Source organism: Chelon labrosus, assembly GCF_963514085.1.
Source record: "Chelon labrosus genome assembly, chromosome: 21".
Taxonomy (NCBI): domain Eukaryota; kingdom Metazoa; phylum Chordata; class Actinopteri; order Mugiliformes; family Mugilidae; genus Chelon; species Chelon labrosus.
Window position 1 is genome coordinate 12,677,714 of NC_140354.1, and position 69,973 is coordinate 12,747,686.

The window sequence follows — 69,973 nt, forward strand, 5'->3', positions numbered from 1 at the left end:
TCTCCCCTCACTAAGCCGGGCTCGTGATCATCTTAACTCCCACTACATGTGAGTCACAGAGAAGCCTTCCCACTTTTAAGAGGAATGGATTTAAGCAACAGCACGAGGAAACGGGACGTACTAAAGACGGAAATCCTGGCGCGACACAAACTACACTGGCTAATTTGTTTTTTAAAAAGTGGGTCACTCGTACCTGGGGTTGTAAATATAGGCCAGTACTCCAGGAGGTGACTCTAGTCTGCTGCGTAAGCGTCCCCACCCCCGCCCCCCTCGGCTAAAATGGACCGAACAGCTCCTACTTGGTCCCAGGTGAACTCCCCAGACTTGTGCTGAAGATGTTTACCTGTATTGTTTCACGCTGACATTCAATAAATAAACCTTGGGTGAGACTAACACCCAACCCACTAACCTGTTGAGGCCGCTTTCCACTTGCTTTACTGCAGGTGTGGGAAGTAGGGGAAAGAAAAAGGAATTAAAGACGGCTCATTGTTGCTGATGTGATCTCAGCAGTGATCGCGGGTCAAACCCTCGTCAGCTCTACTCGTAGGGCAAAGGCCCGAACCTTGTAAATTAAGAGTCCACCAGAAGACTGTCTGCTTACACCAAATTATCTGATCAGATTCAAGTCACGTTCATACAAATATAGCCAATTCCTGATTGAAATGGGACTGGATTTCATTTAGACAGCTCTCATACAGCTGCTTGTGATGAACAGTTCAACATTTTTGGACCTTTGGCTGCTTCCATGCTTTGAAAACGCCGTCAAGGCTGTGGATTTGGTTACGACTCTGGCTATGACCCATCAGTTTTGTGAAAATTCCCAGTTTGAGATTAATAAAGAAACTATCCATCAGTACACACTGGGTATAACTCTACGGTCAAGCTGCAGCTGAGTAGTTATGTTTTTTCCTGAGTTAAGCTTGTATTGAAGCTACTTTATTGCCAACACCTGTCTAGTACGAGCTCCAGACATTAGAGCACAGCTACACGTATGCAGAGCTCAACAGGATTCAGCCTGAATCGCAGCTGAAGAGCGAGCTGTGATCGTATAAACAGCCACAGCTTGAGCAACGGCAGCCGGAAGGAGAGGCTGCAACTGTGCTCACAGCCGGTAGCTGCACCCGTTTGGAGATTTATTTTAAATAAATAATGATCATGTAAAGTGTCGCATTATCTTTCCGTTTTGTAGAATCTGCAGTTTCAGATTTAAAAGTTGCTAAATGTATATGGACTGGGCCAACGGTCCAGTTCTTTCTGGATCACGGGGGAATGGAAATAAAGGCAAAATATGGAAGCAAAGGGAATTAAATACTTTTGTGTGGGAACGCAAAACTTACTGTATGAATATATAAAATATATAATGTGCAAAACCAATGCCGTTCCCATTAGGTTCAACACAAATGTTAGCCTCTCGTAGCTGCTGCCGTTCAGTAACAACTGCTTGTAGTGACGACGTGATCAAGGCGCGAGCTGTTCTGTTGTACAATCTCAGTCCTCACACCACTAGCTAACCCTGAAAGTACCTGTTATTAGCATTTAGTGTTACCCCCCTGAGCCATGTCCACATTTAGTACCAAGTTGTTCAAATGGAGAATAGTATTAGCCAAAGTAGAACCAGGGACGGTGACTAGAGGTTGGGATTGTCTTAAAGTCCAGCTCAGGGTCTGTCCCTTTTTGTTCGCACAACATTATTTTGTTAAGCCCAAGAAACCTTTGTCTTAGTCATAAGTATTATTAGTCATTTCCACTGTGTATTACATAATGAATGCCTCATACCTTGGTGCTTAACAGCCAACACGAATCCTACAACTGAGCTGAACGAACTGCAGCTTCTTCTGCAACATCTTCTAAGTCCTGTTTTGATAAAATGCTCGACACGTTTTTTTTCAGGACAGTGACCTCCTCAAGCTGCGTCTGGATCAGTGGAGTCAATGTCAGACAGTGAGAAAGGTGTTATTACTGGTTGGTCAGCACACAGAAAATGACAGAACATGACACACAGTCTTCCTCAAACACTTTTCCATGATCAGCGTGGATGTGCCGCTACTCGACTACACAGAGCAACGATTCTATGACAGAAGGGACACGACGACTAGAAGCTTGCCACCACATGGGAAACATCTGGCGTGTCCACAGTCCATGTAACGCACTACAGGGAACGAATTAAAATACTACAACACCTGATTCCAGGATAGGTTTTGGAACATCTCCACCACATTTAATTTGCTCTTTTTTAATTGTTTGTTGTTTTTTTTTTTGTGAAAGAAAAAAAAAAATAAAGACAACGAAAAAGGTTAATCCTACAAAGAGACATTTTTCCTCAACTCTTAAAACTTCCTAACTCATAAATTCCAATAGTTGTGACACTGGAAGCAATGCATAAATGTGTCAGTCTTTCATTCCTTGACTGATAAAAGGGGACAAGGGTGTCGGGTCTGTTGGGGGCAATGATATGTTGGAGGTCATACATAGTGAACAGACGAGGAGGGAGGAGGGCCGACCGGCCCGGTCTCCCACGCCTCGACATCGAAGTCTTTTTGTGACAGTCTCACAGTCTTAAAGAAGGTTGGGAGTAGAAGCGAGGATGTAAACTAGGACGCTGCCAATCCAGCACAGCTTTCCCCCCCTTCCTGCAGCCAGCTGGCTGCCTCCTGGGTCATTGGTCCTTACTGGTTCGTTCTCCAAAACTTCCTCCTCCAACTGTGCTGGAGCAATCTGGCCCAACAAATGACTGGCTGGAGAGAAGCTGCTGCAATGTCCTCCTAGGTAGGAACGTGTTCTGGGTGAAGAGAACGAGCAACGAGAGCAGCAGAGGGCGTGTTTCGGGTTTACAGGACTGAAGTGTTCTAGCGTGAGCAGAGGTCTTTTGGCAGATGGCACTGGTCTCCTTCGATGCTGAGTATCAGGGACACGGGAACATTCATAAGCCCCTAATAGATCTTTTGATTGCCTATCCCGGTTTATGCGTCACACCAATTGGTGATCACCGAGGACAAAAACCTCAGACACGTCAAGAAGCAGCGCGTGACAACAGGCTAACCGGCCCAGCCTCTGAGTGAAGCCATCTAGAACAGCTATGAACACTTTTCTCTCCAGAAGTGATTGTATGACACGTCATGAGACTGACATCTTTTTTTAAATATTCTGAGGTACCCTACCTAAGAAGTGAGAGAATTACAACCTGCAGCAGCTTCACACTGCGCAACGTTGCAGGAAACAACACCTGTTCACCTTTACACTCAGATTAAAAGACACATGGATTATTACTGATACCAATGTGTGAGCTAAAACTGGTAAACAGGACGTGAACTTACTAGAACTAGTACGTTTACGAAGAAAGATCATCTTTTATCAACTCTCATTATTTTGCTGAACTGGTTTCACTTGGATGTTGCCGGTTTCAATTAGATGATGCAAGCAGAGGCTGCACTCGGTAGAAATGTGATCAGTTCCCGTCACGGCTACGGTGGATGTGCAGTCTTCTTACACGGGCTCTGTGCACTACCTGTTTTGCAGCATTAGACAAAGCAAGCAACTAGCTGGTGAATATATTGGGCATTTAGTATCTAAAAGACCAGTTACGTAAAATTGTGCTACAGGGATGAATGTGTCACAATATCAGCTTTGCGTTTCCAGATTGTTCAGAAATATAAATTCAAGCAATTTTAAAAAGGTAGAATGACGTCTCCTTGATGCGACCACCACCTCGTGTCTCCGTGAGGTTAACTATCACTAGCAGCAGCTAGCATCAACACTTCCAGTCGATGTAGCGTGCGCTGAAGAAATAGCAAAGCCAACTGGAGCCGGACAACCCGCGGCGGTCACATAGGTCATCATGGCGCCCACTGATCTCATCACTCAGCATAGAAGGTGACCCGCGTGCCGTCCTCCCCAAAGTCTACGTGAACTTTAGCGGGATACAGCGACACCACACGTTGGCTGATGAGCAGAAGAGGAGAGGATACGTTTTTTTGTTTTTTGTTAAGAAAGCATATTTTCCACATGCTCCTTAGCCATGTTTTGATATATCTGCCCCCCCTCCCCCCCGCCTAAAACCAGACTGGCGTGAGTACACTGACTAGAAGTAAGTAGGTAAAATGTGTTTTTGTGATTTGAAGATGTTTTGTCTGGCGTGAGTCCGTCTCTTGAGAGAAGCGTAGGGGGGGGGGGGGAGGCCTTGAGGACTGGATCTGATATGAAAAGCGAAGGAGACAGCTCAGGTGGGAGCGCCGATGATGATGATGATGATGATAATAATAGTGTCCTTCTGTACAAATGTAAAGCTTCAGTGTCCGTCTGGTAAGGAGGCGTGGAGAATTGCAGGAATGGACTGATGCTGGTATCTGGCAACGAGCTCAGGGAAGGAGAAACACTTGGAGGGTCATGACACTTAAAGAAAAAAAAAAAGAGTGGAGGGATTGAGATACATGTTAACGAAGGAGGGTGGATACCCAGGGGAGGCGGGGCGACGGCTGCGGTGCATCTCAGATGTGGTACAGTCCCAATGGATCCAAGGTGAAGGGGTTAAAGGAGGCGTCGGCTTTCAGCGAGACAAGAGTCTGGACGGATACGAGAGCGTTCGACCGTTCATCAAGTGATGGACTGCACGGAGTAGAAAGAGGGCGACGGACGAGGGGAGGAAGTGCCGGCACAGCACTGGTTTTGGTATACTGGTTTTGGCTGCAAGTTGGTGAGTCAGTCAGGGCTGGAGGGGAGGGTGTAGGGCGAAGGGGGTCGGGATCTCTTGTCATGCGGGGACGTGGGAGGTCAAATAGGTCTTTCGCGAGGTCTTCATCTTAACTGCCATAATGCATGGTGTTGCTGGGGATGACCATCGGTGAGGCCATGGAGATGGCAGCACCCCCCATGGTGAACTGGTTGGTGACGGGATAGTAAGTACCGCTGCTGCTGGGACCCGACTGGCCTGTAGTGGCTCCTGGAAGAGGGGGGGGAAAACAGAATTACATCCGTGAAGCCGTTAACCCTTTAAGACCGGATCACGCATCTATGCGTAGTTACCATTAAGGCCGGCAAACGCGTCTGTGTCATTTTGAGCGTCTTTTTCGAGGCACATGGCCAATTATATGCACTGTGATTGGCTGAAATATTCTTGGGTGAGTGACAGAGATGCTTAGGGATTTTTTTTTTAAACTCATGTGACTAATAAAACGCTTTGTGATTGGTCGAAATAAACCTACACGTGGAGTATGTTTTGATCGAAAATTTTAAACACCGTGCTAGCGATCCGTCACGGCTGACTCAAGTGAAGGAAGTGATATTGACGAAGTAATTGAAAAAATAGATCTTTACTGATTTTCAAAATTTTTGGAGTTTATTGATTTAAAAAAAAAAAAGCATTTGAAGATTATGCCCTAACAAGTCAGTCAAATTGAAAGCCAAAGAAGTAAGCTGTCAAATGCTTTTTATCTCATGTTTTTATCTGCTACAGAGCCTGAGAAATTAAGGTTTAAGTGTTGACATATTTTGAAAAACCTCAGGTTTTGAGAGGGGGTTTACAGAAGAGTGTTTAGGCCTGAATGGGTTAATAAAATCTGATTTGAGTGTTTCTCTTGCAGGTGGACTTACCCTGGACAATTCCTGTGCTCATGATGGAGCCCATCCTGGAGTGGGTGTGGTTTACAATCCCTGTGTTCACTGCGACCAGAGAGGAAAATACCGTCAAGGATGTGTAGGAGTACAACAGATTTTAGCATTTCGCTTCTGTTGGTAGCTACTAAGAGCCACGTGGATGCCATAGGGGTCTGTCACAACACTATCATTTGTCAGCTGTCAAGAAATCTCTGCTTTCTGATTGGAAAATGTTGGCTGAGGTATGAATAAGCAGCTAAAGATGCAGTCAGAGCAGCTGGGATGCCAGTAAATATAAACCAAAGATCTAATATCTTCTGAGAAGCACCGATACGTACCCAGGGGGATGAGGTTGTTGTGAGACACTGACGGACCGCTGCCTATGACTGTGCTGAGGTCATAAGCTGCAGGCATCCCTGAAGTGGGGGAAAAAAAACAAAACACGTAAAACGAATCAATCAGCATTTACAGTAAACCGAGATCGCATTTAGCTTTCTCGTCACACGCAGCTCTCGTCAGAGTGTGGCTTGGTGACGCTGTGTGGTTTAGGTCAACGTTAGCCACATTCAGGAAGGAGGTGGGCACTTCGCACAGTCAGACGTGAGAAGGCAACCTCCAAACAAACATTATCATCACGAATAACAACGCGCTGCCGGTTGCGCAACAGATTGAATGTCAGAAAACGAGGAGGTTTGTGAGTAGGTCTGCCATTCAGTCTTTTTATTCAGGATTTTCATTCAACAAGAAGATTATATACTGAAAAAATAAAAAAATAAAAATATCTATCTCACTCCCGGGACAGAAATGACACGTGGAAACATGTTTTTATGCAGTCAAGACAAGTATTAACTCTTTACTTAAATGTTTTGCAGTGTAAGTGGTTCATACGTCTCTATGCTAAAGTAGCACACACATCCCACAGCAGCACATTAAATGAGAGAAGACGAAGAGATTAAAGGGACATGATATAATCGTTCACGGGAATATACAGTATAGAACCAATTTTAAGGAGAAAGTGGAACAAAACAGTGTCTGTCGGGGGTTAGTTGTGATCATAATTAGCAATGGCTAAAAGCACTTTCAAATTCGCCCTCTGTGGAAAAAAAAAAAATCAACCGTTCAATTAAACAGAAAAACCTGGAGGACATGTACGGACTTCCTGAGAGAGCGTTCCATCCAGGATTAATTAAGTGTGGATGGATAAAGTGTGCGCTATCATCTTTTATCTATTTGTCTAACCCATCGTTACGAGGTTTAAGATTACCTCTGGCGTACTGGATCGTTTTATCCTAGACCAGAGGGTGTCAAACTCATTTTAGTACAGGGGCCACATAAACCCAGTTTGATGTCAAGGGGGCCGGACCAATAACACGATAGCGTATTTACCTATGAATAACAACAACTCCAAATGTTTCCCTTTGTTTTAGTGCAAAGATGTTCATTATGAAAATGTTTCCATTTAATGAACAACTGGATATTTCTTAAGAAAAAGAAATGCAATTTTTGTTTAGTTCTAGGTCTCAGTGTTGCGTTGTGTCCACAACTCTTACTAAATCCGTGTGAACCCTTGGAATAGCAATTACTTTTATTGGAAAAATTGCAGGTAATGTCTTCAGTGTAATTTTTGCAATCCCGCGGGCCAGATTAGACTCTCTGGCGGGCCGGTTTTGGCCCCCGGGCCGTATGTTTGACATGCATGTCCTAGACAATTGCTTTAAAGTTAGTTATAATTAGAGAATGAATTATTGATTTAAAATATGTTTTGAGAGGACAAAGTGACCTTGACTCCCAAAAATCTACCGTATTTTTCGGACTATAAGTCGCACTTTTTTTCATGGTTTGGCTGGCCCTGCGACTTATACTCAGGTGCGACTTATATATTAAAATATATAATTTCACGTGTTCGTTATTTTCACACTGACAGCCGCGAGAGGGCGCTCTAGGCTTGTGTGCCAGTATCTGCTACTCCTTTTACTCCTGCGTAATAGCGGCGGTGCGCCGTCTACCTCCGAAGTTCGCGGAGTTGCTTAGAAGTGACACAGAGGATGAAGAATTCAATGGATTTAGTGATTTGGAGTGAGATCGAGAGTTTGGTAAACTTGTTATGTTGTTTATGCTATAGTTATCTGAATAGCTGTTAACATACCAGACACCTATTCAGCCCGTTGTTCTATTGTTAGTACTATAACTTGCCTTTCAAGATGAAATGTGTTCTTGGTCTCCGATTTTATCAAATAAATTTCCCCCAAAAATGCGACTTATAGTCCAGTGCGACTTATATATGTTTTTTTCTTCTTCATTATGCATTTTTTAGCTGGTGCGACTTATACTCCGGAGCGACTTATAGTCCGGAAAATACGGTAATCAGTTCCTTGAGTCCTGGTTTACACCAACTTTGAAGACATTCCCTCAAGGTTTTGAGTCTTTAGATTTCACATTCAACAGAACAGGAGAGGACAGCGACCTCTGACGTCCTAAATCTAATCCCGTTCCAGTTCATCCTTGGGTCCAGGTGGACGTTTATACCATATTTAAAGAAATTTAGATGTGACTGCCCTAATTTTGCATTCACAAAAATGGGCGGACAATAGAGAACCCAAAAACATAACCCTGCAGAACCAAGATTTAACAGGTTTTGCCAAGTTCAAGATTATGGGTAGCACCACGTTACTGGTCCCATAGTGGAGGAGAGCTAACCTGGGGCGTGGTGATGATGAGGGCACTCATGTGGACAGAAACCTAAGAGGGATCAGGGGTGACCCATTGGCTAGATAGGTAGGGCACATTAGTGCAAATACTCTAAGCAGTGAATTATAAAATGTTCCAGACTCGACGCTTGAGTCTGGTGAAATAGAACAACTATGAAGACTTCATGTTCTTACCTGTAGATATCCTTCCTTTCTCATTTCTATTTAATTGAAAGGACATCCACTCTATGAAACCAACTGGAAACCTGTCAAGTGATTTAAAAATCTGATTTCTTGCCATTTCCTGCCTGAAACTGGGAGTCCCTGATACACAGATGGAGGATTTCATCTCCCGGTGTTTCTGTGTGTTCACCTGATACAGCCATCCCCTGACTCATGCTGTAGGCCCCCGTGTTCCACATATTCTCGGATGGGGAGGTGTAGTGTGAGCCAGGAGGGGGGTTGGGGGTGGTGCCTGTGTACCTGCAAGTACATTAAAGCACATTTGAATTTAGGCCACACAGACAGCGCTCCCTACCACACACACACTTTAAACAGTTTGCGAGCAACGTGATGCAGTTTTACTGGTGCGTTTACTGCAGTCGAGACGTACGCTCACCTGAAAAAGGGGTTCTTCAAGTCCAGGAGATTGCTGGACTTTGACCCCGTCTGGTCCACCTGGGCAACAATACTGATGTCGTAGCTTTGTCTGTTGGGAAGCAGATTCCTCGACATGTTAGTACTAATTACATAATCATTCTGTCTGCGTACACGTGAGACCTGCAGCTTTTATCAGCTAAAACTGACTTTATTTTAACAATCAAACAAAGATCTGAAAGTCTAATGATTCTACAAGCATCTGAATCAGAACGATAAAGAGGCTCTAAACCCCAACTAAAAAATAACCGTTTTTAATTTTACATAAAGCTGGACAGTGCATTTGCTCTTTTCTCTTTGATTTCGTCCGTTTGAAACCTTAGATATCTGTGGCTTTCCACGTGACACGACATGTACCTCTTGTTGGCCACCAGCACTGCAGTGCCGGACAGCGTGTCCCCAGCCTTGGTGAAGAGGGGAGACTGCAGCAGACAGCGCACCTGGTACCAGTGGGTGAGAGGCTCTGTGGGCGCTGTGGACAGCCATACTGTCATCCTGCAGAGAGAGCACAAGGAGGGTGGGTGAATGAGGAAGAGACAGCCGCCTGGTAATAGTTTAACATACAGTCTGTTCTTAGATCCAAAATCAGAGCTTGGCTGACTTACACTGATCCCATAAACGCCACGTCAAACCAGAAAGCCAAGCCGTGCACCAGGCCTGAATGCATCATGTGGAACTTAAAGGGAATCTCTATCCTGCAACCAAAAGCAAAAAGACTTGTTCATAAATAAATAAATAAATGAATAAAATGTCACACCCTTGCTCGTATACAAACAAATTCTCACACGCACCTGTAAAGATCCTCTTCTTTGGCCTCCAGGAAGTTGACTGTGTGTTTGACCGACTTGGCCATCAGAATACGGATATCAAAAGTGTCCTGCAGGGAGAAAGAGCAGCAACAAATCCGGTTTCACGCTGCTCAGATCAATCACTGGGGTTCTACTACTGTGAGCCTCTTGCTCGGTTCAAATCACCCAACATTACAGTCGGTCTGTCTTGGTCATTTGCACCATGCAAATATGTAATTAAATATCATTAAAAAACTCATGTATATGTGTGTGTGAGATGGAGTACGTACCACAATTGGCTGACGGAAATACTCATCCACTGCTGCCCCCCGCAGGGCAGAGAGGTCCACGCCATGGAAGGAGGGCTGATACCTGCGGGCAGGAGAAAGTCAGATTTAGTTTCTATGTGCTGTATCATTTCTACAACCACATTTTTCACCTAATCTCAACAATACTTGGTGGCAGAGAAGCTACACTAACTCTACCTCCAGATAGGAGCTGTTTTATTTAATGACAACGCATAAAACTAAAAAGTGCTCTTCAAACTACTTCTTCAGTTAAATATTAATAAAAATTAGTGAGTGCACGAAACGTGCTGCCTCAGATGTATATTTTTACAGATTCAAACTGAAACTGAAACTTGTCTAATGGCAAATGGGAAAATAAATACAGTTATTTATAAATGTTACATACTTCCCCTTCTGAAAGCGACAGACCTACTGGCGAGAGATGGTGCCAAATTAAAGTTCATGCTGCTTGCATTAATGTTTTTATAGTGGGCAAAAATACAAGTATAACTTTAGGGTGTGAAAGAGCCTGTAATCTGCCCCGGTCACGCTGTTGTACGTTTGTGTGTGTACTTGTATCGCTACCTAGTATGAGTAAGTACCCAAATGTAAGTACTTGAGCGTATACTCTACAAAACAGTGTCCAATGTGTCCCAGATCACCGTGGCTAGTGGGTTAAGTGAGTGAATTACGGTCCGTCATGTTGGTCAATCACACTTATATTTAGCACGGTTCATTCGAGCTCTGACTCTGGAAATTCATGTCCATAAAATGACCAGATGACGCTGAACAGCTGAAGCTTAATGTGCTCGGTCTGGAGGCGGCGTTCCTCCATTGTCGCTCACTGCAAATACACCAGATCTTTATCTCGTACTTAAGGTTATAAAGTTGGCACCCTCAAATTGGCCAGTCTTCAACAGGTCACACAGCAGTTCATGTTACCGCTGAAAGCTACGTCCACAGGACACAGTAGAGGGACAAAGAGTCTGATTGGCAGTGTTCGTATCACAGTATACACCCAGAGTGGTAAAGCTACACACCTTACACCGACTGCTCCGAGCCAAAGGTATTTCAGCTGCTTGTAACGTTACGGAACCAGTTCGTCAACCGGTGATATGCAGAAAGACTAAACCGGTTTGAAATGTAGCAGAAGAGACACTGCCTTCAATATGAATTTGACAAAATAAAAACTGAACATGAGAGCTGAGAATGTGTGTATGTATAACCCAAGTGTGGGATTTGCATCAAGGTGTTGGTGAAGAAGTTTAAAACCTTCCAGGTTTCTTTGACACCTGCAGACGAGACCTGACAGCCTTGTAAACGCTCTCACATTGGATAAATAAATGCAGGTAGTTCTGAGTTGTCCTGAAAACGGTTGGGTTTGGTGTGATGGCGACTGATTAAACCTAAAAACAAATGTTGCTGTGATGTTTTTGGTCATAGGCCTCAAATGTTTTTGTGTGTGGGTTTATTATAAGTGAATAAAACAGAACTGGCACAATAACAAAGGAACCTATTTTTAGCTTTTCTGCCATCAAGTGACTGTAGAACATTTTTTAAATGAATAAATCATCAGTTTTATGTTTCCTATTATTCCTATGTTGGAGTTTTCTCATTTAGTTGTTCAGTTCTTCTATTAATGACTGCAGCTTTGTCTGTTTTTCTATTTTTAGCTATCTTAGCTCCTCTATTATTTTGGATTATTTAGACCGTTGCCCACATAGAGTCACGTGACATTGCTATCTTTTAAAGCAAAGAAAAAGGTATGAACAACCATCTGGACAACAACCTACTATCACAATATTCCTCTTTTAGTGAATCGGAGACAGACATCTCCTGAAAGTCCCCACAATCACATACTGAAGCCTTTTTACATAAATGAAGTAAATCTGAAGAGTTTTAAATACAAAGTTAACACAAACCTCATAAAGTGCTGAGAAGATTATTGGTAAAACCTTTTTCATCCTTACCAGAAGTTGGCCTTAGTGAATTGCTCCATGTAGAGCTGCTCATCTGTGAAGGGGGCCAGGTGGACGTCTCCGATGGTGGGGAACATTTTACCTGAAACACCCACAAAGAAGAGGACGGTCAACAAAACTAATTCACTGACAGCAACTCCCGCCACATAACGCTTTGATTTTCTAAACTGACATCATTCAACAGTCTCTCCTCTTCCCTTAACTTTTAAAATATTGTTAATATTATCATTCTCTGATCTCCGACTCACCGTTAGGTTTGAGAAACTTCTTGGCATGCAGGTAGCTCTCCAGCATCCGCTCGTTGAACAGCATGTAACCCATGGGCTCCGAGATGATGATATCAACCTGCTCGGGCAGCGTCACCTCCTCCACTTTCCCTGGGATGACGACTACACGCTCCCCTAGACGGTTACTGTTTACCAGCACCTGCAAGGTAGAGGACGTATTGACTGGGGCTGCATTTGCTGCCTACAACCATGGACTGTATATAAATATGCACTGGCCAAACTGATGGTATTTTCACAGGGATACAGGCAGTGCCATCTTGGGAGATTGGAGCCAGAGTCTGTGCCATCCTTTAAATTATTATTATTATTTTTTTTTTACATTTATTTTAGTTTGTCCAATCCACTAACATAGGGGAGGTGGAGTTTATGACCTATACTGCAGCCAGACACCAGGGGGAGCTTTACTTGCTTTGGCTTCACTTTTGAGAAGCGGCCTGTGTCCATCTTTATACAGTCTATGCCCACAAAAGACAACCGAGCCGCTCCCATTGTCAATGAATATGAATGGTAAGAAAGGCTGTGCCAGTTCACTGATGATTTTTTTTATTTTTTTTGTGTACCTCAGCGTGCTGCGCCATGGTGCTGGCCTCCACAGCGTAGACCTTCCTGGCTCCAGCTTGGGCTGCAAAGAAAGAGAGGATCCCCGAGCCACAACCCACATCCAGTACCACCTGGGGAATAGAGAAGGGTAGGCACACCGTCACCACCATTTCCATTTAAATGCTGAGCATCAGGCCTGGAAATTTGTCATTTTAGGGTCAAGGCCTTTTGTCTTGTCAATTTTTTGAGGGCACAAAGGCCATAAAATAAAACAATGATTTTAAGTCCATGTCTATAATGAATTTAATGTAAGGACTAATGACGCTTCTGTGAAGGATTGGAGTCTCAGTCGAAACTGTCAAGCAGGTAAAGAAACATCGATTATACTTTTTTATGTCTGAAGATAAGAAACTATTGAACCGATCTAAAAAGAATACAAAATGAACCGTATCAATCTGAGTGTTGCTTGTGATTTGTCCGTCTTGTTTTTACAGGTGATTATGTTTTTTTTATTATGTTTTTATAGCCATTTTATAGCTGTCTTTTTAACCTGTCTGCAAGCCAAGTTTCCCTTTGGGGACACATTAAAAGCAACTGAACTGAACTGCACAGGAAATTATGAAGTCCATCACTCACTTTAAAAAACTGTAAAATGTATTAAACCAATCTCCACCCACAACTTTTGCTCAGTTGACACCAAATGTGCAAGAGCATCTTTAGACTGTCCTCAAAAAAACTACTACACGGGTTTTTGATTGATCAAAATTGAGCCTACAGTGCATCAAAATGTTGTTCTGTAAACACATAGGCTACTGATTAACCCTTAGAGCCCAGACCGATTTCTCAATCGAGGAAAAATTATGGAGGATATAAAATAAACTAAATAGGCAACAAAGAAAATGTTTTATTTTTAAAAATAGCACTCTTATGTCATTTGCAAAACACTGAAACGCCATGACACCACTGAACAATATCTGGCTTACAGTTTGTTTTTGATGTGTTGTTAAATAGCTAACGATCAAACTACAGCAGGGGTTCTTCTTTGGCTTGCGAGCTACTTTTACATTGACCAAGTCAAAGTGATCTACCCATGTATATACCAACAACAACAATATCTATCTATATATAGACATATATCTTAAGTCATATTAATTGTTGCTACCGCGTTAAAAGCTCTATCCATCTTTGTTTTTATTTTTATCAAGTAAAATTTAGAAAAATAGCAGTGTCTCTTTAAGAAAGAAGTTGTGCGTGGCTGTGGATGTAGGCGCCGCTGAACTGAGGGCGTGTTGCAAATATAAAGTAAAAATAAATAAAGATGAACGTTTGTCTTGCTGTTTGTTTTGGAGGTGCAACAGATAAATGATTTAGACTAACATGTAAAACTTTTTTTTTTCTCCAATGGCACGCCATCTACCCGCACTACCTTCGCGATCTACCGATCTACATGTCAGGCTCGAATCAAACCCACCACTGATGATGAATGTCATCAAAACACGCTTTTTTTCCTCAAAAGACGCAGGTGTCAAATCTGTGTTAACAGGAAAAAGGCAGACTAGAAAACCGCAAAACCAACTGGGGCAGTGCGGGCAGGGCATCAAGGCCACCGCGGCCTTAGAGTAGATATTTTTTTCATGGGCCCTCGTGAAATTCCTGCCCTGCTGAGCATCAACTTAAAGACAGATGTTTCTGTTTGTAATAAAGAACAAATCAGGTGCACATGGGTCAGTTTCAAATGTACTGTTTGCCTTCACTGTTGACTGTATCATTAACCCAACAAACCCTTTATTTAATGGTCCATGTGTATAGCAGGAGGTTACCTTGTCCTTAAAGTCAGTGTGGTTCTGAAGAATAGCGCGTTGGTAAGTCCCTGTCCGAACATAGTCCTGCATCATGTTTTGTTGCTGGGAGAGGTAGCCATAAAACTATAAACACAATAAAAGAAATCGGTCATGCATTTATATGAAGTCAATATTGTGCAAGCTGAAGACGTAACGAACAAGGAAGTGCAAAAACATCTGAACCATGTGGAACGATTGCAATATGGATTACAGCCAATTTTACAATCTAATATCTAAGTCAATTACTTTTATTTATATGAGAGGAAAAATACAGCAAGTGAAAACTAAATCTGAGCCTCTGATTGGAGGAGGTCAGTATTTAACAGCTGAACCAGCAAAAGCATAGTAGACACAAGGATCGAACAAGGAATCATTTAATAATGATATCTTTATATACATTTCTTCATATTGGATATCAGTTTTTTCCCAACCAAGAAAAGCTCTTAAAGCAATAATTTATAGGGCAGCTCTGCATTCAGTGTCCCCAAAGGGCTCTTCTAATGCCTCCTCGCCGCTCCAAACAAAAAAAAAATTATAGTCAGTGAAGATTCAATCATGAAATAATGAAATTGAAGAGACAAACAATTTTCTTGAGAATCATCGAGGCTTGTTCGGACCGGTTTGTGTGCGCGTGTTCCCCTTACCTGGAAATACTGTACAGCAGAGGACTCCTCTGTCCTCTCGCTGAAGACCGAGTGCTCGTTAAGATGTCCACGACAGTTCTTCAGGAGGTTATAAAAGGACTGAAAGTCTGAAGCAGAGCACAAACACTTCAAGTTGTTTTTTGTTGAATTCCGAGGTTTTTATTTATTCTTCTCATTTTTTAGCAACCGATGCACTTATATAGAGGACAAGTCATCACACGTTGTACTCTTGTGTTGCTATTTTGTCCCCCAACATTGTTTCGCCAAAAAAACAACAAAACAAGTCATTGCCGACAGCCCCCAGGATGAGCAAGTGCCATTTGTGATTTGATTAACGGTGTGCTCCTCATCCTCCAGGTTGCTACGGCAGGGAACATGCTTTTTTTATAATGTTTGACAGTTTTTTTTAAAGACACGCCGTTTGAGGATCCGTATTTATTGGCGTGTTTTAGCCACCGATAAACACAGAGAAGACGTAGAAGACCTGCGGTTTACTCGAAATAAAACAGCTGAGTGAACGAGGCTGCGCCTGCCTTGTAAACCATCGGGTTCCGCTTAACCAGACTATAAAAACTCAGAACTTCTCCGGAAATTTAACCGCTTGCACTTGGCCTGACAAAAAGTGACACTGGGGCATTAGTAATTCTGAGTTTGTAGTTGACAGGAAGCAGACTTGCAAGAAAAAAAAAAAAGAAAAGAAAAGAAAAGAGAACTAAGAAGACATCCCATTATGAATGGGTGGTTTGCGTAAACCCAGAAACAGAAACCTCTTAGATATTCATCAGTCCACAGTTAAATCAACCCCAGCAGAGATTACTACAGAACTGTGAGGTTTTGAAAAAAGCCCACAGTGGCAGCGAAAGGCTTAAAGGAAATCTTCAGATAATGCCTGAGCTGACTCAGTTTCCTATTGAATCGACAGAAAATGCTCGTTAAACTGTTCAAACTTCCTTTGGCTCGTATATTTCAAAGGGTTCACTTACTTTTCCCACCAGCAATATGAACGTTTAACGTGTGTGTGTTCAGCGAAGACGCACAAGATTCAAACTCTTTGTGTGGCAGTAGTTTAAGAGCGTTGTGTTTGTGTATTTACAGACTTGTGGATAAAGATCAGTTCCGGTTATTGCAAAGAAAACAAGTAACTCCAAAGTGCTTTTTTGTAATAGTCGTATTGTATTCGGGTGTCTGTGTGTGTGTGTGTACCTGCAGGTGATGAGAACTGCAGCAGGACGCTGTTGCAGCCCAGTGTGATGATGAACGACTGCTTCCCCACGCGGCTGCACTCCGTATCCCTGGAAACCGAACACTTGAACACACTCGCCTCCTCTCCTGGAAAGAAAGGGAGAGCATGGAAAGAGTTAGACTACACTTGCATTTCTCAAACAAAATAAATAAAAAATAAAATAAAATAAACCCCAGTGTGCTATTGCTGATGAAAGTCTGGAGATTACAACGTGTCAGCGCCTCGGCCGTAAAGCCCACTAAAAAAAAACGGTAAACGCCTCGAGCAAAATCATTAGCAAGAGCTAATTAATGGATACAAATGATTTTTAAATTATGAATGCCTGTCAGCATTTTGCATGACAGGCAAAGTGAGTGTTTTTTAAAGCCCCCACTCACACGTTTAGCTGATAATTCTGCTTCAACACAACCCGGTCCTGTGTGGGAGAGCTGAACACAATGCAGCTTCATTATGTCCCCCGCTGCTCGTCACACACACACGCCGCAGAGGAACCTCAACAAACGAAGAAATGTGGTCTTTTTTTAAAACCCTGATAAACGGCAAATTTACAGGAAACCCACACGCAATGATAATTATTTTATAAAAAGTCCTACGAAGCGTCTACGTGAGTTCACACTGCACCTGCTGATGATATCGGTGTGCGCAATTTACATTACCGCTTTGCATACAGGTCGTTGTCTGCGGAGGACGGCAAACACGCGCGGCTGGATACAGTTTTAATTCTTCTACTCGTGTTATTGTCTAGAAACACAACTAACAGTCCAAAACTAACCCTCTCTGTAGCTCTCAGCAACTAACCCTACTGTTTAGCAAGCTCGTTACCTGGGGAAAGTGTGTCATTACCTGGATTTATGCAGGAACAACCAGCATAAAAAGTCACATACTCTTTAGAAAAAGCTCTACTGTAATAACTACAGCTTCTGTGTGGTGGAATATTTTGCTCAGTGCTGAAATTAAAGCCTGGGTGCTGACAGCAGCAGATATTACAACTAACCCCAGTTTAAAAAACGTTCTCATACACAAAAATAAGCAAATATAGCCGAAAAAAGTCCAAGCAATAAACCTCAGGATGGAAGAAATATCACCTAAACAAGCCTCACAGAATCCCTTCAGTAAAACTAGCGCTATGCAAATATTTCTCCAGGCAGTGAAAACATCCTGGTCGTGCAGCAGGCCCAGTCCGCGCTCACGTAAAGCGGCCCCGGCTAATCCAGCATCTATTAAGGGATTGAGAGCGGTGCTTCAGATTTGGAGAGATGCATCTTCTGGGAGGAGAGCCAACCCGCGCACCTCAAGCGGGGTTTTCCTCTGAACCACTTACGCTGCTCCGCTGGACAAGCGACAAGACGGTTCATAACAATGAAAGCTAAACATCCATCTCGGTGACGACACGGATGATCCAGGTTAAAAGCAGTGGCAGGCGGGGAGGGGGGAGGTGTTAAAGGTCCGGCGTTAGATGCACTTTTAACCAGTTAATGCAAGTCCCATGCGTCCCCAGGATGTGTCTTTCAAGTCCAAGCTCAAATTGAGGAACAGATGGTCCATTTTTTTTTACCACGCCTTGTACGGTGAAAGGTCTAAGCCTCGTTCCAAATGGGGTGTTTCGATGCCTGTAGCTTTACAGGAGGGGCTCCCCACGCCTTTTATGGTCACGCAATGAATATCCCAGTGAAAACACAGGAATTTAAGCGTTACATGTACACGTTTAAGCCAGCCAGCCGGGGGGGGCCAGGCTTATCACCTTATGGCTTCCTCATGGGCTGCAAACCAGAAACACTTCTTCAGACACAAGCACCTTTTCACAGGACGTGACAAAGGGAAAATTTTGTGCGTCTGTGTCATCAAACATGACGCAGAAACTATGAACAGAAGTGGACAGACGTTTCTTTCTTGTCGCCGCTAATGTATAAATTATTACAATTACAAAATACTATACAAATAGAGTTATGGAAAAAAAAAAAACTACGAAGATTGATGCAGATTCTTTCAATTAAACTGCAACTTTTTTTTTTGTAATGAGTAAGTAGTAGGTAGACAAAAACCAAAACGCCACAATTAATGGCTCGTACACCAATTTGGTATAAAGATGAATAAAGAATTAAAGCAGCAGAGGCTCAGATTCCCTGACTTTTAGTCTCTATAGAGAGCCGAAGTCCCGCCCCCTCTACTTCCGGGTCATGGGACCTATCTTTCGAAAAAATATGAACGGGAGTTAATGGAGAGATCATAATTACTTTTTGGTCCCGTTCGAATTGTGGCATGAATTTCACATATGATGTGTGTGAATTTAAAAGATAATTTTTCACGTCAAGAGATAAATTGTTTGACGTAAATAAGCTGAACAACATTAGGTTTTGTATGAGATCGCTTAGTGAACTACATCTCTCGTCTCGAACAACGTACGTCAATAGAGAACTATGGCTGTCTCCTTGTTGAGCTTCACCGTCTTCTTCCAGGACGAAGGCAGAAGCATCAAACGAGGGGACAATCATTATAAATCGGGTCATGTCGAGAGCTGTAGTCACACGAAGGGAGTTTTGGTCGGTTCTGTACGCGCCAGCATGCGCTTGTAGTTCGTTTAATTACGTATTTTCCATAGCGTTTTACTGAACTATCTTGCGACAAACTGTGACATTCTTGACATGTAAAATCATTTTTTATTCTGAAAAACAACATATGTATAATCCAAGGCACAAGTCGATCGGGACCAGAAAATAATTTATCTTTCGCCATAGACTGCCGTTCATATTTTTTTCGAAAGATAGGTCCCATAACCCTGGAAGTAGAGGGGGCGGGACTTCGGCTCTCTATGTGTGCGTCAAGTTGCAAAATTATACTAGTGTTTTTTTTCCACCCCCACACCTCTAGTTTGTTTCTGATATAAATCTGTCATCTCAAGCCCACGGTAAGTTAACGTCATGTCCTAAGGTACTTTTCACATGTCGATACTATTATGACAAACTGTCTGACGTGTGTAAAATTAGAGAACTTGCCCTTTAATGACAACATGGGGTAATTTATTTTCAAGTAAACCCAGTTATAATGAAAACACCTCCGTTAAATACCACGAGCTCATGCTAAAGTTGCACAGATTTCCCTCTTCCTCCTGTACTTCTGCATTTCCCCATGAGAGAAATGAGCCTTCTGTCCCGACGATATCTGGAACCCTTAACTAAATGACTCAGTGCAGCTGTCGTCTTTGAACAGAATCAACGTCTTCCTGACTTTAGCAGCTCGCCTGACAAACGGGGACAAATGCAGCGATAGGGGGGGTTCTACATCACCGACGTACGCCGTGCTCCCGATGTGACAGGATCGGTGCATGCACGGCAAACACGGACGGGCTACAGAATGACCGCACCCTGATAAATAATTCATTTTGACCTTGGGATTTGTTGTTATATAAGAAGAATCAGAGTATGTCCTCAATGTTGACTTCCTTCGCTGTCGAGCGGAAAGTCGTTCTAATGAGCAGCTGTAAAGATTAGTCCAATAGAGATTGTGAAACCCTCTTAATTGGAAGAGACCGATCACCTGTAGTCGTGAGAAGCGCAGAAGAGCAAGACAGGGCATAGTAGAGAAGTGGCGTCTTCCGTGAAAACTGTACGACCCCGATTTGGGGTTGTACTGCTGCTCTAAAAGGATAGCCAGTTTAAAACATGCTTGAAATTAGTTGTATGGGTGTAGGAAATTTCACGTGTGTCTACGAATCACTGCAGCTGAGGAAGTAATGCTGCAAAAACTCCAACTACTCAGGGACATGAGTTGGAAGCAGGACTTCCTTCAGGACAACAAAAGGAGGATTTCACTGTTTTTCCGGTGATCTGTTGAATAACAAAAGACATGAAGTACAAAAGTCTGGGCTGAAAAAAACTTAACCAAGTTACCAAATCTGCATTTTCTTGGATTATTCCCACATCAGCTATTTCCATTGACCAAACTGCCATTACTGAAGCACAGCTTATTTCATTTTAAAACACAACCAACAGGCATTTAAGTAACGTAATTCGAGGAAATCCGCGATGCTTCACACGTTCCTCACACACTGCGATGCTCTCCAACACCTGGAAACAGATGAGAGCACTTTTCTTAAGACATTGTTTCGTTGCGTTTGTGAGAGCGCAAACGTCCAAATCATCCAGGCCAGACTTGAATAATACTAATAGTTTGTTACGAATAAATTAAATTTGGGGACTTCTGTCGGTTGGGGCCAAGGCAGAAAGCGTCAGATTTGAGGAAGGATGAGGAACTGCAAAGTTGCTTACCAAAACATTAGGCACACTAGGGAAAACAAATGCACTCTAATTATAACAAACATGCACTAAATCCCCCTTCAAGACTGTTCTTGTGTTCGTTTTACGTTGAAAGAACATATGAAAGGAGGTAATCTAACTATTTTAAACAAATACTGACCACCGTAAAGCTCAAGTTTTAGCGCAGAACTGTTACTGGAGTACTTTTGTAATACAAATATTAAGCGGTGTGCTCTTTTTAGAGCCTTTCTATAACCTTGTACAGTTTCTTAAGATCCACAATATGATGTGGATTAAGTATTTTCACACATCTCTAATGCTTTTCCTCCAATATGACTTTAAATGTGCATTTTAGAGGCACTTTTTCAAATAACAAAAATACCCTTTCCACGCCCCCATCTCTGTATTAAACGCGACAACTTCAAAAGTCTGCATTGAATTCTTTTAAAAAAAAAAAAAAACGTGTGCTTTTCTTTAACTTTAGCATCACAGTAGAGGAGGCCAGCAGCGCGGTCGTTTCTATTCAGCGGGACATCCCATTGAATGCGGTGAAAAGACGCGGAGGAGCGGCTCTGATGCTGCCTCCCAACAGGAGGGGAAGGGGGCGGCGGGGACCCGGCCTTTGTTCCAATGATAACAAAGATGAATGCATAAGTAATGAGGGCCCGGCCTCGCTACGTCGCCGTAAATCCCAAGACATGCTCTATAGCCCCTGTATCAACCCAAAAAAAAAAAAAAAAGAAGCTCTAAAAGTTGAAAAAGTGCTTTTTATTTCATTGAAGCGGCTAACGGCTAAACACATAGCAACAGCAGCAACGGCGGTAACGGCCGTCCGTCCGGACCGCAGCGCTCAACGGCGGGTCAGGAGTGATGCCCTCTGCTCCGGAGCCCCAAAACAATTAATTAAAGCTACTACAAAAGCTAAAAACACGCAAACGAGCCTGCGCGGGACGCATGTGTTCATTTACGGACACGCTTATAAGACAAAATATACGTTAGAGACACATTCAAGGGCAAAACTCGCTCGGATGTGAGCGCACGTTAGCGCATCACCGCTGAAGCCTGGCATTGTTTAACTAGCATTAAAGTACACATTACTTAGCTGCGCCGCTTACGGATGCGACTTACTAAGCTACGTTGTTTGGGCTCAGCTATATTTTTGTTGTGGTCTCCCGAAACATATACAGTTAGCATAAAGTTAGCAAGCCCGGGGACGAAAAAGCCAACGTACGAACGAAAATTCTGGTTTTAACGTCTCCCTCGTGACAAACAGGGGGGAGGCGACGTGGTCTCTCAAGATGGGCTAGCTCCTTAGCGGCTAACCAGGCTAGCCGTAAAAGCGTTAGCACTGCATATAGCGTTAGCAGTTAAGAGAGGCCGACCATGCAAGGGGCAGCCGCGGGGACGACTCACCATTGGAGAGATTGATTAGGGCAGCGTCCTGTGAGCTTTTCACCTCTAACCGCAAGGGCTGCTGCTCTGAGTGTCGCTGTATGTCTCCATTCGCGTCTCCAATGGAGAGGAGCCGCACGCCTGGGAACACCGAGACCGCCATCTTCGATCTGGAAGTAGAGACAGGTCGGTGGCGCTCACATCCAACCACGCACTGCTCTCTGCTGGAGGCAGACCGGGCATCGGCGTGATAAGCCGCGGCAACAGCGCCCCCTGTCGACAAGAAGCGGCCACGGCGTAAACACACAAGTACACAATACGTCATGACTTCCTGCCGACACAGGTAAATAAAAATAAACAACCAAGAGATTAAAAAACACAACAAAAACACTGTGGTAATAATTTAATGTGTTCAAATAATATACATATAAAGTAACACCTTAATAATGTGATACAAGTGCAAGAAAATAAGCTATTTACGGGTAAAAAATTGGCACATTGGGCATTTTATTATGTTTTCGTTATATAACAGGAAGTTAAAAAATATATTTTTTTTCCATTATGCTAAATTAAAATTTTTGTTTCATTCAACCAACAATCCAAAACCAATGTTCACCATTATAGTCATAAAAACAGCAAATCTTTGCACTGAAGAGATTAATCTATTATCAGAACAGTTACCACTTAACTTTTTGTTGAATTACTAATGAAGCGATTAACTCACTGTTGCAGATTAATATAGTTTGTTACATAAAAACAAGATGCAAAGTCCGAGATACAGCTGATAAAGAAAATAACCAGGGATGATCGCTCATCATTTAGGCTCCTGTGTGTGTGTCAGAATGAGATGTTGGTAACAAGTGTGTGTTGATTGTGCTTGCTGTTTTGGAAGGAAATGCCAGTGTGGTGATGAACAAAGAGGATCTTTCAATCTTTCTTCATGTGTTGCTAAGCTATGTCATAGAAACATACACCAAATTAAGAGCGTTTTTGGATAACTTCTGGGCAACATTCGTAAAAGGCTGGTCTTCTTTTGTCTTCAACAGCAGCGGTGCACATGACAGAAATCCACATTGGAGTGATCGGGCGTCTGCTTGAGCGTTTTGCACTCCTTCGCGGCCCTGCAAAGACAAGGACAAATTTGCAGGGGTGTCTTGTGCTTTGCAAAGCGGGCGGTGCGGTGGTAGAAAACGGCAGAAACAGTATCACAAGGAAAGAAAGGAAGATATTTAAACCCCTCGCACCTCAGAGGAGGACACATGATTTGGGAGGCCTGAATGGGTTATCGCTGGAGGGCACCCCTGTGAGAAGAGGGTCTTTGTGGGCATTTTGCAAACAAAAGGTCTTCAGTTCGGCAGCGGCTTGAGAAACCTGAAAATGTACAAAGAAGAAAGTGAGTATTGTGCAAGCGTTTATCTGATTACAGTCCCCATTCACTTGATTAGCAGGTACACACAGCAAGAAGTAATGGAGTCTAACACAAGAAGAAGGTGAAGGTGACAAATGTCTCAGATAATTCAGTTAAGGCTACATTTCAACCCGAGGCACCCAGGATCCTATTTAAAAAAAAGCTTCAGACTGTTGGTTGTATGAATTTCCAGCACAATTTTAACAACAACATGCTCATGCAGGTGACTTTACAACCCGGCACTTTACAGCATCCTACAAAGCGAAGTACAGGAATCAGTGCAACAACCAGTAAGCATCCAGGAGATTGAAGCCTTGCTGTTGTTGACCAGGTTTTGCACAAAATGCAAGAATTTATTTAAATAAAGGATTTTATTAGCAACCGTTTCTGGGTACCACCAAGGGTTCCTGGTTCATGGGGAAAGTTCCTGTGATGAAAAAGCAGCTTTTATGATCATTTTGGAGGCTACAGTTTTTGATACTGTTAAACTCTGTCCATCCCGTTCATAACAGTGGAGGTATAGGACAAGAAAACTGCAACCTTTTCCCTGGCTCCGGATATAGCAATATATGTACTAAACCAACAAAAGGAACACTCAATTCTGTTAGCAAGACTATTATCTGTTACATGTGATAAACATTGTAGAGGAAAAACTCCACTGTTTCCCTTGTTGCCCTGTCTTGTCACACAGCACAGAAGAAAGTGAGGCAGCTAAAGTTAGCCGCCTTTAGCAAAGACATACATTGTTCCTATTCCGCTGCTGCTTCACTTTGCGACTGCAGTTTTGTCCGGACCGCTGCCTGTATATAAAGATGGATTTCTGAGGAGCAGTGTTTAAGGTCGATATGGCGGCCCCCGCTGTCGCCATGTTGGCATCTCGCCAAATTCAAAACCAGGCAAAGACATGGATCATGAGCGGAGCCAAGGCTGTAGGGAAATTACAAAAACCCAAAATATTTTTCGTACCATGGTGTAAACGTGTGTATTTCTTTTGTAGTGTTGGCTGGATTTTGGAACTGCGGTTTTTGGCACATCCGCTTCGTTTTTGTAGATGTTTGTACTTAGTTTGAACCGAAACGTTCAGAAACGACACACGCACCAGCATTTTTTATTTTTTTTCTTATCTTTGGGTCTTTCCCTGATTTTTCATGCCCATGCCATGTGACTCCTCTCCAGAAGAAAACATTAGCACACATCAGCCTTGACTACTAGTCTCTTTCTTTTTTGTTTCTGACCTTGCACCCAACTATTTCCATGTCCAGTGGCATCGCCAGTGTCAAAGATCATTCCTGAACTGAAATACTCTTCTGGTTGAAGAATGCTTTTGTTGTACTGTTGCTTCAGTCTTCTCCATTCTTTTATGAATCTGTCTTTAGGTATCTTAATAAGACATAAGACATGGTTTATTTATCTCATGTATGGGAAATTTTCTTGTCACAGTAGCTCAGAATTTGGCAAATATATATACAAAAAACAATATATATTTTTGCCAAATTCCGAGCTACTGTGACAAGGAAATTTCCCATACGTGGGATGAATAAACAGTGTCTTATGTCTTATTAAGATACCTGACTTCGCAGAGGCGCAATAAAATCCTGAGTCTAATTTCACACTCGAAGGAACAAAGTGTGAAATCTCACGGGTACTAAAACTACTCCGTTGCGTATCTGTGAATCTCTATGGGACATTTATACACTTATCCACAGTGTGTCAAACAGCATCTTCCACTTTTTCTTACTATGAGGCGTCTATAGCCACCAAACTAGACACATCCGGTATCTCTTCTATCTTACAAATTGTCTGACCTTCTAGGTTGTCATCATTTAATAAGTAAAGCTTTATTGTATTGGATTTTTCCATCATGGAATAAAAAAAAAAAAAAAAAAAAGAAGTCTTTTGCAGTTTGGACTGTAACTAATCACAAGAGCATTTACACACACACACACACACACACACACACTTGAAAAACTAGTATGACTTCTGTTCTAAAATAAGTAGCCGCCCAACAATCACACCAGTCACATAGCTGCACAATCAACAAAGCTATCACTGTGCTACACTGGCAGAGAAAAGTCTGTTTTGCCCCAGCTCACCAGGAAACTACACTGTGAAAGGCTTTATAGGGACTGGAACACGAAATGTAAAATACAGTCTAGTGCTTTGGGAGAATTATTAAGGTCAATGGATGTTGTTTTGTTTTAGTTATTCAAGTAAATAAGATTTTTGTTTTTATTATTTACACTAGTTTGTTCATACTATTTATAACACACAGACATGTATATACATTTGAATTAATTTTACATATATTTTACAACACTTTCTGTTGCTTTAAAATGAGTTTTAAGCTGTAAATGCGTTAATTGACAGAGGTTAATTAGTCGCCTCACGCGCCTCATTAAAGCTCGAGACGCTCTTCTTCAGAGAGGGAGTCACGCGCGCAGGGGAGTTTGCGTTAAAAGTTGATCAGAGAGTTTTTAACCGGGATGTTCTCACCTTTATCCGGCGGACACTGGCCTCCAGACGAAGCTGCTTCACCGCCTTCTGGGCGATGGCTAGACTGCTGTTGGCGGCGCTGCTGTTCGACATGACTGGGTCCAAATAACAGAGACTAGTAACAGCCACTGGTCAAGAAGAAGAAAGCCCAATGTTCCAGGACTGGGCTGTAAGAGAGAACGCGTCTTCCGGTCGAAACTTTCAAAATAAAATGCTTGTTCACTTAGTTAAGTAAGTTAAATTATACAAACATGGCAACAACAAGACAAAAAAGCAAAATTAGAAACAAACATGACAACATCTAATAAATCAATATAAAGTTGAAAACTCAAAATCAAACGTAAAGGCTACAACAAGTGACAAAAACGGACAGTGAGTTAAAATATATAAATTAATTAACATTATCTTACATGAGGAAATGCATGTCTAAACGTGGTTTAATGGATCAATTGGGAGGTGTTTTAACATACACATAAAGTCTTGTTCTTTTGATCCTTTTCAAAGTTTTTCGTGTTTTCATGTAAAGTTTAAATTCATTTAATAAACACAAACAAAAAACAAACAAGGACAACAATAAAAAAAAAATTGGGTGGATGGTTTCAGATTTCAGTTCTGTGCTCATGGATAAAAAAGAAAACTTTATTTCTCCATTAATCTATTTTTGTAAACCAGTGTTTGCTTATACATAAAGTTTGAGATGAACATTTGCATTTGAACGTTTACTAAGAAGAAGAATGAATACAATTAATATATTTTTGAACTTGAATACAATTAAGAGCAATGCGAATTTTGACATAGACCGGTTTGGCAGTTTACATGGCAGGTTACATTATTTATAATCAGCTGAAGCTCATTGCAAGCTTTATATTTGTGAAAAATTGTCTAGAAATCAACGTCCCCATCGATATTACGTTGGGGATGTTTTATACAGAAACAAGTTAACAAACTGGTTTTCCAAAATCAACAAGATTATAACCTTGTAACTAGAGTTGTTATTACCATTTCCTACTGAAATGTTAATTTTTTCTTTTCCTGAATCATTATTATTTTATTTTAAAATCTGATCATACTCACAAATGTAAGTTAAACAATTGTCAGTTTTGTTTATACAGCATTGGCACTAACAAGATGAATGTAAATGTGCTTTATTGATAATAATCTTTACGTTATTCTCTCCTGTAGTTTGTAGAACTACATTAAATTTCTCGTTTAATTCAAGTTGAAATGTATTTTTCTTCCTGTTTTGTTGTGTGTTGGCATTTTGTTACTAAGATTGAACCTCTTCTTCATTCGTGCTGTCAATAAAGAAAAAAAATCAGTTGGTGGCGGTAATGCGCCATTTTGTTTTTTTTTGCCTACTGACAAATAACTGACGAAGAAGAAGACTGTAGCGGTTCAAAGGTCACTGTCAAATGCTTCCGGTGTAGCTGGGGTTACACGAAAGGGGGAGTTAAACCTAATATACTTCAAAAATGCTGTTACGAGTGAGTACTTAAATTTTTTCTAGTGAATCTGAATGTCAGCGAACGTCGTACTATAAATACATTTTATATGAAATCGATGTTTACAGTTGTTGCCGCTGCCTGTCGTGTTGAACGCTCTGTAATAAGCTAGTAGCTTGTGTAACGTTGCTTGAAGGCATCACCTCTAAATCTGCCGGTTCCATAACGTAACATTACAGCATGTCAGCCAAAATACAACAAATATAACTTGACAACAGTCAGTCTGTGTCTATTTCCCCCCTACTTTTTTTGATTATAACAGATTAGCGTGATGTAATGCTGCATACAGTGAATTATAACTACAGGCAGAAGTGTAGAGAAGCTGACAAACGCTGCATTTTAACTTAAAGACTCTGAAGTTTACTTATAACACTAAAGAAGAACCTGTATTTGGACTTTATTCAATTTTATGGGATACGTTTTTATTCAGCTCGTGCTGTAAACTTTCATAAGTTGCGCATGACAGTGTCATAAGTCCAGAAGTAAATTCTCTGTTTTTGGAGACGGCTCTTTATCCCATAACCTTAATTAATATGACATGTTTTAAATGGATATCACTTCCTGTTTAGTACATCTTGGATGGGAAAAGAAACGTGTGACCTATTGAGAACAATGACATCTGTTAAGCAATGAACGGCTTTGCGTTGAAACGAGTTAAACCTCTTTTCTATTTTAAGAAATATATGAAATAGTTTTGTTTGCACTAATTGTCTTAACACTAACACACTGGTTTTGTTTTCATTTCTGGTTGTTTAAGTATTTTGTTACAGTATATTGTTCTCATATGCTTATATATATTTTTTTTTTCCATCCAGTTTATTACTCTGATATTACTCCCCTTTTGACGTGACCTAATTGGTGAATAAAATATCATTTTATACGTTTTTTGTACATTTCTGTGTTTCAGAGAGCGTTACAGATCGGTGGGCTGACACTGAAACACAGCAGGTGCGTCCACCACAGTTCCGTATGGAGGAGTCCCCTTATTCCGATAGTCGTGGAGCAGACGGTGAGTGAGGCGATGTTGTAGGATGTTGTACCTAGAGCCCCTTCACGAGGAGTGAATAAATACCTCACAGAAACTTCCAGTCAATCCTGATGTTTTTACACTGGAGCCACATACTCAGTCAGTGAGTAAACGTTCCGTATTTGCTGAATGTTGGAGTGTTTACCGGATCTTTTGCTCCACAAAGCAAAAATGGTGGAGCTGCTCACAGCTAGAAGAAAAGTGGAATGGTAGCATTAGGAAGATTTTAGATTTAAATTTTTTGTAAACCACCTGTAACAAACTGCTGCATTTGGGTCCAAACATGGAGACAAACTGATTAAACTCCCTTTTAATGTACGTCCAAAGTGTACCACGACTTCTTAGATTAAGTTTCATTGTTATCTGTAAGGACACGCATACGTAAATGTTGTCATTTCCCCAGGCATGGTGACCCTGAATGTAGTAGTGATGAGGATCTTAAAAATAGTGCTTTCCTGCAGCATCACAGTGCCGGTCATAAATTTAATTAATACAATGAAATCAGCAGAATATTAAGGCTATTATTCCATCTGAATGTTGCACAAATCCTGACACAATTAGCAAAATTTGCAATATAAATGCACATGAATGCATGTTTTCAATGGCCAGGGTTAAGCAATTATTAGCAGTTGTTCTGTCAAAACATATATTAGGCTGATATTTAAATGCAGACACATTATTTCCAATAGGAGGAGAGAACCAACAGAGCCTCTATAAGTTTTTTTAGTACTATACTACTGTGAATGTCTTGGGATGTAATACCTACATGAGTGAAAACTTTAATGCTCATTATTTAAGTTTAACAAATAAAATAAAAAATCTGCCTTATTTGTTCTTTTTTCCAGGGGAGAGGCGAACGGGCGTACGACATCTACTCTCGCCTCCTGAGAGAGAGGATCATTTGTGTGATGGGTCCTGTAAGTGTCTTCCTGGCTGCTGAGATTGATCGATTTAACCGAGCACGTTTTCGTGAGTGACTAACGGTCTCGCCCTCTTCTCCCGCACGTCTGCTCAGATCGACGACTCCGTAGCCAGTCTGGTTATTGCCCAGCTGCTCTTCCTGCAGTCGGAAAGCAACAACAAGCCCATCCACATGTACATCAACAGTCCTGGTAGGTTCAAAGTCGGCGCTGACCGGTGCGGCTTTGCTTTCGCAAGCCATTGAAATGCACACGCGTGATGAAGAGGAGGTACGAGCAGTCAGTCAGGAGGGAGTGGGAAAATGAGGGGCATGTCGGAAGCTGTGGAGTACAAATGACAACAAAAAAACGTAGTATCTTATTTTTATTAATCTTTTTATGGAAAGAAACAGCTTTGGTGATTTCTGACTTGAATGTTTTGTTATAGTCTGAGGGGAAAAATGTAAAATTTAGCTTCTTTTATTTATTTTCTAAAGGTTTTGGGTTTGCAACTCATCTCAAATTTGTCTTTCCGTTTGTCTTTCCATTTTAATTTTGGGTAAAATAATAAATCCTCCATATTTCTGAGCACTTAAATGAGCCTCTCTCCTCCCTCTCCTCCTCCAGGTGGTGTGGTGACAGCAGGCCTGGCAATTTACGACACTATGCAGTACATACTTAATCCCATCTCCACCTGGTGTGTTGGCCAGGCGGCCAGCATGGGCAGCTTGCTCCTGGCAGCAGGGACGAATGGGATGAGGCATTCGCTGCCCAATGCCCGCATCATGGTTCACCAGCCTTCAGGAGGCGCTAGGGTATGCTTGGCTCCACGGAGCCTTTTAATACTGATCTGAAATCACACACCGACTTTCTATAAAGTCTCAAAAGAGGTTTCTCTAAAAAATTAAAGTAACATTCAGAGTTTTTGCGTCTCCAGGGTCAGGCCACGGATATTGCTATCCAGGCCGAAGAGATCCTGAAGCTGAAGAGACAGATCAATAACCTCTACGCCAAACACACGGGGCAGCAGCTTGAAACCATCGGTATGTTTGCACTTTGTCTGCAGTCCAGTAGCCGGATTACAGCAGTGATTCATTAAAACAAAACCCTGCAGACCTGGCGGTAAACAGATGGTAACTCCTCTCCGTCTTTCAGAGGGCGTGATGGAAAGGGATCGCTACATGAGCCCCATGGAGGCGCAGGACTTCGGCATCATCGACCGGGTCCTGGTTCACCCTCCCCAGGCAGGCCAGGACGAGCCGGAGCTGGTGCAGAAAGAGCCGACGGCTACGACCAGCCCGTCGCCGCAGACGGAGCCCGCGGCCCCCGAGCAGACCTCTCCGGGATCCAACCCCCCCTCTTCGTACAAGCCGGAGCCATGAACTCACCACGGCGGACCTGTCTTGAGATCTGCAAGCTCCTTCTTCAGGATCAAATACCCCGTCAAATCGTCAGAGCGAGACCCGGCCTTTGTGGCGTTTCTCTTTCCGTAAACCGTTATTTCTTCCCCTAGTCGACACACACGCGGATGCCATTCTGGCTTCATGTACATCAGAGAGTAACATGTCTTATGAAGGTACAGTTCTTCTGATAAATCTGATTAAATGAGGCCTAAAAAGTAGAAGGCAGATATTTTTTACAACATGCACACATATGATTCAACTCCTCTGATGTAAACTACGGTATTTCAGTAGAGTTGATTTTTAGTCTTTACAGTGTAAAAGCAAACTGGTGGAGTTACTGTAGTCTACATGAGTCATTTAACGGGAGGAGACGGTTTAGTTTAGACTTTTTTTTTGTATCTTCCCTGTTGAAGATCATGAGTGGACAGACCTTGTATTTGATAACTCATACTTGTAATAAATATGACCACAATTCACTTTCTCATGTTCTTCTTCTTCCTATTTATCCCTCATGGGGAAATTAATAATCTGTGCATTTAACCCATACGTGTCAAACATACGGCCCGGGGGCCAAAATCGGCCCGCTAAAGGGTCTAATCCGGCCCGCGGGATGAATTTGCGAATTGCAAAAATTACGCTGAAGACGTTAACTGCAATTTTTCCAATAAAAGTAATTGCTATTCCAAGGGTTCACACAGATTTAGTAAGAGTTGTGGACACAACGCAACACTGAGACCTAGAACTAAACAGAAATTGCATTTCTTTTTCTTAAGAAATATCCAATTGTTCATTAAATGTAAACACTGTCGCACTAAAACAAAGGGAAACATTTGGAGTTGTTGTTAATCATATGTAAAAACGCTAACGTCTTATTGGTCCGGCCCCCTTGACATCAAAGTGGGTTCATGTTGCCCCTGAACTAAAATGAGTTTGACACCCCTGGTTTAACCCGTCCCAGCAGTGTGACTACTCCACATCTACCGCCTTGGTTTCAAAATCAAACAGTGCCCTCTACTGGTAATAAGAATCATTCATTATTAAGACTTAAGTTTTAAATACAGTGTTTTAGCTGCACATCTTAAGCCAAGTTTAACGTGTTTGGATTTCTTAAAAGAAGGAAAGAAATAAAAAAAAAAAAATAAAAAAATCAGACAATTCCAAGTTTTATTTACATTACTTTATGAAAAAGCATTAAAAGACAAGAAAACAAAAAGCGACCAGAAAGACTTACAAAGTGAGGTTGTTAAAAAAAAAATAACCGTGTAAAGATATTCATGTGCAATAGGTTTAAGACATTTAATAAATGTGAGTGTATTTTAAGGACCCTTTTGATAAAAGTGGACAAAAGTTAGAGGAAAATACAGCATAGGTTATCTTTTAAAAATCACTAGATATAAAATAAGAATCATGATTATTACACAATGCCATAGGTTTGTTTAGGAGACACAGATATACACAAGCACAACCTTCCCAACAGGTTGATAAAACTTGTTTCCTTCACACTCAAACAGTATAAAAATCTTCTTTCTCTCACACAAACACAAACACACATACACGCTCTCCCCCTGCCTCCCCCTTCACATGATTGAGCAGCTTTTGGGTGAGGCGGTCCAGCGCAGCCAGCTCAGCTTATCCTCACTGTAAGGTGGGTAGCGCAGGCCGTTTAATCTCTCCAGAGCCCAGCCTCGCAGCATGCAGGCTCGCTGGTGGCTCAATGTCTCGAAGCCCCAACGGCCGTGATAGTTGCCCAAACCACTGGGCCCTGGGTGGACAAGTGAAAACCATTAAAGCATGCGAAAAGCTTCAAGAAAAGATGCAGATCAGTTTGAAAATGGCTACAAGTGACAATGAAGAAGTTATTAAATCATCTTAATCCACATTGTGGACATATCTTAAAAGTAGCTAGCCTGTAAACCAGTCTTTGTTGCCCTGATTGGATGTAGGACTACACATTTGAGGTATCCATAAGAGCTATTTTTGTCCGCATCGGTTGAAACACCCTCCATAATTAATTCGCTAGGCTAATTTTCAACAGATTATAATCTAAAAATTGTAATAATTACCTTTACTTGTGTTATATACCCTGAAAACAACATTGTACTTTTGAATTTCTTCTTGTGGAAAAGCTCTCGTGTCTTTAATCACAAATAAGAGTTTTAATACTAAACTAAATGTTGATTTTTCTCAACTGTCTACAGTTAAATTTCCTGAAAAAGGACCATTGCTTAATTTGTTTGGTGGCTTTTGCCGTGTGTGGTTCAAATAATCAGTTTGCATAAAGTGACATTTCATATTGTGCTTAGTCATCGTGAAACAGCTCAGATACCACTGCACACTTCACTGCAAAATACTAGACCTGTACTCACAGAAACCGGGGTTACGATATGTAACCAACGTCAGCCGGTTAGCAGTAATGCACCGCTAAGTTGGTTTGTTAACTGCCATTAAAGGCCCCACCACCCCCCAAAAAAACGGTCTTTTTAATCGGTTGGATGTCTTGTAAGTAGAGTAGATACACGTTTCCTTCGAAAAACGAAACCACTATGACTTAGAGAAGTTTTAGGCCCGGGTCACACCTACCTATTCCTCCAAAGGGCAGGCCAGGCAGCGCCATGTGGATGATCCCATCGTTGGAGCAGAATCCTCCGCTGCTGGTGTTTTCCAGGACTCTTGTTACCAACTTTAAAAAAAAAAAGAAAAAAGAAGCACAGCACATGGTTTAAAATAAAAACAACAACACGTACAGTGATGAGGAGGGAGTCTGCAGAGTTCTGTTTACTTACAGACGATTCGTCAGAGAAAACGTAGATGGCCAGAGGCTTCTCTTTGCGGTTGATGAGGTCAATGCCTTCTTCCAGAGACTCGACGGTGAGAATGGGCAGGATGGGGCCGAAGAGCTCCTCCGCCATCAGGGCATCGTCTTCAGCCACGTCCACCACCACCGTGGGAGCTGAGGGAGGCGCACAGGAAGAGGAGATTAAAAATAAACTATTAAATCATAACTTACTCATTTATAGATGACCGAATCATGGAACCCGGTTGTTGCAGTGTACTGTTCTAAAGGTTATTATGTAACCTGGTTTCTCTGGTGTGTCCTAGTTGTGTATAGCAAATAATCATGAGCATGCTTCTTAACCCACCTATATACTTATCCTCCCGGTCACTCTCTCCTCCCACAACAACCTTGCCCTTGGTCTTCCCAAGTAGTTCTGTGAGTCGATTCCAGTGTCGGTGAGACACGATTCGAGACAGGTCGGGACTTTTCTGAGGCTCCTTGCTGTAGAAGTCCTCCAGGACCTCCCGCACCGCGGGCAAAAGGGCGTCCCGTGTGGCCTTGGAACACAGCACGTAGTCTGGAGCCACGCAGCTCTGGCCGGCGTTGAAAAACTTGGCCCACACCAGGCGGCGAGCGGCGGACGTGATGTTCACCCGGCCATATATGAAGCAGGGGCACTTGCCGCCCAGCTCCAAGGTGACTGGGGTCAAGTGGACCGCAGCTGCCTGCAGGATGCTGCGTGCCACGGCCTGAGAACCTAAAGGAGAGCTCAAAGGGTCAGCGTCCAAAGTGGAAAGGGTTGCATCATCTTGGGAAACGAAGGGAAACTTGTGTCCTGTGTCATGTAGAAAGCAAATACCTACATGTTCTATGCTTACAAAGACCAAATGAGTTGTCGTTGTTTTTAACTGGCAAGTGGCCTGTGTCTAGTCTACCAGATGAAGATGGAGTTTATTCATCCGAGCAAACCAAATCGCTCAAGATTGTCGACGCATATATAATATTATAATAGGTCTCGGCCTTCAATGTGGCCTTTCTTTATCATTTTTAGATAAATGTGGCCATATGCCCCCCAGACTTTGACGTTGCCATAATGTCAATATGGATAAAGGCTTCCATTACCTTGCTAAATCAAAGCTTGAAGAATTAAGACAGTTCTGAAGACAATATGGGGTCCAACCCGGTACTAGTAAGGCGTGCCTAAAAAGCTACCCTATGACTATGTCTGCATTTTAAAAGAGGACTAAATACGGTTTTCCAGAAACTTTTACCTGTGTAGAAGATGTGGTCAAATTGATTCTGCAGAAGAGCTATGGTCTCCTCCGCCCCACCACGAACTACCGTGTAACAGTCCTGTCAAATCAAGAGTCACATCTTAGGAGACCAGTTCACTCTTCCAAGCTCTAAGACCTACGGCCGAGCAGAAACATAAATACTCTGATTGCTAAAATTTCTTGTCTGTGGAGGTAAGTTGCTTTACCTGAGACAGATATTTGGGGATGAGCTCCGTTACCAGACTTTCCATGGCGACGCTGACCTCTGAAGGCTTGATAACCACACAGTTCCCTAGTCGGAGACATCAACCAGTCAGCAAAGACGTAGGAGATTGATTTGAAAAACACACCTTTTTAAAATTGCTTTTAATGTTTAGCTCAGTTTATTGTGTTTTTGATGTTATATTTCACATTGTTTTGCTAATTTGATGTCCTTTTTATGTAAAGTGTCTTTGAGTATCTTGAAAAGCGCTTTTAAATAAAATGTATTATTATTATTATTTGACAGTAGCAGCATTTGCACATTTCTACGATTGTTAAAAATCAGCAAACGTGAATCATCTCAATTCAATTTGCGAAGACAGATTCTCAAGAGTCTCATTGTATTTAAAAGAAAGACACTCAAAAAAAAGCTCAAAAGGGATGTTTCCTGCATTAGTCAGTTCCTTCTGCAAAGTCTTGCTGACTCTGGAGTCTAAGAAAACCCACAATGAGTGGTTGTCAAAATCATTTGTTCTTTACTCGAAACTACACACAATCCACAGTCTATAACAACCAACGCACAAAAATTAGCAAGGACTGCAAGGCTGCAAGGACAGTGACCTTTGAGTCCGACGACTTGTGGAAAAAAATGTATTAAAAAAAAATCCTACTGCAGACATCTCTCAACTCTATTGTCACGTCTGAAGCTGCCTGTAAGACTAAGCTTTGATGGCCACGTGATAAGGGAATTCTAGGCCCAGACATGCAACGGCTAAACTGAAACTGAAAGAAATTCCCACACCAAGTTTATTGCAGTACAAACAAACATGGATTTGTGCAGCTTTAACAATGTATGCGTGTACCTGCAGAAATAGCGGCAATCAAGGGTATGAGAAGGAGTTGCAGGGGGTAATTCCACGCCCCAATGATCAGCACAACCCCTAATGGTTCCCTCCGTACAAAGCAATCGTCTAGCTTTGTGGCCTGTATGCAGCAATGGAAGTGTTTTAAAGGCGCAGTTTATACACATAAAGCTTTCGGCCTCTTTTTAAATGCAAAAGTATGCTTGCTTTGAATTAGTTAGTCATTGACACATTGAGCATTGAATGACCCCATTCGCCAAGAAGCAACTCTAAGCCTCCATGATTACCGTTGACGCCAAGGTTCCTTCAGACCGCTGGTTGTCTGCACTTCAACAACGCATGAGGGAGATTCAAACCATGATGCTGTTGCCGTGCAGACAGTCTGAAGGAACCATTTAGCTCCTTGACGTTCATGGAACTAAACGTTTTGGCTTTAAAAGGGGCAAGCATTGACTTTACACATGGTATTCAACTTAGTGTCCATGTGGAGTACTACTCTGACCATTAAACACCTCAGTTGGTATTAATAAATTGTTGAACCTACCAGGTTTTTGCTGACATACTCCGGCTGCATCCAGCTCGAGAGGTTAGAGATGGCAAAGGCCAGCTCATTCATCACCATGTCAACTTCAGATATGATGGCCTCAAATTTAGGCTGATGTGCAGGGATAGAAATCAAACAGGTAAGTTAGTGCATAACCAAACATCCGTACATGTCTTACACATAAAATGCATCAATTACGACAGATTTACAACAGATTTGGACCGGAACTCTCCGGTGCAATCATTTACTCTCAGACAGCTGCGTTCAGGGAGGCTAAGAAATGACGTCAAGATTGCGACATCTCCAGAACAGCTACACAAGAAAACCCTTTAAGCTGCAGTTGCGCAATAACGTCTTGGGGAAGTTACTGTACAGTGCTGTGTCCGCACATGCGTCGCCTGTGTGCCGGGTCAGACCGCAGCCTTGTACCTTTGCAAGGTCTTTGTGCACCGCCTCGACAATCTTGTCCTCGTTGTCTTTGATCAAGGACTTGAGCCTGTTCAGCTGCGTTCGACGAAACTGCTCTGGCACTGTGACGCCTGAGCGAAACGTTGACCGCAGCCTTTCCACGACCTGACTATGGGACTCCATTCTTTCACCTGGAACACACACACAAACGCACAAAGATGGAAAGAAATCTCAGCTTTTCAATAAGTTCAAACAACAAAAAAGTACAATAAACTAGGAAAAGAAAATCCCATTTGAAAAGCTGAAATATATGATGCTTGTATGCTGTTTGATAAATGGAAATTAATAACCAAAGTGGTCATTCATTTGTCTGAAAGTTAAAATGTATGACGACACAGTACTTGGCAAAAAAAATTAAAAAAAATGGAGTCACTGAATCCATGGGAGTGCTGTTGTGACAACCCTTAAGGAAACCAGAAAGGCCTGTCTAAATGAATCAGCAAAAGCAACTTATGGCAGAACACGATTTGTGATTAAAAGCAAAATAACAGAAGACGAAAAAACAAGGAAGTCTAGCTAAGGAACTGTTTATTCAAGAAGTGACTACTTGAAATCACTGCCAAACTAAACTGTCAAGCTACACCCGATACTAATTGACATGAGGCACGCACCTGAAGCCATTCTGCAGTAACACCTGTACGCCGAATTCATCAGCACAAGTTATAATCTTATCTCTTCATGTTGAGAGTACGGCTTTTCTTGACGCAAGTTCAAAGAAACGAGATAAAATATAAAATTTGCCATTTCCTTACGGGAGTTTCGCACGCCACTGTCGGCAGACAACGCACGCGTGCATCCGTAACTGCACTGCGAGACAGGGCGTGCAGACAAACTCACGGAGGATTTTACTAATTTATTTGAGTTATTTGTTTAATTCGCTGCCAATAAATGCAACTTTGGGTCTATTCGGACTAGAAATACGATAAGTAAAAACGTATACCGTGTTAGCAAATTGAAAAATTTCCTTTTCTATGTAATTCAGGAACTTCCTATGGAGGCTCGGGATATTCACCCGTGGGAACTTGCAAACATTTGTTTTTTATCTATGCAAACACAACAGAAAATGAAACAAAAAATACTTTTACCAGTTTACAGAGCGTGTGTGTGTCCTCTATCAGGCTATCGGTCCTGTATGCGTACACCGTGTCGAGCAAGTGCCGAAAAAAAAAATTGTCCCTCACGCTTCCGGGTGTTGGTCGATTTTTGGAGCATTTGGAAATGGGAGGAGAGCTAGAAAAACTAGCCTTGAAAACTTGTCCGGCGAGAGAGAGAAAGTGAGTGGAAGGTCCTCTGTCACGAGGAACTGTGGCTGTAAATCCCCACTTTTAGTTTCGCCCCATCTTCAAAAAGATACATTTTCATTCATTAAACAAGCTCACCTGTCAAACCCTTTTCACCTGTTAGCAGCTAGAAAAGATGGTTAAGTGCCTTGCTCAAGGGCATGTACCCCTTTAAAGGGGAGCTACTGTTTTTTTACAATCTGGACCTTATTTCTGGCATAAAATACGATCATTTACTCACCCATATAACTTTGGTGTCATTTGTAGTCGTTCGGGAGATATTTAGATCCGCGTATATCCATATAGTGGAAGTGATTGGGGCACCGAAACACAGCCTCTAAATAACGCATTATCTTCCGCGAAACTCGTTAATTTCACCAATATTTTGTTAAGAAATGCTAATGCTATTCCCCGTTGAGTCCAGAGTTACCTGTTATCATCATCGAAGGTCTGTATATTGACCTACAGACACCAGATGATGTAATTTCTGAGCGCCGCGCGCGCCCGTGACGGTCGGCTTGTTAACTTGAAATTTGCTACTGCTAGTTTTTTGCAACATGGCTGAATATTTTTCCGATTCTGAGGTTGTGGACGAACTATAGCAGTTGCAAATTACAGGTAAACAAGCCGACCGTCGCAGGTGTACACGGCGCTCAGAGATGACATCATCCGGGGTCTGTAGGTCAACCCGGATGATGATAACAGGTAACTCCAGACTCAACGGGGAATAGCACTAGCGTACAATAGCAAAATATTGGTGAAATTAGCAAGTTTCACTGCAGATAATGCGTTTAGAGGCTAAGTTTCGGTGCCCCAGTCACTCCCACTATATGAATATACGCAGATCTAAATATCTCCCGAAGGACTACAAATGACACAAAGGTTATATGGGTGAGTAAACGATCGTATTTTATGCCAGAAATAGGGTCCAGGTTGTAAAAAAAAACAGTAGTTCCCCCTTTAATAGTGCCTAATAGTTTGTTTTTCAGGATTTAATCAGCACACATACAGTTGTCCCCCAGAATATGTGCCCAAATTAATCACATAAATGCGATTTCATGGATTTAATTTGTCCCGACGTGGCCTCGCGCCCATAGTTTGAGTGTTTGCACGCAACATTAAACCCCAGGAAAGCCAGTGAATCAGCATTAATACAAAAACTTTATTCTCACAATATCAAAATTGACAGACCTACAGAGATTTGTAGATTAAAAGGAATTAATAAACGATGGTGACTATGGTGACTCCCGTAGAGAGCCGTTAACATTTCTGGTTCCGGTGTTAAATAGCAACGCAGGTGACAATTAAACAAAAAAAACATAAGAGCAAATAATTGGAAGAGAGAGATGGGGTGGGGGCATTTTGTATTCAATCTTTGCAGCGACAATTATACAAAAGAAAATAATCGAGAACAACGTATGCATTGAAGGAATTCATTAAATTGTAAAATTTCCTACATCTGCACATTTTTTGAAAAAGGAAAAACAACATTTAACTCCTTCCAAATACTTATAAAACTAAATGACAATGGTTGTCATTAAAAAAAAAAAAAAAAACGAATGCTAAGAGGGTGGAAAGAGTCAGGAAGGGAGAGTCTTGTAGCTTATCTACACAGAGTGAGGAGGACAACAGATGGTAATGGAACGAGGCTGAGGGCTGAAAGAAAATAGCCATCTTATACAGCTGAACACAGGAGACGACAGTCATGGGTCCAGTATCCACCCCGCCCTGACACCTTTCACACTAACTGCTTTGTCAGGCTTGGGCAGTGCGGCAGAAATCCAGCTCTTCAAGCCGAAGCTGTCGGGAGAGCTTCGCATTGGTTTGGCAGGTTTTCTATCTAACTGCTGAGAGTTCAGACTGACAGAACCGTCCAGCAGCAGGATGGAGGGCAGCTGGTGTGAAATGGTAGCGGAGGTTTCGAAGAGGAGGAAAAAAAAACAAAAACAAAAACAAAAAAAAACACCATGGCTGTCAGCTCAAAAACTTCACAGGAAATAGTCGGCTACTGGCTTCTTGGATGGGATGCCTCTGGTCTCTTGTGGCGCCGCCTCAAATATGATGAACTCCCTCTGTAGATGCTCGTCCAGCTCCAAAATTGCTGCCACGTTGCCACATCTGATTGACAGAAGAGAGACCAACAGCTGGTTAGGACATTTACATTTTTTTTGTTACCACCACCTAAGATAAACTCATAGAAATAAACACTAGAAGTCGCGTTGACTACCACGGTCTATTGGAACGAATGCGTCAACAGAACCGCCATCTTGGTACAGGGGAATGCAGCTTCTATATGACGAACGTCAATCGGGGACAAGGCATACATACATAATTAAAATACCTTAAATCGGCGAGTTTATTTTCTTGTTTCATTACGAATGTCAGAATAAAATAAAATAATAGGTTTTTGTTAACATAACCTGTTTTACGTTCAAAATCTAATGGACATAATTCAATTTTTCCACTCAAATAAACTCAAATAAACACAAACTCTGATTGTGCGGAACAATGTAAATACATACAATACAGAATAACACAATGCGTTACCATTCAAAGTCCTAGTCAGGCCTTAAAAAAATGTTACAAAACAACCTATTCCATTAATTTAATTTAACGCAAGTGCTCTACAGACTGGAAATTGCTATTTTCAATTTTAATTCACAAACGAAATATGTTTGGTTTTCTTCAGTTACAATTAATAATGCACATTTATATTAGTATGTGTGTGGTTTAAAAACTGAAATTTTTGACAGCAAGGTTTTCTGTTATTATTGTATGTATAATATATTGTATTTTATTGCGAATAAAATTACACATATTTGCCTCCAAGAAGCTGTAGAGTCATTTCGGGACGTACGTTGTAGCACATTTCCGCTTCCCCAGAAAATCTCCCTCTTTTTCATAGTTCAATGTTGGCAGGTATGGTGAGGCTGCTTGCACAAGTTTGTAAAAATCACACAATGTAGTAGTAGCATATAACTAAATACCGGCCTGGTGCCGTAGTATCAGTATGACTGAAAGTTGTTATAGTTTATAGCCATATGCAGCACAAAAGTCCGGCATCTTCCCTCGCTTTCACACTGTGAAAATGCGAAGTCAAACGACTGAACCCCTGTACCAAGATGGCGGCCGTATCGACTGCAGCAGTGTCTGTAACCATCATTTAAATACACGAAAACATAAATGTCCAACGATTAATTGAGTTTAATGTCAATAAGTCTACGGTACCTGTAGCAGTAGTTCGGTGCCGACCACACAGTGAGCACCGTCTCGTTGAAGTGCCACTTGTAGCCCTCCATTACCAGCTGATGTGCTCGACAGATCATGTGGATGTCATTGGCGGCGTTGAACTGGGCCACCACATCGCTCCCAAACAAGTAGCCAGCACCTCTGGGACTCACCCCCCAACCTGTGGTGTCTGGAGGAAGGAAACAAAACAAGTTAGGAAAATATATCTATATATGCCAAGCGGTTTTACTTTCAATCATAAACATGCAAGTAAGTGTTACAAATCTGCACAAACCTTCAGGGTCCGACCACAGGAGATCACACATGGGCCCATCATGAGGCACTTCCTGTTTTCTGTCAATGGTCCGGATCTGGTCCAGCGTCTGGATGGAGGGAGACAATCCACCGTGCACGCAGAAGATCTGAACGGAACAGAGAGGCATAGTCAGAAACAGAAACATTTCCAAAAAGGTAAAAAAAAAAAAAAAAAAGCAGTGAACAATGTCTCTCACCTTGCCATCAATGATAGCAGAGAGGGAAAGGTAGTCGAATATCTCAGTGCAGTATCTCCAGACAGTCACTGAGCCGTACTTGCGGAGGCACTCGTCGTAGAAGCCGTAGACCTGGGTGATTTGCCGGGACTCGTGGTTACCCCGGATCAAAGTTATCCTGTCTGGATAACGCACCTGTTGAGCGCAGCACATGTACAAGTTGAGAACACAGGACTTTAAAAACTCAATCCTTCCATCTGTGCCAACTAAGAGGAGCTAGTTGTGCTGCTCAGCGGCAGACGGAAATCCATGTGTACCTTAAGAGCTAGAAGCAGAAGGAAAGTCTCCACACTGTAGAAGCCTCTGTCCACAAAGTCGCCCATGAAGAGATAATTTGTCTCGGGGACATCTCCACCAACCTGTCATGAGGAAAGATTACAAAGCACTTTTAACGGTGGAACGCTGTGAACCTTATGCAAATCTAATGCAATCATCATTTCCACGCCCACAAGCCTGTAGACCCCCATCACGCAACAAGCAGTGACTGCATCTTATTTCAAATTTGAAAAACACCCACGATGAGGAAAAAACACCTCCTTTTTCCTTTGTTCAACATGATTCAAACACAAAGGACATCGAGCAAACAGCGTGAACAATGACGCCAAAGTATCTAAAGGGCTTTTAAAATGAACTGAAGTTCTTTTTAATAAAACTGATGTTTTAAACACCAGTGCTGATGGTACACCAAGGCCTCTTTGCCACACAGCTGTGCTTGGTGTCTGCAATTCCATATGATAGACAGACTACGCCCCCTAGTGGTCAACAAAGGGAACTGATTTATTTATGGCTGGTCTGCAGCCATGAGACAGGCGAGCCCTGTGCCTCCATGTGTGGTCATCTAAAATGACTGCTCACGACAAATAAAGACCAGAAAAGACTAAAATTACTCATCCGTCTGGTTAACAGGTTTGAATTAAGTATTAACTACCTGGCTGTGTCATGTAAAAAGCTACAGTACTGCCGGTTTACCACAGGCACACTGGCTAGACTAGTTTCTTTTAATTAGGGTTTTACACAATTATTATTATTGTCACACTGAGTCAAGCAACTGAACAGCTTGTTCTATCATAAGCTCTTTCTGGTTCAGAACTCCACCTAAGGAAAAACAGGCAAACTCCAGGTCACAGAATAAATAAATAAATAATAATATAGAAAAACACACTGGGGCCCTAACAGCAATGAATGGACTCCCTTTTGGTGACAAGGAGGTGTTATTAAAATATAAAATGCTAGGATATCGGGTATAGACTATACACTAGTAAACACAAGTCCTAAAGTGTAGTTTGTAAATTTAGCATGTTGTATCTGGATAATATGGACAGATACCACAAGCCGGTCAAAAAACAAAACACTGATAGCCAAGCTTGGAGTCAGCATTATGTAAAAAATAATACATGAATTCAAACTTACTCTGAAAAGCTCTTTTAGGTCATAGAACTGACCGTGTATATCACCACAAACCTGTGAGAAAAAATAAATAAACACAGAGTTATATCACCGTTAACCGTCTTTCAGTCAAATTCTGAGGAGAAAAGAGTCAGTGGATGCTACTTACCGTGACAGGAGAGTCTACTCTCTGGACATTGCTCTCTTCAACCAGAATCTCTCTGAAAACACATCCACACAAATCCATTAAATTATGATTATGAAGTTTTACTACACAGACTTCTGTACAGCAGACCATAAAAGGAAGTGACTTGCTATATTTGCTGACCACCAAGCTGTGGACATCCATTTTTCTAGGTTGCGCTTTTGTTTCACTTTACTTGGCAGCAGAGAAAAGAAACACAGAACCAACGGCCAACTCTTACATGCAGCTGATTTTGGCGTTTAAACCAGTGCACAAGTCTGAGACACAAAGTCACCTGCCCGGATGATTTGATTTGACTTTTTACCAACCAAAATACTGCCACACATCCTATCCTATTCCAAATTTAAAATTGGGCTGAAGCTCTTAGGTCCAGCGTCGCAATCAAGGTTGCTTGATTTCATGCCGATATCCAGATGCAGCTGGATATTTAAACACAACAATAGAGAGCACAATTAAAAAACACACCACAGACATTACTTAAAAGGTCCAATAAGCATGTGTAATGTATTTTATAGACACTACAGCTCTTTTCAACTACAGCTACCAAAAAGTAAACCAATGTATCTGGCAGGACAATCATATGAAGGCATCAAACTCGCCCTAAAATGGTTTTAAAGAATATTTATTTCATGCATACTAACTGCAAAAACAGTATACTATTAGAATAAATGTTAGGATTCAACTATTAATCAATTCCAAATAAGAGATTTCCATTTGAAACAACGCAACTGGAAAATGGGGCAGTTTAAAATGCACGGCTGAATCGTTATTATTGTTTTAATCTCCATTACTTTAGTTAACTTCATTGTGGAATGTGTAATAATCACATGTTGGATAAAAATGGTGTCTTTCAAAGCTCTAATCCCTGCATTAAAATGTGTTTAACATGTTTAAATCTATGACTATCGAGCTGAAGCTTGACTTTGAAAGTAAGCGAACTACACTGCAGTATGACGTAGTAAATACTGCGAATAGACAGTAAGTACAAGTTCTGTTTAAACTCTTTGCATATACTTTCGGCCGTGACAGTAAGGCAGACCGCTAAAACTGCACGTCGAAGCAAATGTCTAATCAGTCAATCGCGTCGGAGAGAAATGTAGGTCAACGCAATCTGCTGAAGTTCGAACCGAGCACAGAACGGGAACACAGGGTGATTTGAGTGACTTTGCATGGTTGCATATGGTTGCAAAAGCTTGTCTGCGTCTTTCCACACACTGCTGATCTGCTATCTGTACAGGGAACAGGGTTTCTGTGAAAACGCATTGTTGAATCATCAGCGAAGAACCGCCTGATTGGCTCAAGCCTACAGAAAAACAACCAACATATACAGAAGAGTCTGTTTGAACACACGCACACACGCTACTTTGAGGCTTCAAAGAGAAGCTCTTCAGCAGTAGTCAAAGCGCAGTAGGTGCCACTTATGCCAGCCAAGATCAGGAAACACACCGAGGCTGGACTGCTTCTAATAGCTACTTTCAGCGGGATAGCATGCCCTGCTACAAAGCTCACATCATCTCTTGAACATGGAAATTAGTTCACTGTAGTCAAATGGCCTCCACAGTTAGCAGATGCTATCAATGCAGAGCGAAATATCTGAGGAATGTTTCCAGCACCTTGTTGAATCTATGCCACGAAGAATTAAAGCAGCTGTGGAAGCAAAGTGGGGCCCAGCTCTGCACTAACATGTAAGGTTTTGTTATCAGCATAAAAGTCAATCTGATCCATTACCTGGCTTTGGCACACAGTGCTTTGACTTCATTTTCCTTAATGAGCTCACAGCGTCTGAGCTGCTCTATCTGTCGGTCCAGGTCACTGATGTCCCCCATTGTCACACACATTAGGGAGCGCCGCTCACAAACTATGATCACACACACACTCCTCTTCCTCTCACACCGGCGACTGCAATATCAGACTCCTTTCCCCTCCTCGAGACAGTGGAGTGGACAGTCACAACAGAGTTCCTCGAGAGTGGACAGGGGGGGGTCCTCAAGTCGTCTGCACCAGGCTCTTACTATAAATGAGAAGGGGGAAAAAAGTACAGTTAAGTAACTCAAACGAACTCAAATAAATCATCGCATTAGCCTCAATGTAACTGGGTAAACCCGTTTAGAAAAAGAAACGTTTGCTGCGTTTGATAACTTGATTTTCCCCTCAAACTGTTTCCTAATTACATATCAGTTTAATAATACAGACGTCGTATTAAATTATCTATTTGTCTACACTAAACACAGATGAGCAGATAAGCAGAAAACCGACGCTATTCTTCCAGGAATGCGAGGCCTAGGGGCGTAGCTTAGCAGTTAGCAGGGCTAGCCGTTAGCATGCTAGCTTACATCACTGCTAACGACGTCAGCGAACAACCGATTCTTTGATAACTTAGCCAACCATTTTGTTTGGGAATTCTACCGCAAGGTTGACGAAATTACCTGCCCGGGTAGTTTTTGAAGACGAAACATACTCAGCGCGGCGAAAAAAAATGCTAAAACAAAATTCGGCTAGTGGCAAAAAAGGCTGTACGTTAGCGGGCACAATTGTTGAGGGCACCAGGCTAGCTTGTTCCAACAGACGGCGTCAACAGCGGCTAGCGCCTCTCGGCTAATTTCGCGAGCATGCTAGCTAACGTTAGCAACACATAAAAAAAACCGACCCGCCGCTGCCGCTAACGCGTCGGAACAAAAGTAAGAGTAGTTACCGTTAAGCTGTTGTTAGGAGGATTTCGACGAGCCAACATTGATACGTTTCATTCCGTGGATCGTGGGTTCTTTCGCCGTCTACCGGCCCCTCTTCTTCCCCCCGGTATCGTCTTTGCCGGTTCACTCCTGTCGTGCTCATGAACGCTAGCGACCGACCAGGCTGTGACTTCCGGTGTAGGGAACGCGCATTGCTCAATCCAGCCAGCTCCCAGTCGACTTCCTTCACTGGTACAGACAGGCACCAGCTCTTAGTTGGTCTGTGAGGACGTTCACAGGCCTCAGATAAGATCAAACTAGACCAAATAAAATAAATTATTAATTAAAATTAATATATACAGTAAATTACACGATTAAAATGGTTCTATTTAAGAACCACTGTAGAAAATAACACTGCGGTGCAAGTATTCATTTACCTTCAATGGACATTTTCCACTGGAAAGACATTTTCTGATGTTTTAAACAAAATAAACTGATTGATCATATTTTTTTGAATGGAAACTAAGCCAATTATAATTTTAAACGTGTCAGGCAGATCTATATTAAACACCACGCTAAGCAATTTGAAATGACCAAGCATAATAGTCACAACACAATGAAAGACCACGTTGTTAAAATTGTTTTTCCATTTATTTTACATGACAGTTATCCATTTTATTGCTTTCAGACCTGCGGTGTCCTTAGCAAGGGCTGGCTCACACCTCGGTTCGATTCAACACTTTAACACCAGATAAATCAGTTGTGTCATTGCATCTTACTCTTGTAAATCAATGGTAAACATGTTTTTTTATTATTATTATTTAAAAAATCCCGATAAAGCAAGCACCGGCTTCGGAAAAACAATATTAAGTTGTTACAAAGTTATGACAAACTAGCAATAGCAACACATAGTAGTTTGATTTTCAGTAGGAATGTGCACATTGAGGAGTTTATATGATCCAAGTACACAAGGAAATTAATGTATACTTATCTTTAAGGCCTTTTACAACGTGTAAAATCCCATTTTAAACCAAGTCATTATTTTAAAAAGGTCACAAAAAAGATTTTGTAATAAAAAAAAAAGCAGCCTGAAACATTTTCACTGGTACTATTAAAGATTTTTTTAAATATAAATTTGAAACAACACACACTTAAAGCTCTGGGGTTCGTCTTGTGTTCCATACTGCTAAATTATATAAAATATAAAGTTAATCTGCATCATAAAAGTACTGTTGTTCCCTTTGGTAGAAACCAACAATTTAGTCAGAAGGCATTTTTGGTCACCTCTATAAATTAATAGTTTTTTGTACCAGTGATTAAAAAGCTTAACAGAAGTAACAATAAACGTCAGTTAGTTTAGCAATAACCTGATTCAAATATGTTCTAGGAATAGTAAGGCACCATAGTCATGTTACTATCATTTCAGCCATGTCAAGCCAAAATACATGTTGTAATGGTGTCAGTAATCACATGATGGGCTCTTTGGTTATGTCCCGAGATTGAGGGAACTAAAACAATGGCATGAAATATCCCATGACATCACTATATAAATAAAACTGTTAAAAGTGTTCTCTCATATTCACAAAGTGCCAAAAAAAAAAAAAAAAACAGTACGAGTTGGTGCTAAGCAGAGCGTTGCAGATGCATGTCTATGTGTTGTGGACCATCACCCAGGGTCGACACACGTGCATTGTCAAAAGGACTGCGCACAAGTCCATCTCCATAACCTCAGCGTTGGCTCAGTTCCCATAACCCTTCACTAAAACTGAGAGCTACGCAAGGTGAAACCATGAATCAGCTGTAACGTTTTAGAGTAGCGTTGCTGCTTCACTGCTGATGCCGTTTGTTAAAGGGAACTTTTTCCAAACATTACGACAAGAGAATTGACCCTTCATCCTGATATTTACAATAAAAAAATCATCATCTTCAACAAACACAGTTAAAAGTTAAACATATTCTGATTACGTTTCCTCTTTTGTTTGCTCGTGTGACGTCAACACATGTCCTGACTTGCTGTCATGTTGAACCACAGGAAGGGTTTTCTTATGAAGCAGCCGCAGGAATATTTTTCACAGCAGTTTGCAAAAAAAATAATTAAAATACATACGCATTCTTTCTGTATAGTCAGTTTTTAAGACTGCATGGGATCAGGGTACGTCAGTAAGTAAGTCCACGTCTCTCGGGTCGTATCACATGCAGGTGATTACCGACACAAGTAAGGTCTGTTGCTGTCTGTAACACGTTTCAAAAATCCCTCGAGTGTGACGCCAACAATCGGTCTTGCGTATTCGTCCTGGGCTCGTTCAGAGGGAACAGAAGTAGTTGTGGACAGGGAAAGACACGCCTGCGGCCACGGCTATGCCAAAACTGTCTCCTACACTGGCAGCAGACATGGCAAACTCTCTGTGTCTGTCTTCAGTCTGTGGGAGAAAAGAAGAGACATGAGGATGGATGCACTTACTGAAAAAATGACAAGCGTATATATATCAACAATACACACTTGTTTCTATTGATGTAAACTTGACAAAATTAAAGCTGCGACTCTGTACTTGAGTCTAGAATATATATAAATGACACAGAGGGGACCGTGAAGAATAAAAATGTGTAACCGTCTAAATACTTAAAGTTTGGGTACTCTCCAAAGAGAAAAAAATAAATCACCCTAATGGTAATCTACACTGATCCCTTTCTTATCAGGCTGTAATCAGTTCTCAGAAACTTCAATTTCATTTCTTCAGTTAAATTTCCTTCTTTCCTGCCAGAGCTGATGAAATCATAGAACCCGAGTTACATCTGTAACTCCCATTTTTCTGCCACACCTCTGCACCTCATACGTGAATGATTAGCTTGATTAGCATTGTGTGAACTAATTAAACAAAGGATTGAATCTAAAGGGGAACTACTGTTTTTTTACAAACTGTTGTTTGTAGTAATGTCCAGGTTTTTTACAACCTGGACATTATTTCTAGCATAAATTACGATCGTTTACTCACCCATATAACTTTTGTGTCATTTGCAGTCATTCAGGATATAATAACGTCATCTGTGAGCGACATCATCCGGGGTCTGTAGGTCAATCTACGGACCCTGGATGATGATAACGGGTAACTCCGGGCTCAACGGTAAATAGCACTAGCGTATCATGATAAAATATTGGTGAAATTAATGAGTTTCGCGGCAGATAGTGCGTTATTTAGAGGCTGCGTCTCGGTGCCCCATTCACTCCCACTATATGGATATACGCTGATCTAATTATCTTCTGAACAAGTGCAAATGACACAAAAGTGATATGGGTGAGTGAACAATCGCTAGAAATAAGGTCCAGGTTGTAAAAAACAGTAGTTCCCCTTTAACACACATTCATTCATTTTTTAAAAGTCCAGCACTGTTGCTTTAAATAAAATGATCCGGCAGAAAGAAAGCAGAAAATGTCTTCAAATCTTTTATGTCACTCCTTACAGAAGCTGTTTTTAATAACGCTCCACAGAAACTGACAGAAAGAGGACTGTACCTCTTTGCTGATTAGGTAGAAGGTGTTGACATATGCAGCTCCACCCAGCAGACCCTCATAGAGGATAATAACGAACACAATCCACACGCTGGGCAGGAACTGGTAGGCCACAGCGAACAGGAGAAACACTGCATTCACTACCTGTGGAGGGAGAGAGAAAACAGCATGTTGACGATCTTTGTAAGTCTTTATAATCTCTTTTACAAGAGACATGTAGCCATACATACTCACATATTACAATGCACCAAATACAACATGATACTACCATCAAACAAAAAAAACACACACATAACCACATTTTATATGATCCCCCTGCCTCAGATGTCAGTCTAAATAAAGAAAATGCACACATTTACTACCATAGGATGATGACCAATGAAAGACATATATATATAACTAAACTATCCAGTTAATTATTAGGAAAAACACCTATTTTTTCTCCTGACTTTATATTTCACCTGTAGCAAAGAGAGAATCCACAGTCTCTTGAACTTCACAAAGCGCAGGGACGACCGAGATACCAACACGCCAACCTGGTACAGAGTCTGGTACCTGAGTACACAGATTAAGAATAAGCAAACAGATCCTGACATCGTCAAACTGTATAAATTCAGAGAAATATTTCATAACAGTTAACCAACCAGCGATACTGTGATGAATGGGACAGGAAAATGTTGTGGAAAAACAAGAGCTCCATCTGGAAGAGAAAAAAAATATATATATATTCTTGGTTTAATATTATAACCATAAAAAGCTGCTGTATTTTACTTTATCATAACTTTTATTCATATACAGCCTTGTGGTTAAATGAGTGTGACGCCAGAGGGCACTGAGAACTCACCAAACCCTGGTTGATGAAGTACTCAGCAAAGTAGACCAGCCCCAGGGGAAACACAAACCTCAGCAAGCCCTGCCCACAAGAGTATTATTGTAATAATAATAATAATAATGTGACCAGATAAATACTAAAAGTCGAGCTTAGAGTGCACTTACTTTGATGATATACCATCTTTCTGCGCAAGTGAGAGGTCCTGTGATCCTGACCTCTGTTACATTGAAGGGGAAGAGAACATGGCCTGTGTAATTATTCAATAACACACAGCAGGACTTTACAATGACAATCCATTGACATCAGCCGTGTCGGGGGAGAGCAAATCAATAGCATTCCTACGGTATATCTGACTGTGTCTATTGGCAGAAACTGGGGCTTCTCCCTATTTTGCAAGCGGATTAAACCCACTGATCATGCACGTCCCATAATACAAGTGCGGTGATGTGAACAAAGATGATGGATGTATGATTGATGTGGCGCTTTAGACTCTTTCAGCTGATTGTTTTTGGTTTTCCAGCTCTAAACTTCAGTGTTTTAATTTCCCTTTACCGCTATGAGATTTGTTTTTTGGTCATACACCATATTACCATAAGTATTCACTCAACCATCCAATAATTGAATTGAGGAGTTCCAGTCACTTCCATGTCCACAGGTGTAAAAAATCAAGCACCTAGGCATGCAGACTGCTTCTATAAACATTTGTGAACGAATGGGTCGCTCTCAGGAGCTCATTAAATTCCAGCGTGGTACTGTCATAGGATGCCACCTGTGCAACAAGTCCAGTTGTGAAATTTCCTCGCTACTAAATATTCCACAGTCAACTGTCAGTGGTATTATAACAAAGTGGAAGCGACTGGGAACGACAGCAACTCAGCCACAAAGTGACAGGCCACGTAAAATGACAGAGCGTGGTCAGCGTATGCTGGGGCGCATAGTGCGCAGAGGTCACCAACTTTCTGCAGAGCCAATCGCTACAGACCTCCGAACTTCATGTGGCCTTCAGATTAGCTCAAGAACAGTGTGTAGAGAGCTTCAAGGAATGGGTTTCCATGGCCGAGCACGGATGCAGTGGTGTAAAGCACGCCGCCACTGGACTCTAGAGCAGTGGAGACGTGTTCTCTGGAGTGATGAATCACGCTTCTTCATCTGGCATCTGATGAACCAATCTGGGTTTGGTGGTTGCCAGGAGAACGGTACTTGTCTGACTAAACTATGCCAAGTGTGAAGTTTGGTGGAGGGGGGGATTATGATGTGGGGTTGTTTCTCAGGAGCTGGGCTTGGCTCCTTAGTTCCAGTGAAAGGAACTCTGAATGCTTCAGCATACCAAGAGATTTTGGACAAGTCCACGCTCCCACTTTTGTGGGAACAGTTTGGGGATGGGCCCTTCTTGTTCCAACATGACTACGTACCAGTGCACAAAGCAAGGTCCATAAAGACATGGATGAGTGAGTTTGGTGTGGAAGAACATGACTGGCCTGCACAGAGTCTTGACCTCAACCCAATAGAACACCTTTGGGATGAATTAGAGTGAAGACTGTGAGCCAGTCCTTCTCATCTAACATCAGTGTCTGACCTTACAAATGTGCTTCTGGAAGGATGGTCAAACATTATCATAAACACACTCCTAAACCTTGTGGAAAGCCTTTCCTGAAGATATGAAGCTGTTATAGCTGCAAAGGGTGGGCCGAGGTCATATCAGACTGAACCCAAGATAAAACTTGCAGATGGCCACAGATATGATCTTTCACACATCATCAACGCTCAAAGGTTGCCTCAGGTTTCAAGTAATGACTCATTTTCAAGAAAAGTGCTTATATAAGAAAAAAACAAAAGCATTTGTTTGTCAACTTGAAACTGAATAAAAATAAATATTTCTTCTTTTGCTGACTTTAACAGAAAAACAGACGCGTATCAACTAAGGCCTGATTAGATTAGAGCAAGGCAGCGCTCTTTGGCCTTCCAAATGAACGTATTGCACAAGTGCGGCTCCAACTAACATAACGTAATCCAACTTCAATTTATATTTAATTACACCTATCGTATTCTGAGTTTTCTGACATTTACCCTCTGTGTTCTCCTGCTCCTCCTCGTCTGAATCGTCGATGGCGCACGGAGTATCCTCTGAGCCCAAGGTTGTGTACCCTGTCTCGTTCCTCTTCCACTGAGGGAATGAAGGTGGAGGAACTAGCAGGAGAAAGTAGCTGGAAAAGGTGTTGGGACAAGAAAAATACAATTATTTAATTAGATTAAAATACATTTATTGGCTTATAAAAGTAACTGCAGATTTAAGAAAGTTTCCTCCGGCTTTGCCACTACACAAGAAGCACAGCAGCGTAGCAGGACCCCATCACTGAAGTAAGTTAATAGAACTAGCAGATCATCCATTAGATTATTGCGACATGTCCGAAAGTTACTTTATTTTCTTCATAAATAGTATTTTTATCTTCCAAGAAATTATAAATTGCGCTTTCCACTGTCAGAAGACCGCAATGTATATACGTCCTGACCTCTAAACGTGTCATATTCCTTATCTAAGGACACTGTTGAGGCCAAATGTGGTAAAATTAACCAGTTTATGACAAAAAAAAACAAAAAAAAAAAACAGTCCTTAGCAGAAGAAACTACAGGGAAATGTTGTCTTAACGCTTCTTAAATACAGACATCGTTGCTGTGGTTGTAGAGCGTGTTTTTTTTCTCCCTGATGTCAGTTTATGCACCACGTGAGAGACGGGAGTTATGGCAGAGCTGAGGGTTTGCTGAGTTTGCTGTCAGACTGATGGTGTTTATGGTGTCAGCGTGGTCTACGGCCGACAGTAGCACATGTTCAAGCTTCGGTTACCTTGCAGAAAAGCCTCCGTAGCTTCTTTTACGCTACAATATGTATTCAGGTCAAGAATATAGATTTCACTGTTGTGTTTTTATGTGTGACGTCATTGAGTGACTTTCACCACATATTAGTCGACTTTAAAAAATCGGAAATATCCAACGCCTGATACTTACCTAATCATCATAGCCAAGGGGATGACCAGCATGATGAGAAGCGTGACCCGGGCTGATACGCCGGCTTGGATAAAGCCCGCATAGATCAACGCTCCAAAAACACCAGCGCCACCCGTGCCTGAACCCCAACCTTCCAGGACATCCCTGAGACAGGAAAACAATAGTTAACAAACCAGTCTGAGCATCTTTGTAAAATGCAACAACTTGTGTGTAGTGACCGATAGATTACAGCATCTAAAAGAGACGTACACATGCAGCACATGCATACACATGGTGTGTTATACCATCAATTATCCAGCCTTCCACTGGTTTATATTTACTGTCATAAATATGACTATAAATATATGATACTATGACAGGAACTTGAAGTATAAAGCAAGCTTAAAAATCCAGACAGTTGGACTTAATAATATTTATATATTTGTGGTTCATAAAAGGACTAGGCTAATGATTGAAATATTAGTTGTTGATAGACATTGAATGGTGAGGAAAACGGGGTTGTGCAGTGGCGGTGTAGAGGGGGGTGACTCCAGGACGCTGGAATTCACTGTTAAGCCTTCTCGAGGTGTCGTGGGCCTAACTTAATGAAACATCGGTGAAGGGAGGTGCCCACTTGAAAACCCCAATGACATGCTGCATACTGCTGTTGTTTAGGCCAGGTTCCTGATGTCTTCATATTGCTTGGTAGCTATGGTTAGCTGCTGAGCGGGCCATACAAGCCAGCAGCGTTAGGTTAGCTTATATTTCACAAGGTTCGAATTATCCTCTGCTGCTCTGTGGGTTTACAAGCCAGCAGCATTTACTTAGTTATTTAGATTATAGGTTAAGCTAGCCAGTAGCATTTGGTTAGCTTATATTTCACAAGGTTTGAGTTAGCGTCTACTGCTGAACGGGCAATACAAGCCAGCAGCATTTACTTAGTTTATTTAGATTTTGGGTTAAGCTAGCCAGCAGCATTTGGTTAGCTTATATTTCACAAGGTTTGAGTTAGCGTCTGCTGCTGAGCGGGTCATACAAGCCAGCAGCATTTACTTAGTTCATTTAGATTGTAGGTTAAGCTAGCCAGCAGCATTTGGTTAGCTTATATTTCACAAGGTTTGAGTTAGCGTCTGCTGCTGAGCGGGCCATACAAGCCAGCAGCATTTACTTAGTTCATTTAGACTGTAGGTTAAGCTAGCCAGCAGCATTTGGTTAGCTTATATTTCACAAGGTTTGAGTTAGCATCTGCTGCTGAGCGGGACATACAAGCCAGCAGCATTTACTTAGTTCTTTTAGATTATAGGTTAAGCTAGCCAGCAGCATTTGGTTAGCTTATATTTCACAAGGTTTGAGTTAGCGTCTGCTGCTGAGCGGGCCATACAAGCCAGCAGCATTTACTTAGTTCATTTAGATTGTAGGTTAAGCGTCATATCACATGACTATAGGTTTATTAGGGTTTCTCAGTTGGACAGGGCCTCTAAATGTGTTTTGCCTGGGATTTTGGCACATGGGATTGTAACATCTAATCCTGTGTATTAATGAATGACTGTAAATATATATGTATAACTGGTATAAACCAGTCCAACTTTCTGTCCAGCGAAGCCCGTTTCCATGGGTACAAGCTAAAGAGGATGTGAAAAGTTGTCAATAAAAAATAAATAAAAGACTGATCATCATATTTGACTTGATCATACATTCCTAGCAGAAATAAGCTCCCATACCGCTACAAGAAAAGGTCTAGACTGCCTGTCCAAGTTACTATATGTCGTGCACTGAAGCTCAGTTTGGATCTTGAGCTGGAGAATGATTTGTGAAGTCAGGTGGTTAAAAAAAAAACCCTAAAGGAATGAGTGTTTACCTGCTGAAGAAGACACTGAGAGAGAGGAAGGACAGTTCTCCGAGTCCTGCGCTAGCACTGGCAAAAATCACTCCTGCAAACACAGAATCGTAGAAGTTTAATCTTTTGTTAGAGACGGAGAAAGAATCAATCACCAGCATTACCATTTGGCTTCAGTCACATTTTCTACTATTTTCAACACCAAGTATTGACTATATATATAACTATAAAGAATTTAAATGCACTGTATATGAAATGAATCCAGACTTTTGTCTAATTGTTAAATGCACATACATGTATATATAGTAAACATGGTGAGGTGCTGCTGCTGTGGTCATGGTGGTTCATGTATCTTGACAGTATATATCACACATCAGAGTATCTGAGTGGGTAGATCGCTTGGCCTTAACATGACTTTAAAACATATCGTTTGGTTTTATTTTTATATATATATTTTGATAAGTGCTTTGATAAAAGGTATCAGACTATGTCACTTCGGTTCACTGATCAGTCTAAGCGTGGCGACAGATATCGCGCAGCCGCTACAAATAGATAAGATGACAGGAAATGAAACCGAGGCAAAGGGTTTCAGGCTCTATCTAATACACAATCTGATTTCTCAGACCCGAGCTCGTTCGGGCGCCAGTAACGACGAAAGATAGAACTAAAATCGATAACGGCCGTCTTTACCGAGAATACTTATCCAGACAGCCCAGGACAAGGACACGAGGAGGAAACTCGCCACAGCCAGGATGACGCAGAGCAGCACTCTGAAACTAAAATTAAAAACAGGAATTAGTCATGAGATTTAGCAGTAAACCAAAATGTGCATGGTTTAATATTCAGTTTGCTTTGTTAGTGGGCCTCTCTCCACCTGCTTACAGACTGCACAGTGTAAAAGTCACATAAGGAGAGAGCCATACTGCAAAACTTTGTGTAAATGGTTTTAAACAGAACTACTCTGCACAGAAAGCAGCTTTGGTTACTCTGCATATTCAGCTTAAGAAGAAAACAATAAATCAAAAAAATATTTATTACAATTACTAATCATGGTCTTACCCATAAGGCACTTTGTGGATAAAAAAGGGAGCGAGCAGCTTGATGACGAGCGTTGGGAGGATGTCAGCTAACAGCACAGCCTGCAAAGAAAAGAGTCAGAACTCTCAGAACAACACCAATACAAGACATTTACCCCTTAAACAGACGTGTGCTCTCTTCAAAATGACCAGGAATATATTCCAAACGTTATGCGGCAGTTAAAAAGTCAAAAAGAGTCGGCTAAGGTTGCTGCAGATGCAAACAAAACGATTCCTACTCCTGCAGATTCACAGTAAAGGTATTTAACAGGAAAAACACAAGTTGACAGGTTAGCTTAGCACAAATAAATCTGATCACGGTCGCTAACAATAACTACAAATCGCCAACTATATCACGACTTCTTTGCTAAAATAAAATGTTCTGTTACCTGTCGGATTTGCTGTTCCCACCAGTAACCAATATTGCAACTTTAATGTGCAGAGCTGCTTAAACGTTTTTGATCCCTTCACAATTGTCTACATTTCTGCACAAATTTACTCAAAAAAACATGAGTGGATTTTCACTCAAATTCTAAAGAACACTCACGTTAAACATTTAAAACAGAAAACTTGTACTTGTGTGTATGTTTAGTCAGGAAAATGAGCCAATATTACATATCTGTGAATAGCAAATTTAAGTAAATTTTAAGGCCAAACTGAAGTCTATCTGTTCAGAAGTGGGAAGAAGAGACTGATGTGTCATCTCAGAACAGAAGTGGTTCTGTACTGTTGAGGAATGGGCTAAAATTTCTCTAAAATGCTGTAATCGACTGATCAGCAGTTTCCCCTAACTGCTGCTGCTGCTGTTCAGCAGTTACCATAAACATTTAGTTGCTGTTAATCCTGCACAAGTGGCACACACTAGATACTGAAAACAAGGGTTTGTGCACTTTTGCAACCAAGAGATGTGTACAAATCATAGATTTTCTTGAATAGATAAATGCACATGTACAATATTTCTGTTTCATTTGTTTGATTGGGTTCTCTTTGTCTTGTGTGAAACTCCACTGATGTTTTGAGTCATTTTAATGGAGAAATGAAGAAAGTTCTGATAAAGGCAAAACCTTTTAACTGTCTATTATTGCCTGTTATTTTTGTGTATTTTCTTTTGCTTAACTACTTAACCTCGTCATGTATGCAGGACTCTTTGTCCTACTGTTATTTCTAGAGGTGTCGTGTTATTAGATTCAGTTCCTGTTAACTCGTGGTAATTATTGCTGTTTAACACATCACTTAAAAGGAAGTTTGCCGCTAAATGGCGGCCCAGGAAACCATTTGTCTTCTGGCCCAAAATCTCACATGGGGAAACTATTAATTCTCTATTTTGTGCTGTGAATCTCCATTTACCGCAGCAGAGACAGGGTTGCAGTCATAGCTACTGCTGTTGCTGCTGTTCCCAGCTTGGACGTCCACCGTGAGTGTCGCTGAAGTCTAGAACACATAGAAGAAAACAGTCCAATCATTTCATGCCTGAGCAGACACCTGATAAACACACTGAATATTTACGCACACATTTGCTTTCTTACAGATGCTGTGCCGTTTCCTGACTGTTCTTTCGTCAGGATGTCATGAGCGGCGCTCAGCATAACCACGTAACCGAAGTTGTTGCACAATCCGAGGATCCTGAGGACGTATTCAGAGGAGCAGACATATAATAAGGGACAAGTGGTTGCAAAGTTCCTCTATAAGAAAAGTTGTGTGTGAGCGTTACATGCCTTTATAATATGTCGCCAATATGTCTTCCCATATGTCAGTTTTAACGCTATTTACAGTCAAGTATTCTGTTAGTGGGGTCCTATGAGTTGAGAATAGGGGCCTCTGTGGATCATCCCACAGACGCTTGATCAGTTTAGGATCTAGTGAATTTGGAGGCCAGGTCAACACCTTGTGCTGTTTTTCATGTTTTTTGAGTCGTTATTTAATTCTCCTGTCAGTGGTTTTAATGTTGTGGCTGATCTGTGTATATTTACTTGCATATGCCCATTTCTAATATCTCCCAATCCCATTTAACTCAATAAATAACTACAAGTTAGCATATTAGTAACAGTTTTAGGTACGGTACTTATCTCTTAATAAACTTGTCGTAACATAACCAGAAGAAGAGTGGATCTGTGTAAAGCACTAAGAGGAAGCTGCTTGGTTTTGGCTTCAGTTTTTCTGTGTACATGGTACTAGGTTACCGCTTATATCTAGTTTTGTTATCCGGTTACGTGTAAATGTGATATATAATATAACTGATCTGTTTTCTTGTCAGTGGTTTTGAAAAATACACCTTCAGCTCATTTAAAACTCACCAAAATCCAATCCAGTTGCGCCATCCTGGCCAACAACCTACAATAACACACAGACACATAGACCGTTAGCCTCGAGAAATTATTATTCATTAGTGCAGGTTTTAAAAGGTTTAGGTAAAATGATAGACTCACAGTTTCCAGAGTCCGGGCTCTGAGGGAGATCTGCGTTGACGCTGCTTGTCCGCTCCATGTTTACAAACCAACCCAGGCTAAATGAAATAAAAGCAAAGCGCCCGGCTAACGCCTAAAATAACATTTAAAACTAGACAAACACGCCGCAGACATGGTTAAACTCGATGCCAGTGAGCTCAACAAACCTCCATAGATGCAGTTTTCACTAAAAAACTTTGTGATTTGTTCTGCTTCGGCTTGAATTTCTCACAAAATTGACATACTTCGGAAACGTCATATGATCCACGGCGTTACATACTAATAAATCCCCGCGGAAACAAAACCAACCGCAAACGTTCCTGTACAGTAGAGTACAGTATTTATTCAAATCACGGTCTGTGAAGGTCCCCTGTAACATGGCATATCCAAAAAACTTACAAAGCTGAAACCAATACATCCGGAAGAAAATTTTCTATCCCCATGCCATCCGTCTGCTCAACTCTGAGCCTTAACCGGACCTAAATGCCACTGCACTTTAGTCACATAGCTGCTTTCTAATATTGTAAATGTATGTCACCCCCTCTAAGTTTATAGTCTATATTTTATTTTATTTTTCTTAGTTTTACATCTATACTTATATTGTTTACCCTGTTTACTATGAGCAGTTATTACTATTTTACTGTTTTACTACTGGCTGCAGATACAAAAATACATTTCACTGTGCATTGTACTATGTATAACTGTGCCTGTAACAAATAAAATCTTATCTTATCTTATCTTATCTCTGCTTTCTTGAAAACGTTTCCCCAGTTCATCGACCTGGCCTCTTCAGTAAAACGGTAGCTAAATGGCTAAAACGCCAGGAAAACTTTACTAGGAACATCTGTGCATGGTGTACACCTGAATCTGACATGACTTAGGTCTGTTAACAACGAGATACTCACCTGCAAATGGGGGACTTTGTCTGTTCATGCCCCCCCCCCCCCCCCCCCATTCAGTGTCAGCTCCACTGCTTTACCTAAACGCCCTTGGGCTCTATCAAAATGAGACAATTTGGAGAAACATGATATACAGTAAGTCTCCTAATTCCCATCCGCAGGCCAGAGGGACAACTGAAGAACTCCAAAAATAATTGAAATGATTTAATGAAATTTAAACTTCCATCAAAGTTTAAATTTCCATAAATTATGAATTTAATATGAGCCTTGTAACATCAAGTCAGTGACAGTGATATTTTTGACCCTCTTATTTCCAACTCTACCGAATTAAATGCAACAGGAATGAACTACAACAATGATGCTTCTATTTTAGACATGCATCATTCTCAAAATGCTTGAAATTGTATTTAAACAATATACATATATATCTGGTCAACTGGATTAAATTTATAAATTTATTGTTCTGCACTCATAACCTCGTGCATCAATGTACTTCATCAAATGTATATTAAGTCTCTAACAAATCATTGAAATGTCACAGAAATATTAAAGGATGTTAAAAAAAAAAGTACTTGAACAAATTTTCTAAGGTTGGTTTAAGAGGTAAAGGGAGGGCCGATGGTGCTGATTAGATTATAATCTCTCCAGATGTGTATATAAAGCTGCAGCTGTTCCCTCGCAGGCTGCAGAGCCCCAGCTCCTACACCGTCCTCCATCACAGCCATGGGTTTCAGCAAACTGCTCACTGTGCTGGTACTGCTCCGCTACACCACAGGTGAGAAAGACAAACACGTTGCGTTGTGTCACTTTGTCTGTTTTCAATTAGAAAACCTTACCTTATGAACGTGACATGATAGTAATCAAATGTGGCTTTTAATTTGTCAAATGCCTACAGCCTAACATCTAAAATAACTTTGATAACTTTTTTTTAGGTGTACTGGGAGCTGAGGTGAAGAGCTCCATCATTGGTGGGCGGGATGCTAAAAAGGGCAGCTCGCGGTGGATGGTTCACCTCAACATCTCAAATGAAGACGGGACAAAAAGGTGGCGCTGTGGCGGCGCCCTCCTGAACAACCAGTGGGTGGTGACTGCCGCACACTGCTTTAAGGAGTAAGTGTGTGTTTCCGTGATTATGAAGTTTCCTTCTTTGGCATTAAATATCTGTCACAATATAAACGTCTAGACACAGCATACCAGGTTCTACCTGTCAAGGAGTTATGTCGATGCATTTTACTTAAAGTCATGACATCAAAAGTCTGCAAAACTGCAACTTCAAAACCCTTTAAATCATATACTGTATAACGTAACATAATCTAATAAGGATGCAGAGCTCAGATATGTTGCAGTAGTTAAAGCGGCAAGCTCGATGTTTTCCTTCCTTGTTCTCTTTGGTGGAATCTATGGAGATAAGTTTTTTTTTCCTTCAAAGATCATCAGCGGTAGAAAGACGACCACTCCCTGTAGGCACACAAATCACGAACCTGGGAATGTCTCCACAGACGCCCACTTTTAAATATTTTAAACAAGAACTGTGTCTTTCGCATAATTTTATCAGTCAACCAAAGGCTCAAGTAACTCAATAATTTTCTTTTAACCTCATTTGGTAACAGGTAATGACTAAACATAGATTTATTTAGATGAAAATCTTCTGCTACTTTAATACGGCAGCTGATATCATAAATGTAGTTGTAATACTTTATAAAGACTTAAAAAAGAACTGCAAAATTCCATTTAAATTAATATTTATTAAGATATGATGGTCAAGTTATATTTAAAACTGCAACAACTGACTTGTTTTGATCATTTAAGGCAATACGTTGAACTTGTTAAAAGACAAACCGAGCACGCGTGGAGAATCGTTACCATTTGTTGTCTGTGAATATTTGTAGACATTAAAGCTAAAAACAAGGCAACAGGACCTGTTGGGTTTTCTTGAAGATGTTTCATCACTCATCCAAGTAGCTTTCTTCAGTTGTAAATGACTGGAGGGGTGTTCTGAAACTCATATGACTGAGGCCAGCATTTATTTGGAGTCCGCCAAAAAAAATGCAACCTTCATCCTACTTTTAGCTCCATGTTTGGTCTCCACCAGTGTCTGGTTCTTAAAGCTGTTAAATGCTCCTGTGTGTTGCATTGAGAGTGAAATATTAAAGTTCACTGATATACCACATGTGTATAAATTCATAAATACAGAAAAGGCTTATATATGTGTGTGTGTGTGTGTGTGTGTTTTTTTTTTTTTTGTTAGCGGGAATCCCAAGCCAGACCTGCTCCGTACAGGGGTTTGGGTTGGCGCACACCAGTTGCACGAGGGGGCTGAACGTTACCGTAAAATAGTCTATCCCGTCTATCCCACTTACCAACATTATCGGGACACAGGCAGAGGCTACGAAAACGACATCGTCTTGCTCAAGCTGACCAAAAGGGTGGAATTCACAACCAAAACTGCTCCGATAAATCTGCCTGACAAAAGCCCCGTTGATTCATTGTCTGATTGTTGGATCACTGGCTGGGGACAGATCGGGAATGGTGGTATGTCCAGCACTTTAAACAGCCTAAAAAATTATACACACTGTATGAAGAAAAACACACACATCTATTGTAAAATGTCAAACACTGATAATAAATCTGTTGGTAGTTGGAACGTCACCGCCTTTTATTTTCAAAGAATTCAGCAACTGCACAGTAAAGTACATGACAAAATGAATGCTTGCTTATTCTCTTCTGCCCATGCAGTTTACCTCCCGGACCCGGAAACCCTTCAGCAGCTGTCAGTTTCCATTATGTCAAAGAGTGACTGTAAGAAAGCCTATCCTAACCTGACCTCTACCATACTGTGTGCGGACAGACCTGGAGGCGGGGGCGCATGCGATGTGAGTTCACCGTTCACTTCCATTATGTAAAAAGTACATTTTATGCATTCAGTCTGACTTGAAACATCTCAAAGTGGTTGGATTTTGTTCAATTACTACTACTTTTACACTGATGAATTTAATTTGACATTTGTAGTTTTAGTTATAGTTTAAGATTGTATGTAATAAAACATGATTCTCAACTTATGAACTTTAAAATCTGCATCTAACTGGGACCCATCATCACATGTCATGTTTTTAGGAGGTGGCTAACATGTCCAAAATGCATGGTTTCCTTTACACAACTGCTTTAGGCACAAAAAACAGTCAAAGTAAAGTTTTGTTTTTCCCCATTTCTTCTCTGACTGATAATCCCTCAGATTAATTATCTGAACCTTGAGGGGCTCACAACCCATAGGTTGGATACCACTGTTCTTCTTTACTCAGTCGTAACTGTAATTCACTCAACCTACAAAACCTAAAAGCAATATCTGTGACCTGAGAGCAGCATTAACAATATTAGATGTCGTTTAATAACTGTTTACATGCATTTTACTACAGAATTGGACACTTTTTTATTCTTGGCACTTCGGCTTCTGCTGAATTAATACTCTGACTCTCAGCACTTTTATTTGTTACATGTTGTGTTGCTTATAATTAAACTGTCAATCTTGAAGATCTGTCGAAGTTTATTTGTCATTGGCAACGCCTACGGCAACAAGCAGTAGTCGCAGATCTGTAAAAACACCCGTTTTGACAGAATGATTGTATTCATCTGTTCTGTGTCAACTCAACAGGTAAAAGTCATTTGGGAACAATCCAGAGATGAAAGACATGAGTGTGTTTTGTTGTGTTTTCACTTCCACAGGGGGACTATGGCGGCCCACTGGTCTGTCGTGGAAGCAGGGGCGATACGCTGGTCGGAGTCATGAGTTATGGAGGTCCTCGTGGTTGCGGTGGTCCAGGCAGTCCTGTCGTGTTCGCTCAAGTTTCCGAGTATCTGGAGTTCATCAACTATTACATCAACCTGCCCGATGATGCCTCAGCTGATGTCTGAACCTCCAAACAGCTGAAACTGCTCATTCTACTCATCTGACAACCTGCCGTATTCTTCACAGCTACACCAGTCAAGCATAACATTATGACCACTGACAGGAGAAGTAAATAATATTAATATTAACCATCTTGTGACAATTCAATGTTCTGCTGGGAAACTTTTGGACCTGGCATTCATGTAGATGTTACATTGACATGTACCACCCACCTAGACCAGACCAGGCCAGTCACCCTAACCCCATGGCAATGACGCCCTTTGATTGCAGCAGACATCCAATATTAGGAAGGTGTTCATAATGTTTTGCCTGATCGGTGTGTTTTACGCTCATCATATACTCCAACTTGCTGAACAAATTTCCTTTCATTAAAGCTTTCAAGCATCAGTTTTTGCATTTTGTGTAATTTTTTGTCGTATGCTTTAAACAACCAAATGAAAAAAGACACCTGAACACAACACCTCACCTCAAAGACAACATCTTCCTCCATGTGAGAAGCTCCTCGTTATATCTCATTCAGGAAAACATTACTTTAATTGCTTTTTTAATTATTTCCATTTCACACTCTATCTTATACGTCAGCCAACACAACGCTACTGAAATGTCAATTTCTGAGTATTTATAGCATAATCATATATATATTAGTCACAGTTTAAATGCAGGAATCATACATATTTTTACATTGTTGAACTGGTCATCTTACCAAGGAATGTATCTTCCTGTGCTGCCTTCCTCTAACACATTTAAACTCAACGCCATATAAAAAGGTTAACATCAGCTAAAAGAAGCATTTCAATGGTCTTCAAAATGAAGAGCCTGAAATATTTAAAAAAAAAATAATAATAAATTACACTGGAAATGACATTAAATTTAAAAGAAGGAAGAATTTCACCTTAAGATTTATTAGTCAAGGAAAACACCCCATGATAAACATGAATGTGATATAAGTCATAACTCATTTTCACCTGCAGTGCACGTGCAGGTTGATACAATAAAAGAAACAAGAAAGAATATACAAGTAGTAGACATAACATGTGACTGCTTAACAGTCAAATACTGCATATCTGAAAGCTTAAAAATACAACTGCAACACTAGCGCAGCCTTCCTATAGTAAGACTTCTGTGAAATGACGAACAAGGTGAATACGGTACAAGTAAAAATCAAGAATTTAAAGGGCCAATGTGGAGGCTTTAGCAATTTATATCGGCAGATTTTGAATTTAGTATTCATTTTTGTGCTTTCTTTGGGGGTTTATCACCTGTAGCAATTTTTGTTAGCTTAGAGAGAATCCTTCATGTCTACATTAGCAGAAGCCTCTTCAACAGAGACCTCTGTGTCGTGCAGGAAAGACAAACGTGACACTGGCTTTTATGAATCTTTCTAAGAAACTAGGTTCAGGGGGTTTGGGGGTGGGGTGTTACTTTACACACTGGACCTTTAAAATGTCACTGGGCACCAACAGAAGTTACAAGAACATGTGTATTAAGGTTGCGAATCCATTTTTACCAAACCCTAGAACAGATGTAGGTGTGAAAATCAAGCTTTAGCCAGATTACACTACTGTCTGAAATTGGCTGAAAGTACAATTAGAGCAATGGCTTATCCCTCTAGATGAGACCAGTGCAATTATGCTACCTTTGCTCAATCACACTGAACCCAAAAGGAGAAAAATGCATGCCTTTCAAATAGAATAAACACATTCCTGCCTTAAACAAGATGTGTAAGATCTCTGGACAAAACACAATGAAACCGACTTGTGTCCAGGCAGAACGCAAGAATGCATAAAGGTCTAATCTAGACCTGCTCACACAGGTGGCAACATTAATTCCTACAACGGTTTCTCACTAATAATAGTTTGTCTAATCATCTGTGTATGTAGAAAATAATATATTAGTAGTTAAACAATGCTACTGCTACAGGAGCAACACTTGAACAGAACCTTGAAGTATCAGTACAATCAGTCATATGAGAGATAATGAAATGGCTGATCACACGTTAAATTTTTAAAGGCGCCGCTACGTGTTAAGATAAGTGGCCTGACGCCGAGGCCGGCTATCGATGCTCAGTCAGATTTTTGTCAGTTCTCGCTTCTCGTCAGAGTCACTTTATTTATCATAACGATAAAGAAGTGTCTCAGTCAATCTATTTATATGTCAGATCTATATCATTTTTTTCCACGACATCCTTATATATAAAGTATATCATTTAAATTTTTTATATTTTCATGAATTTGCAAAAATGTCATTATTCATTATTGATGAAGACTGATGATGAAACCATGAACTGGGCAAAAAGTAAGTGAATAGCTCCTGAATCCACTGTATAGTTTAAGTCAATGTATATGCATATTAAAACATAAATCATAAAACATTTGGATAACGTGATTTTTTTTTTTCAGATGCAGTTTGTGAGTGACCTTTTCAAACTGTAGTGATTCAACATCATGTTTTCTTTCTCTAAAACTATACATTTTCTCAACTTTCTAATATCAAGGGTATTATTCTCCTAATCATACATATTCAAATTAAGAATATATTGCAGATTGCGTACTTGTGATTGTGAATATTTTCTGTCCAGAAAACTGAAATAACTGCATTGCTCTATTGGCAACTAAAATTAAAGGTGCCCAGTGAAATATTTTTTATTCAACGGTTATCTACTATAACGCATTGCTCATATTCTCTATCATCTTAAGTACACTTTTAATAATAATTTCAAAGGCAAATTGTTTTGAAATATCCCAAATTCTGCATTGTTTATGTGCGTGTTAGCTTGTTGCCCGACATGTTACTGCCACCAACTGTTGATCGGTGGAACAGCACATAACTCGTTGAAGTCAAAAACCACAGTAAACACATGACATTTGTAAATGAACAGCTTTGGTCTTTTAATATTGATTTTTATTGTCATGGAAACATATTCATTTTGCATGTTGTTAGCAGTGATGACCCAGCTCGCTATAAAACACCACAAAGAAACCCTGTATCAGCTGCTAATCTGGCGTTTAAATAAATGTTAAAACAACTTGGATAAAAACAAAAAAACACATATTCATGTTTACTGTAGTTGTCGCCAATAAAATCTGTAAAGTTGGTTTAAGATGTAAAGGGAAGGCCACTGGTGCTGATTAGATTATAATCTCTCTACATGTGTGATGAAGCTGTTCCCTCGCAGACTGCAGAGCTCCAGCTCCTACACCGTCCTCCATCACAGCCATGGCTTTCAGCAAACTGCTCACTGTGCTGGCACTGCTCCGCTACACCACAGGTGAGAAAGACAAACACGTTGCTTTGTGTCGCTTTGTCTGTTTACAATTAGAGAAGGAGGAACCGCCTGGATTATGTTCACCATATGCACGTGACATGAAAGTAATCAGCAAAAATCAACTGTGACTTTTAAATTGTCGAATGCTTCCAGGCTAATATCTAACATAACTTTGATAACTTTTTTTTTTTTTAGGAGCTGAGGTGATGAGCTGCACCATCATGAGTTGGCATGATGCTAAAAAGGGCAGCTGGCCATGGATGGTTCACCTTAACATCTCAAATGATGATGGGACAAAAAGGTGGCGCTGTGGCGGCGCCCTCCTGAACGACCAGTGGGTGGTAACTGCCGCACACTGCTTTAAGGAGTAAGTGTGTGTTTCTGTGATTATGCAGTTTCCTTCTTTGGCACTAAATATCTCTTACAATAGAGAGGCTATTATTCAATATAGGCATCTAGACACAGCATACCAGGTTCTACCTGTCATGGAGTTATGCTGATGCATTTTACTTAAAGTCATGACATTAAAAGTCTGCAAAACTGCAACTTCAAAACCCTTTAAATCATATACTGTATAACGTAACATAACCTAATAAGGATGCAGAGCTCAGATATGTTGCAGTAGTTAAAGCGGCAAGCTCGATGATTTCATTCCTTGTTCTCTTTGGTGGAATCTATGGAGATAAGTGTGTTTTTGAGTTTCAAAGATCATCAGTGGTAGAAAGATGACCACTCGCTGTAGGCACACAAATAACTAACCTGGGAATGTCTCCACAGACGCCCACTTTTAAATATTTTAAACAAGAACTATGTCTTTCAGTCGACCAAAGGCTCAAGTAACTCAATAATTTTCTTTTAACTTCCTTTGGTAACAGGTAATGACTAAACATAGATTTATTTAGATAAAATATGATGGTCAAGTTATATTTAAAACTGCAACAACTGACTTGTTTTGATCATTTAAGGCAATACGTTGAACTTGTTAAAAGACAAACCGAGCACACATGGAGAAACATTAACATCTGTTGTCTGTGAAGCTAAAAACAAAGGCAGCTGGACCTGTTGGGTTTTCTTGAAGATGCTTCATCACTCATCCAAGTAGCTTTCTTCAGTTGTAAATGACTGGAGAGGTGTTCTGAAACTCACATGACTGAGGCCAGCATTTATTTGGAGTCCGCCAAAAAAAATGCAACCTTCATCCTACTTTTAGCTCCATGTTTGGTCTCCACCAGTGTCTGGTTCTTAAAGCTGTTAAATGCTCCAGTGGGTTGCACTGAGAGAGAAACATTAAAGTTCACTGATGTACCACATTTGTGGAAATTCATAAATACAGAAAAGGCTTATATATGTGTGTGTGTGTTTATTTTTTTTGTGAGCAGGAATCCCGAGTCAGACCTGGTCCGTACAGGGGTTTGGGTTGGTGTACACCAGTTGCACGAGGGGGCTGAACGTTACCGTAAAATAGTCTATTTCGTCTATCCCACTTACCATCATTATCGGGACACAGGCAGTGGCTACGAAAACGACATCGTCCTGCTCAAGATGACCAGAAAGGTTAAATTCACAGCCAACATTGCTCCAATAAGTCTGCCTGCTGACGACAGCCCCATTGATTCATCGTCTGATTGTTGGATCACCGGCTGGGGCCAGATCAGGGAGGGTGGTATGTCCAGCACTTAAAGCAGCCTAAAAAATGATACACACTGTATGAAGGAAAACACACACACCTATTGTAAAATGTCAAAACCTGCTCTGAAATCCATACAACACTGATAATAAATCTGTTGGTAGTTGGTACGTCGCCGCCTTTTATTTTCAAGGAATTCAGCAACTGCACAATAAAGCACATGACAAAATCAGTGCTTGCTTATTTGTCTACTTCTGCCCATGCAGTTCCCCTCCCGGACCCGGAAACCCTTCAGCAGCTGAAGGTTTCCATTATGTCGAAGAGTCGCTGTAAGGAAGCCTTTCCTCATCTGAAATCTGCCATACTGTGTGTGGACGGAGGTGGAGGCAAGGGTGTATGCGATGTGAGTTAACCGTTCACTTCCATAATGTAAAAAGTACATTTTAGAATAGAATAGAATAGAATAGAATGTCTTTATTGTCATTGTACAGGTACAATGAAATTAAGGTGACCTGAGGTCCCCCTTAGGTACCGTAGAAGTAATGGAATAAAAATAAGTAAAAAGGTAAAAGAAATGTAAAAAACTAGAATAAAAAATACGTACAAAACTATAAACACTAACAACCCCATTCACTCATAATAAGAAGTCGTTGTTATTATATTGCACGGATGCACGGATTGCACTTTATGACAATTAGGGTATGAATTATTGCATTATTATGTCTTTAAAGTTGTTCAGTGTGATTATGGCTCTTGCATAGAAGCCATTCCTCAGTCTGTTAGTACTGGCCTTCAGTGTTCTGAACCATCTACCGGATGGTAGCAGTTCAAAAAGCGAGTGTCCCAGGTGGGTCCTTAAGTATCGCCTGGGCCTTCCTCAGGCAGCGGGAGTTGTTTAGATCCTGTAAAGAGGGGATGGGGCAGCTGATGATCCTTTAGGCTGTGGTGACAACCATCTGGAGAGCCTTCCTGTCTGCTGCAGTGCAGCTGGAGAACCACACACAGATACAGTAGGTGAGGATGCTCTCTATGGTGCATGGGTAAAGGACACCAGCAGTCAGTGTGAGTTGAAACAGAGGTTAGATCTCAAAATTAGTGGTTGGATTTTGTTCAATTACTACTACTTTTACACTGATGAATTTACTTGACATTTGTAGTTTTAGTTATAGTTTAAGATTGTACGTAATAAAACATGATTCTCAACCATTTGGACTTTAAAATCTGCATCTAACTGG

At 41.2% G+C, this 69,973-nt stretch overlaps 7 protein-coding genes across 7 annotated transcripts in view; 3 read left to right on the plus strand and 4 right to left on the minus strand.

Annotated features, from left to right (window-relative positions):
* Positions 1–2,184: 2,184 nt before the first annotated feature.
* Positions 2,185–22,512, minus strand: carm1 (coactivator-associated arginine methyltransferase 1; the record flags this gene model as incomplete). The annotated part of the gene is made up of 16 exons (XM_084571514.1): positions 2,185–4,936; positions 5,587–5,655; positions 5,928–6,005; positions 8,650–8,759; positions 8,896–8,985; positions 9,291–9,428; positions 9,539–9,628; positions 9,725–9,810; positions 10,012–10,093; positions 11,979–12,069; positions 12,236–12,413; positions 12,835–12,945; positions 14,635–14,739; positions 15,300–15,406; positions 16,503–16,628; positions 22,209–22,512. The coding sequence occupies 16 exons, from the start codon at positions 22,510–22,512 to the stop codon at positions 4,797–4,799; spliced, it is 1,905 nt and encodes a 634-aa protein (XP_084427640.1). The 3' UTR covers positions 2,185–4,796.
* Positions 22,513–27,176: 4,664 nt separating this feature from the next.
* Positions 27,177–31,389, plus strand: clpp (caseinolytic mitochondrial matrix peptidase proteolytic subunit). The gene is made up of 7 exons (XM_084571521.1): positions 27,177–27,572; positions 28,498–28,599; positions 29,463–29,534; positions 29,633–29,729; positions 30,144–30,331; positions 30,454–30,559; positions 30,672–31,389. The coding sequence occupies exons 1-7, from the start codon at positions 27,561–27,563 to the stop codon at positions 30,896–30,898; spliced, it is 804 nt and encodes a 267-aa protein (XP_084427647.1). The 5' UTR covers positions 27,177–27,560; the 3' UTR covers positions 30,899–31,389.
* A 680-nt stretch (positions 31,390–32,069) lies between these two features.
* On the minus strand, positions 32,070–38,292 carry aldh3b1 (aldehyde dehydrogenase 3 family, member B1). Its single transcript, XM_084570571.1, has 10 exons — positions 38,131–38,292; positions 37,007–37,176; positions 36,578–36,688; positions 36,034–36,154; positions 35,176–35,261; positions 34,967–35,048; positions 34,060–34,452; positions 33,703–33,869; positions 33,500–33,599; positions 32,070–32,681 (listed from the first exon to the last, which is right to left on the minus strand). Exons 2-10 carry the CDS (start codon positions 37,166–37,168, stop codon positions 32,497–32,499), a joined length of 1,407 nt encoding a protein of 468 aa, XP_084426697.1. The 5' UTR covers positions 37,169–37,176; positions 38,131–38,292; the 3' UTR covers positions 32,070–32,496.
* Positions 38,293–39,467: 1,175 nt separating this feature from the next.
* On the minus strand, positions 39,468–46,551 carry LOC311507244 (serine/threonine-protein phosphatase 4 catalytic subunit B). The gene is made up of 9 exons (XM_084571515.1): positions 46,388–46,551; positions 45,424–45,706; positions 43,660–43,711; positions 43,515–43,565; positions 42,362–42,463; positions 42,066–42,239; positions 41,849–41,975; positions 41,554–41,743; positions 39,468–40,443 (listed from the first exon to the last, which is right to left on the minus strand). Exons 2-9 carry the CDS (start codon positions 45,531–45,533, stop codon positions 40,314–40,316), a joined length of 936 nt encoding a protein of 311 aa, XP_084427641.1. The 5' UTR covers positions 45,534–45,706; positions 46,388–46,551; the 3' UTR covers positions 39,468–40,313.
* A 511-nt stretch (positions 46,552–47,062) lies between these two features.
* cln3 (CLN3 lysosomal/endosomal transmembrane protein, battenin) lies at positions 47,063–59,767 on the minus strand. Its single transcript, XM_084570162.1, has 15 exons — positions 59,026–59,767; positions 58,894–58,930; positions 58,126–58,222; positions 57,947–58,030; positions 56,583–56,662; positions 56,214–56,299; positions 55,545–55,617; positions 53,708–53,851; positions 52,772–52,908; positions 50,869–50,921; positions 50,717–50,785; positions 50,517–50,572; positions 50,334–50,427; positions 49,876–50,016; positions 47,063–48,784 (listed from the first exon to the last, which is right to left on the minus strand). The coding sequence occupies exons 1-15, from the start codon at positions 59,081–59,083 to the stop codon at positions 48,668–48,670; spliced, it is 1,326 nt and encodes a 441-aa protein (XP_084426288.1). The 5' UTR covers positions 59,084–59,767; the 3' UTR covers positions 47,063–48,667.
* Positions 59,768–60,640: 873 nt separating this feature from the next.
* LOC311506017 (trypsin-2-like) lies at positions 60,641–64,233 on the plus strand. Its single transcript, XM_084569882.1, has 5 exons — positions 60,641–60,717; positions 60,875–61,052; positions 62,191–62,474; positions 62,679–62,815; positions 63,663–64,233. The coding sequence occupies exons 1-5, from the start codon at positions 60,666–60,668 to the stop codon at positions 63,849–63,851; spliced, it is 840 nt and encodes a 279-aa protein (XP_084426008.1). The 5' UTR covers positions 60,641–60,665; the 3' UTR covers positions 63,852–64,233.
* A 3,078-nt stretch (positions 64,234–67,311) lies between these two features.
* Positions 67,312–69,973, plus strand: part of LOC311506018 (brain-specific serine protease 4-like) — a 3,747-nt gene continuing 1,085 nt past the window's right edge. Inside the window, exons 1-3 of the mRNA XM_084569883.1 lie at positions 67,312–67,478; positions 68,491–68,774; positions 69,005–69,141. Of these exons, the coding sequence (XP_084426009.1) occupies positions 67,318–67,478; positions 68,491–68,774; positions 69,005–69,141 (582 nt within the window). The 5' untranslated portion in view covers positions 67,312–67,317. The remainder of the gene's footprint in view (positions 67,479–68,490; positions 68,775–69,004; positions 69,142–69,973) is intronic.

Excerpts from the sequence above, each read along its gene's own strand:
- clpp (XM_084571521.1), top strand. Across the intron at positions 28,600-29,462 it reads CGATAGTCGTGGAGCAGACG|GGGAGAGGCGAACGGGCGTA; the intron begins GTGAGTGAGGCG and ends TCTTTTTTCCAG. Across the intron at positions 29,535-29,632 it reads TCATTTGTGTGATGGGTCCT|ATCGACGACTCCGTAGCCAG; the intron begins GTAAGTGTCTTC and ends ACGTCTGCTCAG.
- aldh3b1 (XM_084570571.1), bottom strand. The coding sequence starts at position 37,168 with ATGGAGTCCCATAGTCAGGTCGTGGAAAGGCTGCGGTCAACGTTTCGC. Across the intron at positions 34,453-34,966 it reads TGACCACATCTTCTACACAG|GTTCTCAGGCCGTGGCACGC; the intron begins GTAAAAGTTTCT and ends GCTCTCCTTTAG. Across the intron at positions 33,870-34,059 it reads CCGGGAGGATAAGTATATAG|CTCCCACGGTGGTGGTGGAC; the intron begins GTGGGTTAAGAA and ends CGCCTCCCTCAG.
- LOC311507244 (XM_084571515.1), bottom strand. The coding sequence starts at position 45,533 with ATGTGTGTGACAATGGGGGACATCAGTGACCTGGACCGACAGATAGAG. Across the intron at positions 43,712-45,423 it reads GCACTGTGTGCCAAAGCCAG|AGAGATTCTGGTTGAAGAGA; the intron begins GTAATGGATCAG and ends ATGTGTTTTCAG. Across the intron at positions 40,444-41,553 it reads GCACCGAACTACTGCTACAG|ATGTGGCAACGTGGCAGCAA; the intron begins GTACCGTAGACT and ends TCTGTCAATCAG.
- cln3 (XM_084570162.1), bottom strand. The coding sequence starts at position 59,083 with ATGGAGCGGACAAGCAGCGTCAACGCAGATCTCCCTCAGAGCCCGGAC. Across the intron at positions 58,031-58,125 it reads CAGGAAACGGCACAGCATCT|ACTTCAGCGACACTCACGGT; the intron begins GTAAGAAAGCAA and ends TATGTGTTCTAG. Across the intron at positions 52,909-53,707 it reads CCCTTGGCTATGATGATTAG|CTACTTTCTCCTGCTAGTTC; the intron begins GTAAGTATCAGG and ends CACCTTTTCCAG.
- LOC311506017 (XM_084569882.1), top strand. The coding sequence starts at position 60,666 with ATGGGTTTCAGCAAACTGCTCACTGTGCTGGTACTGCTCCGCTACACC. Across the intron at positions 60,718-60,874 it reads ACTGCTCCGCTACACCACAG|GTGTACTGGGAGCTGAGGTG; the intron begins GTGAGAAAGACA and ends ACTTTTTTTTAG. Across the intron at positions 61,053-62,190 it reads GCCGCACACTGCTTTAAGGA|CGGGAATCCCAAGCCAGACC; the intron begins GTAAGTGTGTGT and ends TTTTTTTGTTAG.